General features: G+C 38.5%; 1 protein-coding gene across 1 annotated transcript; it reads right to left on the bottom strand.

The window, feature by feature from the left end:
• Positions 1-8,857: 8,857 nt before the first annotated feature.
• On the bottom strand, positions 8,858-57,682 carry LOC114657947 (uncharacterized). The gene is made up of 11 exons (XM_028809934.2): positions 57,513-57,682; positions 44,584-44,709; positions 44,241-44,396; positions 44,069-44,162; positions 40,857-40,942; positions 38,075-38,176; positions 27,762-27,799; positions 27,247-27,451; positions 13,992-14,087; positions 13,698-13,823; positions 8,858-13,598 (listed from the first exon to the last, which is right to left on the bottom strand). The coding sequence occupies exons 1-11, from the start codon at positions 57,580-57,582 to the stop codon at positions 13,288-13,290; spliced, it is 1,410 nt and encodes a 469-aa protein (XP_028665767.1). The 5' UTR covers positions 57,583-57,682; the 3' UTR covers positions 8,858-13,287.
• Positions 57,683-60,948: the final 3,266 nt, after the last annotated feature.

Consider the following 60,948-nt stretch of genomic DNA (forward strand, 5'->3'; position numbering starts at 1 on the left):
TCTCACAGGACGACCTTCAACACTTGATTTTACATAAAGAATGCCATTACAATAAACCTTAAAGGAAAAATGAAATAGTCGCCCTGCAACTTCTAACTCACATAGACCACCAAAAGTCGAAGGCTGCAACATATCGGTGTAATAATCAGTTGATGTGGAGTAGTTGTCACCATTACTGTCATGAAACATAATTGAAATTTCCATCAAATTGTCTATTACATACCTAACGATTTGCTCACGTACTTCCATTGCCATTTCCTGGGTACTATACATTAAAAAAGACAGACTCTGAAATAAGCAAGCCCTGTCTCCTATAATGAGAATGACAACATGGCATATCATTTCCTCCATTAATATTCAAAGTTTCGTCAGGTATTGTGTTATAGTGAAATAAATAATATTTGCGGGACAAAATAGGAGCTATATTAAGATATTTTTTAAAAGCATGTGTGATCTGAGAGAAAGGAGGTTGAAATGCTAAAAATATTATATTTATGTGGATATCAAACAGAATAAACGAATAGGGATATCTATTTGTGATATCTATTGTGATATCTATATATGATAAAGATATCTATTTGATAAGTGTTTAAAAAGGAAAAAATTGCACTGAAAAGTACAGTTTTACAAATTAGAAGATAGAACTGAAAATAATATCGAATGAGCAGATGTGTTGCCTAGACAAACAAATGTCGCATTTATAATGAAGTGGCCAGCGCTGTGCTGCTGCTTATATACTCAGCGGCGGCGGTGTGCTCGCAGTATGAATGCTACGACTATTATTTTGTTACAATTCTTAGCAGCTAACAATTACACAATAATTACACCATTGGTGTGCATGTTAAAAAGATGAAAATTAAAATGTTTTTAAAGTAGAAACACGTATCTATTTAAGTATTAAAATACATGTTTATTTTTATGTATTGAAGAGCCTGTATACTAATTCTTGCGTATCTCAGTAGTTTCTGATACACGGGTGTTAGTTTAAAAATGTTTAACCCTCCTTTTCACCCCCTCAGAGGTTACATTTTGAAAAACACCAAAGTATGTGTTTATTTCTTTCTTTTGTAGAGCATAGTTATCAAGTTAGACCAAAGTCCTATTTTCAAAGTCCTAAAGACCAAAGTCCTATTTTCATTTTTTTTCCATACAAACCTGCACACCCTGTATAACCCCTGCAGGGATTGAATTTCAAAAAATCCAAAAATATGTGTTTATTTTTTTATATTGAAGTGTCTGTATACCAATTTCTGTGTTTCTCAGTTAAGTAGTTTCTGATATACAGGTGTCACTTTAAAAAAGTTTAACCCCCCTTTTCACCCCCTCAGGGGTGGAATTTCAAAAAATCCCTTCTTAGTGAATGCCTACGTCACAAAAGTTATCTACTGTCCAAATTTCATGTTTCTAGCTCCAGTGGTTTAGGCTGTGCATTGATCTATTAGTCAGTCAGTCACCGTACAATTTTATACTGTATATAAAGATTTAGACTTCTAATTTATCTCGCCATAGATTAACAGTTTTATGATACCAAGGCTATAAGGGTGATGTCCAGTGTTGTGTAATTGTGTGTTGCTGCTACCAGTTCAAACAGAGAACCCTTCTTGCATTAGAGTGTACTTTTTTTCTATGCTGCATAGGCCATTGTCCATGGTGTGATGCTGCCTTCCTTAGCTCACTGTTAAGCTCTGCAAGTTCATAGGGAAAAGCATTAGTCTTTCTGGCAGAAGATTATAGGCACCAAAGTTCCCTTCTTGAAGTAATGACTGCTTCTCAGTTTTCTCAGACTAGGCAGAGTCACTGGAACCGAGTCTGGCTTGGCAGGGTGGATCTTTGAGCTAGTTAAGGGTGTCCAGCTCCAGGCCTTTATGGAGAGTAACTTCCAATCCAATAAAAGTTTGTGACCTTTTTGTTTCATATAGAGTTGGTGGCTTCTCACTCCAAAGGGTGTGGCTCATCAGTATTTAGCTCACAAAGGCAACAAATGGTCTGCTTTCAGCTTCTCCAAAGAGAATGGATTGTCAGCTTTCAGCTCATCAAAGAGAATAGATGGTCAGATTTTACATCCCCCCACTAACAATGAGACAGAAGAGACGAATTGAGCTAGTGTTGAAGGAAGGTGATACCTCTGGTGACTGGATCAAAGTCAGTTTCAGTTAGAGATCCAGTTCCTCCTTATAAACACCTTATTTTGTCCATCACATCCACGCAAACCTAAAATGAAAGTCCATTTGAGTGCCTTTTTGTCTGAAGGAACCTCTGCAGAGGTGTCAGCTCAACTTTGATTTACACATTTGATATCAGATGAAGTAAAGTGCTGACCAAAGTATTAGTAGAGCTGCAGTTCAGCCATTACCCTGGGAATGCAGAGAGGAGTTCAGCTGGATCTCCACATCCCTGTTAAATTTGCTTTCTTAACAGGTCTTGTGTGCTATTAGAAGCCTTGCAAGCTTACATATATTAATTATGTTTCTTTATATTACTATATAGATTTCTCTTAATATAAAATATACTTTACTGTGTATATTGCTGTATAAATTAGTATATGTCAATATACAAGTTAGAATATATGTTCATAGAAGTGTATGCCTTGTGATGCATGCATACTTGGGGACTTTCTGGAAGGCCCAGGTAAACCGATTACTAACAGCAACATGCCACTAACTGTATCTCTTGTATCCTCCACAGACTGTAGATGTTACCAAGAGACAATGCCTACCCCCAAGCCTGCTGGACATCAGAAGCACCACCCCTTCCAAGAGTGAGCCAATATAAACAGGGAACTCAGAGATAGAGATCATTTTTTGACCCTAGTGAGACATTAAGGCATTGAGCTCTTACTGTACTGGCTTACGATATATATGGGTAGCACAAATGACTTTTGTTTCATTTATTTCTTTTGCGAGTATCCTTATTTTGTTAGCCTGTCTGTCACTGAATGGGGTTGTGGCAGGGTTGGCACCCTTAATATTGCAACGCCTCAGAGAATGTTTTGATTCACAGCCTCTGTACTTTGCATTTTCAAACAATCTATCTTTCTAAGTTGTTTTTTTTCCCCTAATATATCAGAGTTACATTAGAGTGCTAAGAATGTTCCATTAACTTTCTGTAATAGTCAGGATAGGATTCAGGGAATAGATGTGATTGAACCATTAGGCTCAAGTGACCATAATAAAATAAATTTCAGCCAGAGTGCATATTCAAAAACTAAAACAGTTAAATTTATTTTTTCTAGGGCTAATTTTCAGAAGATGTAGCAATGCCTAAATAAGATAAACTGGTATATGCTTTTAAGTGTAGAGACAATTGTAGAGATGTGAGGCAAATGGATGAGTGGGTGAATGAAAAAAATAGACTGGGAGTTGCAAACAGATGTCCCTTCTCAGCCTTACTAGTGGTACCACATCTTAAGACACAAAGAGCTAGAATCCTACCATCAGCAAGCCTGTCTGAGGTTATGTTGAGTTTATCTAATAAGAACTCAAGCGCAATGAGTTTAGTGACTGGGTTCAGATGCTTGAAGCATTAATTTGGTGTTTTCTAATTCTGACAGAAGAATATATGGAAAGAAAGTGTTGTATGTACAAAAGGATTTTAGACACATAACCTGGAAACTGGGAGAGAGATAAAGAGAGAGAGAGAAAGAGAGAGAGAGAGAAACTGCTTATATTTCTGTCAAGCATCAATAGCTTCCTTTGGCAAAGTCCAGGTGACACAAACTATCTGGAAGAGCTAGACATGGACTAAATCTGTGAGAGTGACTGCATCTCCTTTCAAGTGAAGTCAGTTACAGCAAAATAAAATGGCAGCAAGCTTCCTCCTGCTGTGAGACCAGCTACACCTTTTAGGAGTGATGTGGGATAATCTGAAGCATAAGACCCTACAAATGAAAGAAGAGTGATAAGGATAGGTGCAGGTTATAGAATGGAATCATAACTTAGTATCTAGGACCTCTGAAAAATAAAACACCAGCGAACCACAAACTGTAGGTGGGAGCACTGTCACAAGCGGCTGGGGTACAGACCCAGCCAGGATGCATGGAAGGACCGGGAGGTGGCGTATTCATCCTCCAGGCCACGAGGGGGCAACCGCCCTGGATCTGGAGAGGACCACGGGAGAGGAGCAAGGAGGCTCAAGCCCATGGGGGCCCGTGGCCACCGCCAGGGGGCACCCTGAGTCTCAGAGAGCCTGGGAAACATTAAACTTCCGCCACACCAGGGAACATGAAGGATGATCCTTCCAGGGATGCCTGGAGTGCTTTCGGGTGCTCTCCTGACACTTCCGCCACACCAGGAAGTTTCGTCAGACAGAGCACCTAGTGCCCTTCCGGGTCATTACAAAAGGGGCAGCCTCCCTACAATCAGAGAGCTAGAGTCGGAAGTGGGAGAAGGACGAGGCTCCCGTGGAGAGAGGAAAGGCAGCCCACGGACAGTGAGAGAGAAGCCTGGAGTAGGGGTGATTGGTGCTGGGGGCACAGTGTGCTGTGCGGGACTGTATTTATTGGTGATTAATAAAACGTGTTATTTGGATAAAGATGTGGTCTCAGTCTGGTGGTGTCCAGGCATGTCTCACAGCACCGATAAAGCAGGAGCTGGGGCATCTCTTACCTGATCATCTGAAAGATATATCTTCTATGGCTGTCTGTAGCCACATTGCTCTTGTTAAAGAAAAGAAAAGACCCACATCTGCATTCAAGGTTACGTGCTTTGAAGAATTATATGAAGAGATAGAATGAGACAGCTACTTTTGAGAAGGATGTTAAACCTGTTTAGGCTACATTGTGTGAATTAATCTGTTTTGGACTTCTTTTAATGTATAGTTTAATTAGGGTTTGTTACTCTTATTTGCTTTCCTGTCTATGTTCTGCCAAGGTGGAATTTGACAAGGCAGAAGGCTAAAGTGAAAGGTTCAGGAAATTAACCTAAGAAATTCAAAATCCAGTAAAAATACCAATCCAGAAAAATCAAAACACAAAATGCTACCCCGGAATTAATGTTAAAATAATAAGATAAAGTCCTTCTGATGATGTCATGTGTTGGAACATCCATTCACCACAAGGTTGTCAACTACAATATGACTTTGGCAGTTCAAAATGCACAAAATGGCAGTGCCTGCAATCAAAATACAACAGTTGTAGAAACATCACAAAATAATAATGCACAACACCCTTAAATTGAAGTTATAGATATAAAACACACAGAATTTGGTTCTTTGCATTTCAAAACCCATACGCATAACAGTCTACAGGTCTAGGACTATTCTCTGGTCATTGATGCTATGTGTCTAGATGGGTGACTAATAACTTGGGAGTGCAGAAGTTAGGAGTTCAAGGAATAAGTGCAGCAGCAATAGAGAGGCTTCTTCCTCTTCTAAAGATAGATTGTTTCATTTCTCACAGCAGAAAGCATCTTTAGGTTATGGTAAGTAAAGCCTCTAATTAAGTAGAGACCCGTTCAGCATGCTGTATGATCAGGAAAATGGTAATAAACTATTGCTCACTCACATTTGCATAATGGCAACATAAATCTGTACTGTTGAAATGAATAACCTTTGACATACAAGGATGGATAGTGAATCAACCTGACACATAATTTAAACTGCTTCAGGAATTTTTATCCTGTAATTTTATTTCCACCATCAGTAAATGTGTGTGGTACATCTTGATTACTCGGCAGGAGGATGAACTAACTCCCAAAGCTGTCTTGAGATCATTCAGCAGTGAGTGAGCACTTTCCTCATTATTGTTGGTTTTGTGGGGATTTTCCTAAGGGCTGGGTTTTTTTGTGTGTGTCCATGTTTACATTTCATTGCTTTTCTTGGTGCTCCTGTATCTGTATTGTCAATTTTTTAATCTGATTGAATCATGAACACTGTACAGTGTCACATAAAATATAACTGTATCTCTTTTTTTCTTAAAGTATATTGAGCTGATGGGCTCCTATATATTTTCATTTTACTATTAAAGGAATACTCCATCAAAAATGATATTTTATGTGTTACTTACCCAATACTGTTTATAGTAATGGCAGAGAAAAAAAATGTAATGTCATATTTTCATTCAGAGTGAAGAAAAACTTTTATGACATAACTAGCTGTGTGTGGTCTTTAGGACAAAAAACAATCTGAAGACTCCCTAGCATTTTTACTATATTTGTGAACTTGGAGAGGCGTCAGCTAACTCTTAAAAATTACCCTGGGCAGAGGATGAGTACCCATCTGTGCTTGCTACCCCACTGGCTTTTGTAAGATGACATTGGCGATACCATATCTTAGCCATATCATTGGCATATGAGTCCTATTAATCTTTGTCTCGAGAAAATACCTCCAGATAGACAATGTGTTTAGTGAAAACTTCAAGTTTTGCCCTCCTTTGCTGAGGTGTTTCACTTGCATGTAGTTGAGCCGCAGCATTTGCTTCCTTTTGTGGTTGTGTCTCTTCATCTATGTCATTAGCATGACGTCGTTTTTACGCGGTGGTGTTTGCTACACACAGGTCTTTTGTAGTGAGGTACATGCAGGCTGTGGCTGTGGTTAAGCATGAGCAGAGCGGACTGCTCCACACACACACACACACACGCACGCACACACCCACACCCACACACACACACGCAAGCACACACAGGTGTTTTATTTATATATGTCTAATAAAAACCAATGGGGACCAATGCTGCACAGTTGCAAATGATGTGAAAAACATCAATGGAAAAATGAAAAAAAATCTCACATTGGTCATGTTGCATTTGAATTGAAGATTTGACCCTCCTCCTCATTCATTGGTGAAGAACCCTGTCTTCAGTTCAAATGAGCAGTATTATGGATATGCATTTCATGTTTTTGTGTCTTGCACTTTCCTAAAGTATCTGTTTAGTAAAAAATGCATGTGTTTTGTACATTTTGGGCATACAACTGGATAACTGACATGTGGATTATATGATATGAGTAACGTGAGCTTTTCTTTTTTTCTTTTATTCATGGACATTTTTCACATTGTTTGCCACTGTGCAGCATTGGCCATCATTGATTTTAATTATATCAATTTTTTTTCTCTTCGTTCTGCATGAAAACATGAGATTACACATTTTTCTTGACCATTGCTACAAACTACATGGGATAAGTAGCATATAAAAACACATAATCTTTGGGCGTATTATTCCTTTAAGTCCACCACCTCTCTCTTTTCTGTTTTCCTTTTTAATTCCTGAGATATACACAGAACTTTAATCAAGCAGTGTCATTACTGTTTACTGTTATTGCTGCTGCTGCCACCATCCTGATTGGGTGGTAAGGCATAAGGATGTTGCCCTTACCCTCTGTTGCTCCAGTGCTGTAAAGACATCAAAAAAGATGGTCAGACAAGGGTGTCACAGTGAGATTGCCCCCTTTCTAAGCACCAGAAGGAGTGTAATGTCAGAGGGGCCTGAGTTTGAAGTTATGTGAAAGAGAAATGTGGGTGGCCTTCACGGCTGTTTCCCATTCTGGCAGACAGTTAAGATAAGGTAGAGAAATAAGACACAATGGGCCATGAAAGTCAAACAGTTTAGCTCTAGAGCTGTTTTAAAATCTCTATTTCTAATGCTGTTTTAAAGTGAACTGTAGTTAGTCAGCAACTGCTGACATTATGTGCTTTTGTTAGTGTGCATTCATGTAATATTTGAAGTCTAAGCTAAAACATTTTTAATAAAATAAAATTGTAAAATTTAAGTTAATAGCCTGTAAGTGTAAAAATAGCTTTGATTGTACCTATGCATTTTAAATAGCCTGAGAGATTATTGATTTTATGTCATCTACTGGGATATCCAGAGTGAGCCAAGGGAGCAGTGAAACTGTAAAACTTGGCTACAAGTATTTTAGATTTCTTTGGGAATTTCATTTGTATTCTGGTTCAGCAACTGCAGGCTTATCAGCATATGGGCTATTTTGTGTTTGAGATACTCAGGCCAAAGGAAGAAAGAAAGATGAGGCCAACAGAACATAAATAATATCTAAGTAAGTTTATCTCATGTTTTATTTATCAGAATTCTTCTTTTATTTTGCCCCTTTGTTTCTGAGTTATGTTTAAGTAACTTAAGTAAGAAATTATCCCTCTGAAACCCTGACAAAAATCCTGAATATCTGTAGGGCTGGCTTCTACATATATTTCTAGAACATACAAAAAGTTAAGTGAGGCATTCATTTATCCTATACAAGTGATTGGAGTGGCTTTTGACTAATAATTGCAGCAAAGCTGCCAAAAGAATATAGAAAAGAAAATAAACCTAATTATTGGAAAAAAAATGCATCCAGTGACCAGCAGGTCATTTGTCGTTCCAGCTGGATAGCCAAACGTCCAGCACTGCCTGCTTCTGCCTCATGACCTAGCAGTGAATTACAAAAATGCAATGTGTGAAGACTGCTGTCTTTCCTCTGTTTTCTTTGTCTTGCTGTTTTGGTATTGGGTGTCAGATTCCCACCGCTCCCCTTATTCTCAGATATTACAGGGTGTACAGACAATTTTTCCAAGTTTCTTATTATTTTTCATTTTAATGCAGGAATCAGCCTTACTGTCTATTTTTTTAATGTTTGATTTTTTTCACTTATCACCACTTTCCGATATTGTTTTCCTTTCTGTTAGCAGATTGTCTTAGATCAGATTTATTACAGATGGTCTGTTTTTGTTATACTTGCTGCTTTACTAATGATGAGTAGCTTCAATTCCTCTTGGTTAGGAAAGTTTTTAAAAATTGTATCTTAAGTTAGGCAATTCTCATTTACCCCTGGGGATACCACAATATATTTTTGGAATAATTTTCAAATACAAAAAATCTATTTAATGAACACCCTCCCCCCATTCCAAATAATAATGGCACAATTAAATAGGCAGTTTGTTTTCAATAAAATGTTTATTAAAATATGTATAACATTTACACCTTAATTTAGATAAGCAAGGATGCTTTCATGTGCAAAATACAATTTATTTATATTTCACAGTATATTTGCTTTTAATACATCATCACCTGCAGGTGACACAGTGATTCACTGATTGGAGCTGTTGTGGTACTTCTCCAAGGACCTGGATTCAACTTCTGGCCTGTTCACTGTGTAGTATCATGTTCCCATGGATTTTCCGTAACTCTTCTTACAATATTACAAAGACATGCATGTTTGATTAAGTGGTAGCCCTAAGATGACCTCATTTGGGTGTGTGTGTGTGCTCTGATAGTGATAAATGCCACTTTCAGGATGGGTTTCTGCTTTTGTGTCCTGTGTTGCCAATTTTGGATCTGCTTCCGCACTTCTTTGGAATAGACAACATGGCTTATCAAAACAAAGTGAGAAATGATCAATTATTGTCATGTCAAATAAAGATCCATAGTTAATTTTATTAGTTATTGTTATCAGTGCAGGAACACTGTTGCAACATGGCTCTAGGGATCAAATGTTAGTTCAGTAATAATCTGTAATTTGTTTCTGATCTTTTGTTTCTGAGAGAGTATTTTTCTAGCTACCTTGATTTCTTTCAATATTTCTTGTGACTGGCAACTGTCAATTGCCTAAGTATGAGTTTGCATGTGTATGTGTGTCAGTGTGTTCTATAATTGACTGGTCCTCCATCCTGAGATAGTCCCTGTCTTGCACCCAGCTATGGACAAAAAACAGTGGATCTTGGCATCTTTTTATTGGGAACAGTTGTTTGAAAAACTTAATAGATGGTAATAGTACCAATGCACACTTCATTAAACCTGAGATTCTTGCCTTTTAAAAGATAGGTTCAGTATTTTACATGCCAGTTATTTCTTCACAATAATGGCATACATGTATATTAATTTGACACATAAAACTGTGGTTTAAAGTGAAGTGTTTTTTTATAAATTTTAAAAATACATTTTGCAGCATACAATTGAGCTCTACGGAATCCCTTGTTCCCTCATGATAGAAAAAGATTTTTGAAGAGGCAAAGCAGTCAATTTAAGAAAACATGCCTTCTGTGTTTATTACATCCTTTAAATAAATGTATAGCTAAAGTCTGCAATATTCTTTTCAATCTGTAGGTAACAGCACTTTGTAAACAACAGCCATTCAATTGTGATGGCCCATCTTAACTTATTATGTGACCTCTGAAGGACAGACAGCTGGAAAGAATATTATTATTATTAGTTTTTGCCTGATAACTCAATTTGTTCATCCCACAACTGCCTTTTAATATTGTGTTCAGTTGTTACACGGTCACCCAATCACACAGGATAAATGAGATACATTGAAACAATGAAAAATGCTCACTTTATGATTACATTTTTATAATATGGAACAAATAGTCATTTTTTAACTACCATTAGATATATAGCTGAATCATAAGGTGAAACTCTTAAATTGAAAAGAAATATAATAAATTATAAGGCAGTTAGAAACACATCAGGAATACTGTCTTTCCTAAGAAAAATAAGGACTTATTGCAATGTGCATCATACAGACCAATCTCACTTCTGAATCCAGAAGGATTGAGAAAGAGCTTCCTTCTGTAATATTACAAGACTAAACTGGATTTACAAAAGGTAGACACATAGCTTCTAATTTATTTAATATAATACAAATGTATATTCACTCATTAAATCTAACATCCCAGATATCTTATTATCTTTGGATGCAGAAAAAGCATTTGATATGGTTGAATGGGACTACCTATTCACCAAATTGCACAAATTTGGGTTTGGCCCAAACATATGTGCATGGATCAAACTACTACTCTAGAAGCCTCAGTTTGTATTAACATTATTTCTCACTACATTGACCTAGAACGTGGTACTTGTCAAGGTTACCCCCTATCACCATTGCTCTTTTTCAATTGCCTTCAGCCATTGGCTGTTTACTTTCTAAGTGCATCAGAGATAAAGGGGATTTTCAGATAAAGACTTGAACAGAAAATATCACTATATTCAGAGGATGTGGTACTGTATACTGTATATCTGACCAAAAAAAAAAATTCTGTGCCAGTAGTCCTAAAAGCAGTAGCAGATTTATTTTCAAAAAGCATCTGGACTCAAAATAAATTTGAATAAAAGTGTGCTTTTTCCAGTGAACTCTTTAGCACAGAATATTAGACTCGGCAACTTCCCAGTAGGTCAGTTTAAATATCAAGGGGTAAATACAGGTACTGCGGTGGGCTGGCACCCTGCCCGGGGTTTGTTTCCTGCCTTGCACCCTGTGCTGGCTGGGATTGGCTCCAGCACACCCCCGTGACACTGTAGTTAGGATATAGTGGGTTGGATAATGGATGGATGGAAATACAGGTATCACAAGTAAAAATAAATCTCTTTCTCAACAAAATTTTGCTGTCTACATGGAAAAAAAATAAATAAGATGTGAACAAATGGTCTACCCTCCATCTCACATTAGCAGGGAGAATCAAAACTGTCAAGATGAACATCCTTCCCAATTTCTTTTTCTGTTTCAAAGCATCTGGGTGGCAAATATACAGGCCACCTGGACATTAACAAAACTGAATGAATATATACAAGCCTGGTTTGCAATAGAAATCAAATCTTACAGTATCTCTTTATATTCCCTGCTCTGTGCTTTAGTAAATACAAATTAACATCAATGTTCCAATAATCCAGTTGCCCTTCATTCACTCAGAATATGGAACCAATGTAGAACTTTAAGACAGAGAAGCTCTTATCTGTTGCACCTCTACACGACAACAACCTTTTACCACCCTATCAGACATAAACAGTATTTAATATTTGAAAAATCTCTGGGATTATAAAATGTAGAGATTTGTAAATAGATAATATCTTTGCACAATACAAACAATTATGCTTCTAATTTAACTTCTTATCAACACAAATTTTCCACTACTTTCAAATTAGAAACTTTGCTAAACAGAACCTGCCCAATTTTCCTACCTATTTCTATTCCAGAAAAAAGTCCCTTTTTTCAAAGATCTCAGAGTACAATGGGTAAAGGATCTTTCACTTAATATTTCAGAAAAGGAGTGGAAGGCAGCAATGTATGGAATGCACTCTAACTCCATATGTGCAAAGCATGCAATAATTCAACTTAAAATCTTTTATTAAGCACATTTATCTTGTTTAAAATTGTTAAAAATGTAGCCAGGTCAAGATTCCACCTGTGAATGTTGCAATCTAGCTCCAGACTCACTGGGCCACATTTTTTTGGACATGCACCAAATTAACAACACTTTGGACAAAAATCTTTGAATGCCTCTCAGACAGCTTTGCTGTTACAAATACTAATCCATTAATAGCTGTCTTTGGGCTTAAAATGGAGAAGGACTAACAAGCTGTAATTGCCTTTACCTCATTACTAGCATGTAGACTTATCTTGTGCAATTTGAAGAATCCCACCCCACCTCTTTTATGTCAGTGGGTAACTGATTTTCTATACTGTTTGAAATGGGAACATACCAAATTGTCACTTAGAGGATTTTTTCAAAACATTTTAAAAATAAGCTTCTATATCAGCTACTATATATATTCCTTGCTGCTTTTAAAGATTTACTCTGGTTGTTGGCTCTCTTCTCTTTCTCTTGTCTGGGTGTTGAATTTTGGCTTATTAAGTTTGATTTGATTGTATGGAATGTTATTTGCTTCTAATTAAAATCAATAAACAGGGAATACTGAGAGATCATTTTAGAAAAGTGCAATTTGTTCTGAACCTAAGGTAGTAAAAAATATGCAGAAGGTCCTCCCATCCTTTTTCACACTCACTTAATAACGTTTAGGGTTTCGGGGAATCAAAGCCTACAAAGGGTAACAGTCTGTCAGTGGGGACATTTGTGCAGACACTCAAACTCACCTATTAAAAGCAAGTCACCCCTTAACCCAAAACATACATTTCTGGCACATGGAAGGAAAATCCTTTGGAAAAAGCAGACACATACATGCGGACAGTGCTTGGGCTGCAGATTTAACCTAGGACTCTGGGGTTCTGATTCAACAGCTCTAACCACTACGTCATTGTGCCACTCAACTAGATTATATTGTGTTTGTTAAATACCTTTACACTGTTGTTGCACAGTGTTTGACATAGACATACCATATTCTTTAAATGCATATTTTCACAGAAATAAGTAAAAGCAATGGACCGTTATTTTGGTACATGTATTTTAACTTGGTGGTCCTGTGGTGAGTGAAACTCAGTCTCTTCATTATTGTATTTACAAGATACACTGATGCAGATATTTTCTTTCTAATCATTCTTTAATTCAGGTTGCAGCACAACTGATACCTGATATGAATCTGTTGCTCTCCAAATAAAAGAGAGGGCCTGAATGTCATGTGTTTCCATAGCCTGCTAACCAGTCCATTCATCTTCTTGAGGTTCTAAACCAAAGCGGCTGGGACAAGAGCTTGCTATGATATGTTTTTTCCACCTTGGTACAGGCTCAGCTAAAGGGAATCTTATAATGTTTTTAGTAAGGTCTGATGAACTGTTTCCTGTACAGAGAGGAGGTGGGCTCACCACAATGCTGATATTATGGTTAACTGTGCCAAACTGCTCTGATGCAGTCATTGTGGTTGCATCTGTTCCATCTGCCTCTACATCAGAGGTTACTGAAGGATCACTTGTTAATATCGGGTATACCTGGGGATTCAAATTCTCACCTGCAAATGAATGAAAACTTTTGTTATAGGTCGATTTCTGCACTGGACACCAAATATTTGTCATATTCTTGTTTGAATAAAGCAAAATGACTTTCATACCTGCCGGAGAGAGTCCATCGCAACTGATTAGACTCATGGGTAATTGGGAAGACCACAAAAGAGTCTTAGATTCAGTGAGTAATTTGTTAGAATACTGAAAAGGAGTTACAGACGTTTCCTCAGAATCTGAAAATATTTTAGGTAACCGATAAAAATGGGGTAGAAAAACAAACCTCACTTCTAGCTTTTATACTTAGTTCACACATACAGTACATTAGGTACAGTAGCTGGACAACATGCCAAAGTCTTCAAAGAATGCTATTATCAATGAAAACCAAAGACAAAAATATTTACCTGATTTTTTAACTTCTTCATTAGAGGAACAAACCCAGTCCCAGTCCAATGTTAATTCCTTGACTGGTGTGAGACAGTCAAGGCTTTGTGAAACTCCTGTATGATGAAAGACAAAATGAGATAGAGACAGCTATTATTTAAATAATAATATATGATTATTTTATAACAATATGTAATAATAATATATAATAAAGGGAAGGCCTGTTATCCAAGAAAAGTCAGGGAACATGGGTTAGATTTGCAAAGTTGCTTCTGAAGGAATATTAAGATTTTTGAAGCAATATTTTCTAGACAGTTGAGACTAAAGTAAAATTATATGGTCATTATCCTCAATGCTGTGTCTAGTGAAAGGTAAGCACAGCACATTACCACAAGGATCTGAACTCTAACAAGTAAAACATGGTTAGAGAGGTCATTATAGAGCCACAACACCTAGACATTATGCAGTCACTGTGGATACCACAAATACTTTTTTGTACCATAGTTTTCTAGAGGAAAATGTGAGTCCATTTATCCAGTGGCTAAGCTGTATTGGGTCATGTTACTGGACATTAGTCACAAGCCCACCCACCAATCTTCCACTGAATGGACAAAACACAAAGTCATCATCAAGTCAAAGTTCATATCCTTGCCCCTTTGAGATGCGGTGGCAGGAACGTAAGAGAGCTGTGTGAAAATCAGTGCCCTCAAACATTAATGAACTGAAAAGGTTTTGGAACAAGAAGTGCATCAAATTCCTCCAACAGCGTTTACAAGTTTGAAACTCATATATATTTATTGTTAGGAGCCCTTTGTAAAAGAGTGAGGACATTAACAAGAAAAGGATAGAAGAACACTGGAAGATGAAGTCACAGAGAGGAAAAACACCAAATCACAGTCTAAAATCAGGCAGGACATCTTAACATGATGGGGAATAGAAAGAATTGGTAACCTAAACTCAATACGCAAAACACATGACAAAGTTGTGATAAAAAAAGTAGAAAGTCCTAGCGCTCCATTCTGCTAGTAAGCATTTTTAGCTTTTATAAATGCTAAAGAGTAAGAGTTTGAAAATAGCTGATGAGAGTTTCTTGATCCAAGGAGAGGATACATGTGACTATCTATGTGCCACCAGCTTTTGACATGACTCACATACATCATATCCTCACTTGTTCTATTTGGTATTGTGATTATGTGCATTTTCAGAAAAGACTACCTCACAGTCTTTGTGAAAGACATTAATATCTCTGCTTGGCTTGAAAGAATTGGCTTTCTTATAAAGGATTTTTCAAATTTTTGCCTGTTCGTATTGATTTTATCCATGCCTGAAGTTTAGTGAGAAACCTGCAAGACGCTTGTGCCATGATTTCGTTGCTAAAATCTAGCCACAAAGATTTGTCCAGTGTGTGTTTTTTAGCATTGTACAAAACGCTAACAAACTTTATTTTACATAATGTCTTTACATATTGAAAAGAATTCCAAGGTATTTTGCAAATTCAGGTTTACATACAGTGGATTCAGGAAGTTTTCAGACCCCTTGACTTTCTGCACACTTTATTATGTTGCAGAATTATTGTATATGGATACATTTGGAGTATTTGCCTATCATTCTCACTTAATAACCCATAATGACAAAGTGGAAACATGTTTTTTAGAGAATTGCCCTGAAGCCACTCCAACATTGTCTTGACTATATGCTTGAGGTAATTGTCATGCTAAAAAGTAAACCATCGTCTGAGTTCATGTGCACTCTGGAGCAGGTTTTTTCAGAGGTCCCTCTGTATTTGGCCACATTCATTCTTCCCTCAATTCTGACCAGTATTCCTGTTCCTAACACTGAGAACCACTCCCAGAGTATGATGCTACCACCACAATGCTTTATCATAGAGATGGTATAAAGCAGATGATGAACAGTGCCTGATCTCCATCATACCTATGACTTTAGAGAAAAGCCAAGCAAAATGACACCTTTTATTGGCTAACTAAAAAGATTACAATATGCAAGCTTTCGAGGCAACTCAGGCCCCTTCTTCAGGCAAGACATCTTGCCTGAAGAAGGGGCCTGAGTTGCCTCGAAAGCTTGCATATTGTAATCTTTTTAGTTAGCCAATAAAAGGTGTCATTTTGCTTGGCTTTTCTCTACATTCATAATGGCTAACACGGTACAACACCCTAGTACTATACCTATGACTTGAAATTCTGCCCAAAGAGTTAACTTTTTGACTCCTCGGACCAGAAAATCATTTTCTCATTTATTCAGAGTATTTAATTGCTGGTTAGCTTTGGGAAACACTCTAAACTTTAGAAATTGTTTAATTCCTTTGCCCTTATCTATTTTCCTCCACAATTTGATTGGAGGTATCTACAGAAAGTTCCTTCTTCTTTAATGGCTTGGTTTTTGTCCAGACTTGCAGAGTGAATTTTGGGACCTGATGTGTGCCTTTTCTAAATGATGTCCATTCAATTCAATTTGCCACAGGGGGACTCCACTGAAGTTGTAAACAAATCTCTGGGATGCAACATGGGAAGGGGTCTGAATACTTTCTGAATCCACTATACCTTGTATATTTTTTGAGATGAAGCATAGGCAGTTAAGTGCCTGATAATAGTCACACATTGAGTTAAAGGTGAGAATTGAATTTAATGTTGTGACAAAGGTTTTAAAGATACTCAGAATTTGAACATAACTAAATTTGCAATCTACTGACAAACATAAAGTAGGTTTCTGGAAAGACAAGACAAGAAACCAGAACAAGAAAATTAAAATGTTAAACAATTGTCAAAGTCAAAAGGCAAAGCTAAGGTTCTATTATAATGATTCTCTCGTTAAACAACCTACAATATTCAAAAGATCCTTTGAATTTTAAGGTCTTAATTCGAAGCACGGGCCTTGTGAAACTCTCATCTTTTATAGCATATGAGTGATGACCTCATAGGTTGCAGTTCATGTACAGTAACTAGAAATGGGGGATTTGCAATAGAGAATATGGTGATGTTCATGTAGGATACATCACAAAAAGGCAACACCAGAAAAGAAATTGCCTAACAAAATGGCTACATGGTGATATCACTGTCATAACAATAAATATAAACAACTATAAGAAAAATAAAACAAAAATCAACAAACAAGTGTGGAAGGAGCCTACACGCTTGAAGACTTAGATTCATAATACCTGCACACTTACTCTTTAGAGTCCAGATCCCCAATCATTACATATAATCACTTGTGACATAGTCTTTTCTGTTTAACCAGTTGTACCCATGTTGGATTTGTGGGACTAAATATGAATGCTATATGTTTCTTCACAGTTCTGTTCCTAGAAAAGTTTTATGTGGAATTTCTTCTTTAACTTTCTCTATATCTTTAATAGTCACCTCTAGCTTAAGGTGCTTTACAAAGGAATTTGGGAGAACAGCATTAAAACACACAAGAATAATTAGTCAAAGCATTAATCAAAAGCATGGCAGCATGGCAGGACAGTGACTACCACTGTTGCTTCAAAACTCCAAGGTTGTTGCAATCTGCAATCTGTCTTTTTCTCCAGGCAGAGCCGGCCTTAGGACGAAGTGACCGCTTCGGGCCCACAGCTGGAGGGGGGCCACTGCGCCCAAGGTTTTTTTTTTTTCCTGTGATGCGACGCTGCTGCGGAGGGCCCAATGGAGCAACAGACTCCTTCACTCCAACCTCTATTACTAATTTTTTTATATATATAATTCACGGGTAACATATTCCATCACCTAATTACTCCACGTGGACATCTCCACTCAGCACTCCAATCTTCATTACGCTTCACTCAGGGCCCGCGCGCCTGTTGCCGCCTCCACGGCTCATCTGTGCCTCTGTCCTCAGTAGGCAGCCACTTACGCTTCAGTCAGGGCCGCTCTGCCGCACTGCATTCTTGACAGAGTATAAAAGGGGCCCTTCTCTTCATAAAGCCATCACTTTCCTTCATATCAATATATTTCCATTTTGTTAGAAAGAACGTCTTGTAGATAGTAGTTAGGCCTTGCCGAATTTCCACAGTTTGAAATTATTGCATTCCAAATGTCTTCAGTTCCACCGCCAAAGAAATATAAATCAGGTGCTCAAAAACGTAAAGAAAAAGCAGCGAAAGATGAATTCTTCGCTACCCAAAAAGGCGCTCTGCAACGCTTCCTAACGAAAACGGTTAGCTCTAGCAGCAGCAGCAGCACTAGCACCAGGACTGAACTTCCATTAGTCAAAGATAACAGAATAGCATTGACTGTGCCTATAACGGTATCTTCGGAGGAGAGGAGTTTTTCAAAACTCAAGCTTATCAAAAAATTACTTGTGAAGCTCCATGAGCCACGAACATCTGAATAGTCTGGCATTGATTTCAATTGAGCAAGAGATAGTCAAATCTCTTGATTATTCTGAACTTATTCATGAGTTTGCCAGTGCCAAGGTTCGAAAAGTGTCTTTTGTGTGAAATAGATTTCAATATCTGCTGGTAAGTTATTTTATATGGAAATCTGAATATCTCGAAAGTATGAAAACAAGCTTTAAAACCGAATAAAAAAGTAAAAACAAAATAATGTGGCTCTCATCTTCATAAAATAAAAAAAATATATAAAAAATATAAAAAGCAAAAAAAAAAGTGCTTGGCCTAGCTATTTACCTCCATGTGCTGCCTGGTGGAAACAGCAAAAGCTGGCTAAAATGTAGATTTATCTGTTAATGTATTGTCACTAAAGACATTTATGCGGGCCTGCTCCGACCTCCATCACTCATACCCTTCACTCAGGGCCTTGTACGACAGTCTGCGCTGACAGCCTGCAAATTTGGCTCCTGTCAGTGTGTTATGGTTACGGTTGTCAGTGTCAAATGGAAATCGTCAAAAAGTGATGGTTGTAGATGCCGGGAAAGCGCATTTCTGCAGCTCAGAATGCAGGAAATCGCTAGGCGGCCGGAGCTCTTGGTATCAGTTTGCTTTGGGCCCGAAATTGTCTAGGGCTGACTCTGCTCCAGGTACTCCAGTTTCTGCCTACATGTTAGGATAAATAGCAGCTTTCAACTAATGTGCCCTGTGCTTAATTGACGCACCATCCACAAATTGTTTCTGCCATGTTCTCTGTGCAACCAGGTTAGATACCCACTCCACAAAATCCTGAAATAAATAAATGGGTTAGAAAATTGGTGGATGGATAAATTAATTCTTCATAAAAAGGTTTAAGCAGTGTGCTAAATTGAACAGGATAGTTCAGTGTAAGTTGTTATCAGCATCATAGTGTTGTTTATCTCTTGTCTACCAGCAAGTATGCAGTAATGGTATGTGGTTTCCTTTGCGTTTTTTTCATGTGTTTACTAACACTCTTATTTTTTTTTTAATTCAGCAGTATGTTGCAAATCTCTGATGATATGGTAGCATCTAAATTTTAGTAAACCATAAGCTTTTATCTATTGATGATAGATTAAATGTTAACTCAAACTAAACAAAACAAAACAAAACAAAATAAGACAAAGAGTTCTCCTCTTTTCAAGCATTCTTCCCCCCCTAACCAGTTAACAAAACTGGACATAAAGTGAGGATACAGTATTCAACATAATGTATTTAGGAGGATTTTTTTTATAAGTAAGGATTACCTGGAGTCAGTTGAGCTACAGTCTGATGTGATGCTGGGCCTTTGTAGAATGTCTATTTACCAAACACTGCAAATTACCAATAATAAGGCACGTTGGTTTAAAAGGTGGATATACTAATTTAAAATTAAAAATAAAAAACAAAAGGCAGGATCTACAGGCTTAAATATTTACCAACCACTCTTTAGGCTGCATTGAAGTTAACACCACTAAAGAGAAACTATACAGTGACATAATTTACACTCAGAAGCCAGTACAGACAGCACAGTTCTGAGCAAGTGTCTTGACTAGAGTCACTGAAGGGTACAATAAGAACTCTATGAGAAAATGTCAGCTTCACACTGGTGGAAACATAAACATAAACTACCAATGATCAGAAGCAACAGTTATCTGTGCCAGGCTCTCTTGTTTTGAGAGTGCAGAATTTAAGAATTTAATGATGCTCTGTAAAAAGAATCACAGGAACAGATGGAAAAACCTTTCACTTGGTATGTGTAACAACAAATTGTATAAATTTATATTAGTATATTTCAGGCTTTTTTTAATAACTTTGAATTATTTTCACAATTTTATTTAATTTATCTATTGTTTTTCCTTTGCTTATGTGACATGGGAGAAGGTGCCATGTGACCACGATCATTGCATCTACAAATTTGATGCAGCTCCCAATATACAGTACATTATACCTTGGTGGGTTTAGGTCCTTAAAACAAAAACATTATTACCGATAGTGGGTTTCTTACCAATTAGGTCCTGGCATCAGGCTTTGTTTCTGGTTTTCTTTCTGAACTCCTTTTCGTCCTCTACTTTGATTCTTGTTTCACCCTCGTGTTTTATTTGCTTGATCTTTCATTGGTTTGTGTTTTCCCCAAATAAAATATTTTTTTGGCTCACATTTATCAAATCCTGGTTATTTTCTCTCTTCTCACAATAATCTACAGACACCTCATGTTTCATAACAATGTGACAGTCTCTACTAGCTATAAACAAAAACTTAATGATACAATGGAGGTAATGAAACATTGCTATTAGAGTTTGGAAAGTTGCCTTGATTGCTGCCCACCTAGGAGCAGTAATGTGCACACTTACAAAATGATTACTTTCTTTATATATGTGAAAAGAACAATATTATTAACATTGTAATACTACTGCTAATGTGCTTGGATTGGATAAGCTCGAGTTGGAAGGATTTGTTAGTGAATATCTTATTATGGACTGATCAGGAGAAAAGTCAAGAACACTAGCAGGATCTGATACACCGGAGTCATTTTGTTTTTTCAGTATGCCATTAGGAATAAAACAAATTCAAAGGAGAAGTCACACTACTTTTCTCTCAGTTATATTTTTCTTTCTATTGTTTGAGCACTAAGTCTCTTGTCAATTAAAGTTTGGAAGCCTTACTGATGCATATCTTCTTCTTTTAAAGTACAATTCTGTCAACATAACACATACCACGCCTGCTGCCACAAAAATGGTGCCACCCAATGAAAAGGAAAAACTAAAAAAAGCAAAGACTAATTGAACAAAAATCAAAAATAATGACACACCAAAACAAAATAAAAACTTCAGAAATGATTCAAATGTGTTTTTGGAGTTGAGACTTTTTAAATGCTGGTTACGTGATGAGGGAATAATGCAATATATTATGTCATGTTGCCCTGCCCATACAGTATAAGATCTATTCATCTATACATTGGATCCTTGTCTTAAAACAGACATAAGAGACTAGAGTTAGTTAGGGCCAATTAAGAGAAGCTCATACGAAGAGTTTGCAATGTTTATTTTCAAGTATGATTTTTGGTTAACTGGCTTTGATTATAAATTTTGATGGTTTCTTTTGATTTTCTGACTTTTGCTTGTAACTAGATAATATAATATAATTCTGCCAGCCCTTACTTGTTATTTGCCTGGCAATCATAAGAATTATTGTGAATACTAATGTGTTCCTGATCATTACGTTGCTGAAATAATGATGAAAAAATAACAAATGGGAATAAAAAATAACACATAGAGACAGAAAGAAACAAAACAATTAAGCAATCACCCATTCCTGACAATTGTTTCATTCATTTTAAAATCAGAACAAATTATGAACATCTGGCAGCCAATAAGTCAGGTTTACAAGTGTCAGCTACATTTAAATATAAATTACTAGCCAACCCGCGGCGTAACATACGCCGCATAATTATGTATTGATGGGTGAACACTTGCTGAACGACCCAGTTGTCCAAATGGGGCGGGTTTGTGGATACCAGTGTGAGTGAATAAAAAGATGGACCTCTGGAGAGAGCAACATACAATTGTCTGTGACTGAAAGCGGGATCATCTGTGATGATGGAGGCCACGCTGGTGAAAGTTACTTCGTCAGTAGGGATACGTTTCAGCACTTGTTCATTAAGGTGTAGTGAGGCTTCGTTGTTGACGCTTAATATAGCTTGCGTACTGAGTTGTTCTGGAGTCACAGTTGTGAAACACTATTTTAATGTCTTTTAAGCACAGGGAAAAAAATTAACATGTGAAACATCTGTAATGTAATAAGCCACCAAGAAAAGTAACATTGCAACAATGCACGCTACGATCCGATCGCTGTAAACAGAAGTGAAAACAAAATCGAGGCCAGAGATTTCTTTAACTGCCTTGTGGCGCAGTGGTAGTGCTGCTGTTTTGCAGTAAGGAGACTGTGGAAGATTTTGGGTTCGCTTCCCGGTTTCTCCCTGTGTGGATAGCGTTTTAAATACTGAAAACACCGGTATATCAATGTAATGAAGTATTATTATTCTTATGCGTCTAACGCTCTCTCTCTCGCACACCTGTATGCGTGTGTGTGTCGCTCGCTCTCTCGCTCGCTGCACGTGTTCCTGCAGGCATACCAGTAAGTGAATGAAAAGATGGAACTCTGGAGAGAGCAACATACAACTGTCCGTGACTGAAAACTGGTTTTGGCAGATACATGCACATCTTTTTGAAAGTTTGGCCCTGTGCCTTATAAATTGTCATCGCACAGGCAAATCTAACAGGAAATTGTCTTCGTGTTAAAGTAAAAGGCAAATTATCCGCGACAAACTGTTTTACACGCTGCATACCAACCCGCAGCGTAGTATACAGCGCATAATCACGCCGCTTTTTTAATGTCCCCAGCCCACCCCTTCTCTCTCTCTCAGCAGCACGCGAGCCCCCTCCCCCTCTCTCAGCAGCACGCGAGCCTCCCCAGCCCCCCCCTCAGCAGCCCGCGAGAGCCTCCCCAGCCCCCCCTCTCCCTCTCTCTCAGCAGCACGCAAGCCTCCCCAGCCCCCCCCTCTCTCTCTCAGCAGCACGGAAGCCCCCTCTCTCGGCAGCACGCGAGCCTCCCCACCCCCCCTCTCTCTCTCTCAGCAGCACACGAGCCCCCTCCCCCTCTCTCAGCAGCACGCGAGCCTTCCCAGCCCCCCCCCTCTCTCTCTCTCTCAGCAGCACGTGAGCCTCCCCACCCCCCTCTCTCTCTCAGCAGCACGCGAGCCCCCTCCCCCTCTCTCAGCAGCACACGAGCCTTCCCAGCCCCCCCCTCTCTCTCTCTCTCTCAGCAGCACGTGAGCCTCCCCAGCCCCCCCCCCTCTCAGCAGCACCCGCGAGCCCCCTCCCCCTCTGTCTCTCAGAAGCACACGAGCCCTCTCTCTCTCTCTGTAACATTGCAGCAGTTGTATAAACACTTTTTTTTAAAATGAGTTTTAAGCACAGGGGGGAAAAAAGGAACATTTCAACAAATCCGAACTTTATTTAAAAGCCAAGCAAGATAGTAACATTGCAGGAGTTCACCATTTTTAATCAGGCGACTGACAGTAGTGGAGTCAGGCACAGAGAAGGTCAGCTGCTGAGAAAGCGTCTCGACTGTTGCAGGGCGGTGAAGCAGGTGAGACGCTAATGAAAAAGAGGCACAGGGTTTATTGGTTTTTAAAGACTGATTCCTTCATTGTGTTTTAACCTCAGTTTTAAAGGATTGCGCGGCTCTCTCTGTCGCGCTGCCTGTGTTTGTGTGACTCTGTCGTGCTGCCTGTGTGTGCGTGGCTCTCTCTCGGGCTGCCTGTGTGTGCCTCTGTCTCTCTCTGGTGCTGCCTCTGTGTGAACCAAGGTTCCACTGAGGTTGACTAATGAAAAGTCAACGTGGCTCAGAGCTGCATGTGCACTGTAGCACAGACAAACAGAAATGACGGCACGTTTTCGGAGGCGTCGCGTCCGAGTTGGTGGGCGTGGCTCTGTGAGTTGTCGTCGTATCCAATGGGCTTAGAGTTGGTGGGCGTGGCTCCTTCCTGCGTGCGCCATGGGTGTCTTACTTGTCGGCAGTTTAGTGAATCCACGCCCCCTTCCGGCGTGCTTTCCATGGTTGTCTTGCCTTAGTGAATTATATATATAGATAATCAAATGCTGTGTCAACAATATAATTAAAAAATAAATACAAATACATTTTTTAAAATGATGTATAATATCAGAAAGACTATGTGCAGAAAGACTACACATAAAACAACTGTGGCTTGGGTGCTTCAACTGTGACAGCTTTATGGGTGAGTGTCAAAGAGAAAGCATCTGTTAAAAAATACATGACAGATTTTGGCCATCAGACTAAATGCCATGTTTGGGGTAAAGCCCAACACTGCACATAATCAAACCATACCAACCATACAGTGGTATGATGTATGCGTCCGTTAAGGCAACATAAAGAAATGATCCATTGTTATACAGTAACCTTGGTCAAGCAAAGGATCCGCCAGTGACAGCACAAATGATGTAGTCATGCCGTATTGATTGTACTTGCCACCCGACTTCTCTACCAGTCTAAACTACTGTATAGAGTTCCAGGTATGTGCAGAAATTGCTTCGCGCAGCAGAACTCGATACTGAATCATGCCTGTCTAGATGTGATGTACTGTATTCATGTCAGCCTTCCCTTGTAACCCATGAGACTTTAATCAATACACCTTCTGCTTATTTTTGATGATTGCCTGATACACATTTCACTGTTTTTACAGATTCAGTGGTGAGTGATTGGAATCATCATGGTCATGTATTTAGTAAAATGCAGGTCTTTCATAATGAGTGAAAAACAACACTGACTCATAACTTTGACAAAAATGAGTGCCTGCAGCAACCGGTTTGTGGACTAGTACCATCTCTGGTCTGCATTGCCCACTATGCCCAGCAGCGTTAGTAGACTGAAAAATACCCACATGCCATCTGCAGCAACAAGCAAATGCTTTATTGTGAATTTTCGATTACTGCTCAGTATAGTGGTTTGTTTCAACAACAATTTTGTCCACCCAACTGTCATTGGCAAATGGTGAATAATCCAGTTAATCATAATCGACAGACATCTTTAGTCCGGGGTTACTCATAAATTGGCAATGAGGAGGTGCAGGATTGTCAGCACGAAACATGAACATCACAGAAACTTTTCGTTTGGAATCAGACGAATGGGTGTCAGTTTCACTGTGCCAATAATCTGATGACCAATTCACATCATCATCACTATCACTCGTTTGAGCAGTGGCTCATTATCAGTTTGATCTAAAAACTGGCTTTACAGCTTCTCATTTGCCATTGTGTTTTTGGTTGAAGGCTCCATCCGTGTCATGAATATCGACCAGTTACCATTAAGTTACAATAAGTTGGCAGAAAGAACAGAAATATGAATTACAGTATTTTGTTTGCAGCATGATATTATTTCATCCACTAGATGGCAGCAGAATACTGTCTAGATGAGAATTTTTCAGGTTTAACGCTATAAAGCAGATCATTCGTTACATGTTGCCTGAGTGTGACTCGGGAATAACTGTTTTTGCATAGAATTCTAAGCATGAATCAGGCTTGAGGTTAATGCCAAGGACGTTAATGTCCTGGATTGGCAGAGTCAGAGTCCAGACCTCACTCTTAATTGAGAATTTGTGGCTGGACTTGAAAAAGGCTGTGCACTTGTGATCCCCAAGCAACTTGATAGACCCTTAGTAATTTTGAAGAGAAGAATGGGGAAAAATTGCAGTGTCCAGATGTCCAAAGCTGATGGAGAGAGAGAGAGATTAACACACACAAATTCAAGGCTGGAAATGCTGCCAAATGTGCATCTCCTAAATACTGAAGGGATGAATATTTAGACAATCAATTACTTTTCTGTTTTATATTTTGTAATTAATTTAGTCCACTTTGCAGTGATCTGTTTTCACTTTTACATCTTCAATTGATCGATGTCAGAAAAGCCAAATTAAATTCACTTCTATTCAGTACTGAATGATATTAAAATATGAAAAATTCCAAGCTGTTCATACTTTTCATAGGTATTGTACTGCTATTTCTTTTGTTCTGCAAAGAAGAATCACCTCTGTTATCTGCCTGACTGAGTTTAAACACTTGTACTATAATAAAACATATCCCATAACTTATGGCATGGATAACATACAACAAATCCATCTGTCTTAGCTTATTCAACAGCTCCTTAGATCACAACATAGACTGAATATCTCATTTCATTTTATGAAACTGCTTTTCCTGGTGTGGGTTGCGGTGGCAGCGTGCCAAGCAGGTCATTCCAGACTTTCCTGTCCACAGCTACGGATTCCAGCTTTTCCTAAAGAATTCCCATATGTTACCAAGTCAGCCAAGGGATATAAACCCTCCAGCATATCTTGGGTCTGCCACAGGGTCTCCGCTCAGTGGGATGAGCCACCTTGGGGGCATCCCAACTGGCTCCTCTAAAAACAGAGGTGCAGTGACTCTACTTTGAGACTGTCCAAAATCTCTGAGCTTCTCTACTATCACAGGCTGACAGCTCAGCCACCCTGTGAAATAAATCTAATTTCTGCTGCTTCTACATTGATCTCATTCTTTTGAACTTTACCCACAACTCATGACAGTAGGTAAGGATGGGGATGTAGACTGAGTTTTGTCTTCAGAGTCAGTTCTTGCTTCACCAACACAGACCAGTACAGCACAGGCAGAACAGTATCCACCGCTCCATTCTGCTTGCATATCTATCCATACAGCACTAATTACTCACAAGTTATTAGTCTTCTGTAATATTAACGCATTCATATATTTTTTAGCACACTTGCCCTACATACTGTATATTTAATGTGTGCTGGTTGTCCATGGGCTGTATGAGTCAGGACATGAAGTTTTTGCTGGTCCTGTTACTTCATATAATGTGATTTTTTTGTGACTTTAAATCCTTGTGAACCAATGCATTTAACTATGACAATGTGCTCTGGGGGGGGGGCGGAGGGGGTATGCAAAACAAAGTTTGCTTGGGGACTAAGATTTCCTCGAGTTATTAGATGGAAGGTGTTGGGGGGGTGGGCGCATCTTCAAGATTAGTGCAAATGGAGTAAGTGAGTAAATGTTTTCCCTTATTCATTTCTTTAATTATAAATAATAAAATGCTACTTGCACATTTTATTCTATACTGATATGGCCGTGGCAACTATTGTGCAAGATCCTGTATTTTCAGTTTTGTCTTGAATTCTTTGACAGTACTAAATGTTTATTCTATTATGTTGGGGGGTGGAACAGAAACACTGTGACAAAGAAAGAAAATCAGAAAAGGCTCAGGCTTATTCTTCTTGATGGCAGCCAGCTGAACCCTACCACAAATATTACATTGAAAATGGATGGCTATTAAAAGCGAGGCATTTATTTACTGTCCTTGAAACAGACCTTGAGGTAATGAATGATTCTCTTTTTTTCTTCTTGCCGGTTCACCTTTCTGCATTAACGTCTCATAAGAGGCTCCATCTGGCTTTGTCTCCAGTTTGCACAATGCAAGGGCATCTGAGTGGGATGGTGGGAGTGGTGTATCAAGCAAAGAATTTTGTAGCTTCTCCTCTGCAAAGTGTGTCTCCTGGAGTATAGCATTCAGGCTCTGTGAAAAATATATTAGATGAAGAGTCAAGGCCATTTTGAACAAAGAGAGAGAATTTAAAAAGAGGTCCGTGGGAAACAGAAACAGGACACACATGCTTGCACATGTGCAGGTACATTTTACAGTAGCCTGTTTACATTGTAAAAAAAATGTCTCTTTGATATATCGGAAAAATTATCTATAATCTCCAAAGGTGTTAACCTGGGTATTCTGTTACCACACTTTCCTGTAACTTTAAAGCTCTTTCTTCCGGCAGAAATTGCAGCAGACTTTAACTCATCATATGCTCTGTGCAGCAGCTGTTACTTACCTCATCCAAATATTCAGCAGACAGATGTACGACATCAGCTAGAACATAAAAAAGAAAGGGTCAAAAGTGGCCTGTTGAGAAGCTCCATTAACAGTGTCCATTCACAACACACTTCCAGCATGTCTTTGTTTTGGCTAATAGTCAGATGAGCACACACCATGCAGCTGAACAAACATGCAAGACAAACACAGAGGAGAGCTCGCTTGGGGGCCGTGCAAAAATTTGTGTGGAAAAAGTTACTCTGACACTTTGCTCAATTATGTGGGCGCCTATCTTATATAATTAGAACAGTGGATAAAAATGCATTAAAATGTTATATTGCAGCTGCATTCACAAGTTGGAAACTTTCATGTTTTGAAAGAACAAAACACTGTATTACGTTGGGACAGATAGTTTATTGTAGGCAGACTTGACTGGGGGAGTGTGGTGGCAATGTAAAAATGTTTTTTCATAAATTACTGAGCATGAACATTGAGGTAGCTCCTCAGCCATCGTGGTTGTTGGCTATAAGTAGTCTCTCACCATCAGAGGCTAAACCTGTCAGACCTATTTAATTAGACATCTTGTTTACCAGTTTCTGAAGTTAGACACTAAATAAGTTCATGATTAGAGAGTTTTATTCTATAATAATTTAGTTTTATTTGAGTGTGGCACAGTTCTTGATACTGCTGATTCAGAGTCATGGGTTCAAATCCTGGTAATATCACTGATTTTTGAAATTTGTGGTGCCCTAGATTCTTTCAACATCCCAAATGACTGCCACGTCTCACAGCCATAGTGGGTGTTCACTATGATACGCTGGCATTGATGCCTTCCTCCTGCCTTGTGCATAATGCTGCCAAGTTTGGCTTTGGTGCCCCTTGCATAAGATTGGGCAAGTTCCAAAAATGAATGAATGAGTTTGATACAAGGATAACTCTTTATAATAACTTTCATTAAAGAGTCAAAAAAGGTAACAGCAGCATCAGTATTGTGGACAACACTACTGTGATTGGCTTCATCATTGAAAATAATGAGGCTGCTGACAGGAAGGAGGGAAAAGAACTGACTCTATGGTGCCATAACAACAACCTCTCCCTGAATGTTGACAAAACAAAGGAGTTGATTGTTGATTTCAGAAAGAACAAAGACAGTCTCAATCCACTCTATATCAACAGCTCCCCTGTCCAGACAGTTGGCAGCTCAGGTTCTTGGGTGTCTAGATCACCGAATGCCTTTTGTGTTCAGTGTTCAGGAGGCTAAACAGCCTTTGAGGTGGGAGCCAAAACACTAGTGAATATTTACCACTGAACTATTGAAATGACACCTTTTATTGGCTAACTAAAAAGATTACAATATGCAAGCTTTCGAGGCAACTCAGGCCCCATGGCTAACACGGTACAACACCCTAGTACCACTGAACTATTGAAAGTATCCTGACCAGATGCATTATGGTTTCGTTTGGCAACCTGATTTGCCCAGGATTGCAAACAGCTTCTAAAATCACTTGCGGTGACATTCCACAGCTTCATATCATCTGCTCAACAAGATGTCTGAGGAGACCTGAAACCATCACCTCTGATGACACTGATCCAGCTCACCTTCTGTTTTCACTTCTACCTTCTGGGAAGCACTACCAGACCCTCACCACTTGTGTCACCATCTTCAGGGGAAGCTTCTTTCCCAGGGCATTTGGTCACTAAATTCCTAGTAACCTGATCCTAACTGCCTGCCCTGAGTACTGCATCCACCTGCTGGCTTATGTGTAATTGTACTGTGCATTTTTGCCTTATTTATTTTTATACTCTTATATTATTTACCATATTCATTTATTCATTTGTTTGTACTGTTTATTTATTTTTTCATTTACTTGTCCTCTCACTGGAGCGGTTCACAGCCGAGTATGAAGCGGTGGGGATGAGAGTCAGCACCTCTAATTCCGAGGCCATGGTTCTCTGCCGGAAAAGAGTGGAATGCTCTCTCCGGGTTGGGAACACATTACTGCCTCAAGTGGAGGAGTTCAAGTATCTTGGGGTCTTGTTCACGAGTGAAGGAAGAATGGAGCGGGAGGTTGACAGATGGATCGGTGTGGCATCCGCAGTAATCCGGGCTTTGCAACGGTCTGTCGTGGTGAACAGAGAGCTGAGCCAAAAGGCGAGGCTGTTGATTTACCATTCGATCTACGTTCCTACCCTCACCTATGGCCACGAGCTTTGGGTAGTGTACCCGAAAGAGCAAGATCGCAGATACAAGCGGCCAAAATGAGTTTTCTCTGCAGGGTGGCTGGACTTTCCCTTAGAGACAGGGTGAGGAGTTCAGTTATCCAGAAGAGACTCGGAGTAGAGTCGCTGCTCCTCCGCATTGAGAGGAGTCAGTTGAGGTGGTTCGAGCATCTAGTTAGGATGCCCCCTGGATGCCTCCCTAGGAGGGTGTTCCGGGCATGTCCCACTGGGAGAAGGCCACTGGGCAGACCCAGGACACGCTGGAGGGAATATATCTCCCGGCTGGCCTGGGAGTGCCTCGGGGTCCCCCCAGAGGAGCTGGAGGAGGTGACCGGGGAGAGGGAGGTCTGGGCTTCCCTGCTTAGGATACTGCCCCTGCGACCCGACTTTGGATGGATGGATTAACCTCTGCTACTTTTGTCTATTTATTATATTTATTTAAACATCACCACAACTGTGGCATAAAAATTTGACTATTCTCTTGCAGTGCATGTGATAATAAAGATCTCTAATCTAATTTAAGAAATATTATTTAACACTTTACAGATTCCTGTACATTCAAGTAGTTATAATTGTCAACAGACAATTATTTATGTATTTGTAACACTTCATAGCAACTTTATTAATAAGACATTAACAAACTTAACATAAGGTCCTTAGATCATCACAAATCATTTATTTATTAGTTTTAGCTTTTTCGCAATACCTATGCACACAAGGCTAACATACAGTACATTTTTGTTAAATTGGGAGAAACTGTGCACAGATAGCAAGCAGGTACTGGATTTGAACCTACGTCCTTGGATCACTGAGGCAGCAATATTAACCACCTCATCTCTGTACAGTGTGGCATATTAAAATGATTGTAAAATTACTTGTTAATATGAAGGATTCACAGGGTTGTATGCTAAATATGCAATAATGAGAGAAATGTGTCTCAGTTAAGCCTCTTTAGATCACTCCAAAGTGATGCTTTGTTAGCAGGTCACATTGCGGAGATGAAAAAAACACTTTACTGATGATTTGTAAGTGTTATGAGGACCCAAAGAATTGTATGTTAAGGTCTTCTTACATAATAGTTAATGAGTGATAGATGCATTTTTGCAGTACTTAGTATTACTCATTTGTGATTTGTAATAGTATTATCATTCTCAAAGCAGAGAGAAGAATGTTATAGGCATTTTTATAATAACACCCAAAAGCCAACATTTTATAGTAATGGTTGATGGTTGTTTCTCAGATATTAACAGGTAAATACTTTATTTGTTCACTTATTTGGAGCCAAGTTGAAATCATTTAATGTGGGTGTTGCACTAAGGGTGCATCTCGACTCTTCTGTTGTCCAAGACTTTCATGGATAGTATATTAAAGCACAGCTGGGGATTTTCATTGAATCCAGTAGTAGGACTTAAAGGCTGCTTCTGTGCTGTTTGCAGATGATGCTGTCTCCTTGGCCTCTTAGGACTGTGATTTCCAGTCTGCACTAGAACAGTTCACAGCTGAATATAATGTGGGTATCTTACTCAAGCAAGGAGTCCAAGTACCCATGGTCTAGTTTATGAGTGAGGGTAAAGTTAATCGTAAGATTGAGCAATGAAATGGCAGCAATTTAACCAGAAAAATAATGCTAAAGAAAGGGCTAATTCCACAGATTAAACTGTTGATTTACCAGTCAGTTTACATCACTATCCTCACATAAGGTCACAAGCTCTGATTAGTGTCTGAAAGATGAAGAATTCATGTAAAAGAGGCCAAAGCGATGTTCTCATGCAGGACCTGAGCAATACAGGAGGGCCTTGGACTAGAACTGCTGCTTCTCCAAATTGAGGGGAACCAGCTGAGGTGGTTTGGGCATGAAGTAGGATTCCCACTTGGAGTAGTCTGTGGGGCAGATCCAGTACATACAGGAGGAATTATTTCTCTCAGCTGTCCTAGAGAATTTGATTTCTCACCAATTGCTTGAGGAACTTGTTTTCATATATTTTAAAAATCATCTATTTCTGCATTAATATTCAACATAGTGTTTTCATTGTATTTATAAAAATGTGATCAAAGAGAAATCCAGTGATCATAATATTGAAAGTTTCATTATGAGGTGGCAGATCAGATTTGCAGTAGGTAAAACTATTACATTTAATTTCTGAAAGAAAAACCTCAGACTTTAAAAAAATAAACTTAAAAAACTATCAAGAGGTACAGAAGGCCAAGAAGAAACAGTAAAGTTTACTTCATCTATTTCTTTTATGAAAACACATATTTCAATACTGGATTCAAGTCTAGAGTATTGAGAAAAAGGCATAAGCCATATCTGGGGCAGAAATGGGGCACCTGTCTATCACATTAATGTTCAAGTTTATTACCTAAAATACAGTGGGACGAAACTGCATTACTCAAGACCAGAAAATGTGCAAAAAGGGAAAGATAAAAAACATTAAAAAGTAAACCAAGACAGTGTTAAATTCCCAAAGTCCAACCAATATTTATGTAAAATAGTCAATTAAATACTACAGCTGAAAATAAATAATTACGTGTATAAAAACTGGCTTGGTATGTGCATATTACAGTCTTATTGCCTGTGGAAAGAAGTTATTGCACAGTCTGGCTGTTCTTGATTTTATTGGGCAATATCTCCTACCAGGAGGAGGACTTTGACAGTAACTCAAACTTACAGCGGATGTGGCAAGGCATCCGATTAATCACGGATTATAAAAAGAAAAATGATGTACAATACACACTGGCCAATAACAATGCCAACCTAGCAGAGGAACTTAACAGTTTCTTTGCATGGGTTGACAAGGACAATAACCAGCCTCCAGTCAGCTTCGAGCTGACCGGAGACTCACAGCCTGTGGTCGTACACATACATAATGTGCGGCGGGCACTCGAAAACATCAATACTAGGAAGGCAGCAGGTCCTGATAATGTGCAAGGACGTGTGCTCCAGGCCTGCACTGACCAATTAGGTATTTACACACATATTCAACCTCTCTCTTTCCTCAGGTGTAGTCCCCTTGTGCCTGAAATCCACAACCGTTGTACCTGTTCCCAAAAAACCTAGGATAACCTGTCTTAATGACTATCGACCAGTTGCTCTCACCCCTTTCATCGCAAAGTGCTTTGAACGATTGGTAATCTCCCACATCAAAGCCTCCATCCCAGCTGATGTAGACCAACACCAGTTTGCCTGTCGGTCAAACAGATCAACTGAGGACGCCATCTGTGTGGCCCTCTCGCACCTGGAAAAGCCCAACACCTATGTTAGGATGCCCTTCATTGACTACAGCTCTGCATTTAATACCATCATACCTAACCAGCTGATCAAAAAACGCTATGCACTAGGACTTGCTCCGTCCATATGCAGCTGGTTACTGGATTTTCTCACCAACCGCCCCCAGTCTGTCAGGATGGGCAAACACACATCCTCCACCCTTACCCTGAGCACTGGTGTGCCGCAAGGATGTGTACTAAGTCCCCTTCTCTATGCACTCTTCACCCATGACTGTCAACCCATCCACCAATCAAACATTATTGTTAAATTTGCGGATGATACGACTGTAATTGGGCTTGTAACAGACAACAATGAAGCTGCATATATGGAAGAGGTTCAGAATCTGATAGCATGGTGCAACACCAACAACCTGGTCTTAAATACCAAAAAGACCAAAGAAGTTATTCTGGACTTTAGGACCACTAAAAAGACCAATCACAGTCCAATAACAATCAATGCAGATGCTGTGGAGAGAGTTTCCAGCTTTAAGTTTCTAGGAGTCACCATCTGAGAGGACCAGTCCTGAGCTGACAACAACTTGGCTATAATAGGCAAAGCACAACAACGCCTCTGTTTCATCAGGAAGCTAAAGAGAACTGACCTCCCCCAGAAGCTGCTGGTTAATTTCTATAGATGCAATATAGAGAGCATCTTAACTAACTGCATGATGGCCTGGTACAACAGCTTCACCAAGGCTGCTAAAGAAGCCCTGCAGCAGGTCGTAAAAACAGCAGAGACCATTACTGGGACTGAACTGCCATCACTCGAACTCTTGTATAAGACTCACTATGTGAGAAGGGCCAAAAACATTCTCAAGGACAAAACTCATCCTGGAAATTCTTTGTTTGAGCTCCTCCCGTCAGGAAGACACTTTAGGTCAATCCGTGTATGCACAAAGAGACTAAAAAATAGCTTTTTCCCATCTGCCATAAACTTTCTGTACTCTGAATCTCCTCAGTCTGAGATCATTTTTAATTGAACATTTGTAATAAGCTATATTGGTAATGTGCAATATACTAATATATTACAATATAGAATAGAATGTACTATTCATTAACAGGCGCAATAACAATTTAAACTGCTGTACTTTGAGCAATAATAATTTACTCTGGTTACTTGATCACTTAACACTGTATACGACATACTTGGAATTATTTGACTTTTCTTTAAATGCACCTTGGGGCTGTCACAAAAAGTAATTTCGTTGTGTTACACAATGACAATAAAGTGCTTGAACTTCAACTTCAACTTGAACAGATGGCAAGAGATCAAGCAGTTCATTAGAGGGGTGTTTGGAGTTTCTCACAATGCAGAGGGTTTTCTTTTTGCCTCTGTTCTTAAAAATGTTCTCATTGAAGGGTAGAGAGACCCTGATAACCCTCTCAGGCATCCTCACCAAATGTTGCAGAGTCTTCACAGGACACGTTCACTTCCAGGGTCAGATAACAGATACCAATAATCTTCAGATACATGTTTTTAGGTTGTGGGGGGAAAGATCTTACTAAGCAGGGAGTAACATGATCCCTCAGGCTGTGAGGCCGCAGTGCTTACAATGTGGCCTGTATGTCTGGTGATATTAATATAAACATTTTTGGATTCACTTCAATTCTATCCTAAACTCTTAACTAAATAATATATAAATCATTTCTTTGACACATTGAAGTATATATCCTTCTTGACTTTAAGTTGCATTTCAGTGCTCTTCTCTACAGAACTATTCATAAAACTGAGCTTGCTGTCAGAGATCTGGGATAGAAAAAAAATCACTAGGAAGTAATCTCTCATGTTTTGTAACTATGCAAAGTGCTCACTGTCCCAAATGTATCTTCAAGACCTGTGGTTTACATTCTGAGCTTTGTAAAATGAAAGCTCCAGGTGCATGACTAGACTGCTTATCTCTTATAAACCTGTGGTGCGAATTCAATGGATGCATTTAATTACATTAGTGTTCTAGAGAGATACAAAGCTCCATTCTCCTTGAGCTCTCATTCAGGTCATGACGTGTGCTCCTTGGAACTCCCAGATGCATACGGCTTTTATTCTACATGCACATATTGCAAATTGAAATGAATCTTTTGTCTTTACCTCATTTTTTGAAACAGACTATTTTACTTAGACATTTTCCAGTTTTTACTTTGTCTTGCGTGATTAAGGGCAGCTTTTGCATTATAATAGTAATGGAGCACTGTAATAATGTCATAACGGCACTTTTTTAATGGATTAACTCAAATTGAATAAACTAAAAGCATTCCTCTAATCCTCAGAACAAGAAAAAAAATTTGCATGATTATGTGTTTTAAGCATCCGCAGTCTGCTGTTGATTATATTAAATACTGAAAAAGATGCACAAAAGCCTACTTAAGCAGGAGCATTATTAACAGGCTCAAATTAGGTGTCTCATTGGCAACAGAAAAAAAGCTAACGGTGACCATTTTCATTATATATACAGAACGTTTATGTAGTTTTATTATTTGTTTAATAATTCATTTTGAGTACTTTTTTATTTTGATATAGGGTCACAAAGAGCTATGCCAATCCTGACCTTACTGGGTGAAAAATGGGGTGCAACCTTAAAGATGATGTCAGTCCATTGTCAGGCACAAATGCTCACTAGTTTAGAGTTGATAGTTAACCTACTCTGTATGTCAGCGATGTGCAGAAAAAAAATAGGCAGGGATATGGGGAAAGGGATGTCTAGGACTCTTAAAAATGTATTACACATGAAATTAACATCTGTGAGGTAGAATGTGACACCCTTTCACTATCTTTGTGGAGTTTTATTTGTTTCCATGTATCTTTGCTTTTTCTCTGTCGCTCTAAAGATACAAGTGTTAAGTTAATGACCAATTCTAAATTGGCCTTATGTGAACATGCCCTGTGATTTACTGAGGCCTTGTTGTCCTAGGTTGTTTGCTGTCTTGTGTTCAGCACAGCCATCAACTCATGTCCCATTTCACCACCTGTGACTGAATAGATAGGATAAAAGATGGATGGAAAAGGATTTTTTTTAAATTGTATAAAGTTATAAAGGTTTGGGAAAAAAGGTACACACATTCAAAAGTTTGAAAGATTTATGATCCCGCAACTATGTTTACTTTTGTACCAATTTTTTAATACCTCATAAAATTCATTTCTTAAACTCATGACCTGATACAATTTCCAGTTTTGGTTCCTGCCTTGTGTCCCAATGCTGCAGGGATAGGCTTCCATTCCACAGGACCCTGAACTGGATTACTGAATTAGAAAATGGATAGATACTTGGTTTTCAAAAACTATTTGGTACAACTAATATGAGGCAAAGTTGTTGGGGGTAGCATGAATAATTTGTACCTATTAACTTTATACTTTATTGTCAAACCATGAATTGTACTGAATGTGTACTGATATTTTGTTCGTCACCCTGATTAAAACATCTTCTAAATAAATACATAGATACATATATAAATAATAATACTGTTAGAGCAGTAACTAACACTGCTGCCTCACAGCACTTTGTACTCAGTCCTCCATTCAGTCAGTGCCTGTCTGAACTTTCACATTCTCCCTGCATCTGTATAGGCTTTCTCTGGGTTCCTTGGTTTTCGATAGATAGATAGATAGATAGATAGATAGATAGATAGATAGATAGATAGATAGATAGATAGATAGATAGATAGATAGATAGATAGATAGATACTTTAATAATCCCAAGAGGAAATTCACATACTCCAGCAGCAGCATACTGATAATAAACAATATTAAATTAAAGAGTGATAACAATGCAGGTATACAAACAGACAATAACTTTGCATAATTTTAACGTTTACCTCCCCCCCCTACCCCCCCACCCCCGGTGGATTTGAAGAGATGCATAGTTTGGGGGAGGAACGATCTCCTCAGTCTGTCAGTGGAGCAGGACAGTGACAGCAGTCTGCCGCTGAAGCTGCACCTCTGTCTGGAGATGACACTGTTTAGTGGATGCAGTGGATTCTCCATTATTTATATCTATTGTAAAGTTTCTTCTTATATTCTAACAACAGACGTATTAGATTTATTCGTGTCTCTTTAATGGCAATGTAAATGTAGTTGATCTGGTGTTTGATCTAGGACAGGTAGTTGATCTGGTGTTTGATCTAGGACAGGTTCCAGCCTTGTGCCAAGGCTGTCAGGCTCAAATTGGACTACTCACATCCCTGCAATGGAGGAACAGATTTGAAAAATAAATGGGTAAATAATTTGGGAATTCTGGGTGGAAATTAGATGTCATTAAAATATTCCATATAACACAGATTTTTTCAGTCACTAACCTTTTATAGCTATTCTTTTTATAAATATTTAACCTTTACAATGGCTATACCTGAAATGCCCTCTTGGGTAAATCTGCCCTAATTTACAATAACGCTCCCTTTGCTATAAATCATGTTCAGCTAAATTATGAATCCACAGTTTACCTAATCTGCTGTCTGCCATTTTCCAGTAAATTACATTCCACATATCTATATTTCTACTTGAAAGAGATGTCATTTTCAAAGTGCAAAATTCTAAATGTTCCTTTGATATACTTCCCTGGTAGCATATTGGCTGTTGAGCTTTTCTAGTCATGTTTTGCCAGACTTGGCTGCAGTTCTCAAGGCCACTTTGAATCAGTCACCCTGATTCTGGTAATTGAGCTTTTTTTAAGTTAGGAGGCTTATAAAATATGAAGAGCACAGAATCATTTATCCTGAAGATTATTTGAATGTGTGAGGGCAGTAAAGTGATCTGGTAGATTCTGGTATCTTGCCTTTGAGTTTGGTCTTTCCCATTTTATTATTATAACATACTGACCTTGAGTTTTTAAACATATATTTTAGGTTTTTCTTTACCTTTCTTATTGGTCCTCTTCCATATGGCAGTGACAATTAGAAATACAACCACTGATACTGCAAACCCTGCCCACAAGCTGCCAGGTAGGACCCAGGATGGCACTAAAAAGAGCAAACAGAAATGAAATGTTTGGCAAAAAAATAGCTAATTAAAGTCACCTTGGTCATATTTATTTCATTGTGGGTCAAAGTGCTTCATTTATATTTTGTGCGTCTGTTATTTATTTTAATGTTATCTTCACTGTGGCTATTTTAGCCATTTAAAACAGCAATTTGTAAGAAGTATCCACATGCACATGTACTTTTGAACCAGAAATGTCGTAAATGATTGCTCAGTCAAGTAAGCATTTGACATGGCACAACACAGTTTCAGAACTATTCTTTTTTTATTTTATTTTTTTTACAAAAGTCATTGTAGCCAAAGACAGTAAAGTGGTATAGTGGGTAGTGCTGCCACCTCATGGATCTGGCATACTGGGTTTGAACTCCATGCCCAGACATTCTCTGCATGGAGTTAACATGTTCTATCCATATCTGCATGGAGTTTTTCTTCTGGTAATATTGTTTTCCACCCACATCCCTAAACGCATGAAGGTTAGGTTAACTGGCAGTCTTAACATTTGTGTGTCCTGCATTGGACTGATGCTGTTCCTGCCTTGCTCTCTGGGCTGCTGGTACACATTTTGGACCCTGTGACATTGAATTGGATTAGGCAAGCTTGAAAATGTGATTATGTCATGACAATCAATAAGGGTATTTTATGTGTAAAATCATGTCATGCCATACATAGGATATGACATGGGCAGCACTGGCCTGTACACACAGAAATACAGCGGCTATTAAAATTATTATTGGATGAACATTCACAGGGGGAGATTCAAATTCACGATGCCTGTCTTAAATGTCAAATGTTCAGCTTAGGTTAGGTAGACTTTATTCCCCCAAGGGAGAAACTTGTTTGCCGCAGGAATACACAAACGTTAGGGTTAGCCACTGATAGAAGAAATAAGGCAAGAGATGAGAAGTGATACTCATTTTTGCAATCAGATCACATACCAAGGATATGAATGGTTAAGAATATTGAATTCTAACAGTACACAAAAATAAGGTCATTATAGCTCTTATAGTCACTATAGTCCATAATTTGTGCAGCACTTGAAAAAAAAGTTCTTAAATCTATTGCTTTTGAGTCTTGGAAATCTTTAACCCGTTGGCAACAAATGTGAATTTGGAAACAGGAGATATCTTTCTTTTTAACCTGTCTATCATGCAGCTCAGTGAGAGGGGACTGCTGTAGACAAATAAATTTGGCAATGTTGTTGAAATTGTATTTGTTCTTATTAGGAAGAAACCAGACAATTTCAAATTTCATAAAAAAGTAAATGTCTATTTTAAAAAATTCAGCTTCCTAAGGATGAATAGTTTCTTACTGAATTGTTCTACATTCAGATCAAAAGTCAGCTTCCAATAATTGTCCTTAAATATATGAAATTTTCCACCATCTTTACATTGTGTCCTTTAATTATATTATTGAGAGAGGAGAAGGAGAGGGATATCAACATTCTACAACCATATTGTAGGCTTTAGGAATATTTAGCTGTAAAAACGACACTACTGAACAAAAATATCAACAGGTGTATTACTATGCAACTTATCATATGAAAGACTAGCAATTGACAGTCTTCCTGAATTTCTAAGACGTGCCCATCTTTATATGAATTTCAGCAGTCATTTTGTACCGAATAAACAAAAGTGAAAACAAACAGAAGTCTCAAGGTGATCCACTGTATTCTGTTAAGTTAAAAAATCCAGGATGCAGCCAATCATGTTACAGTCCAAATGGAAATGATCAGTTTCAAGTAAATTGTGTAGCTGGATAGTAAAAGTAGATAATGAATCAATAAATATGTTTTGGAAACTTCTGAGTGTTCTTACAGCAGATGCAGAAGAGTGTCAAAAGCTTCTAGACCTTGTAAGAGAGTTTTTTCTTCTTCTTTCAGCTGCTCCTGTTAGGGGTTGCCACAGCGGATCATCTTCTTCCATATCTTTCTGTCCTCTGCATCTTGCTCTGTTACACCCATCACCTGCATTTCCTCTCTCACCACATCCATAAACCTCCTCTTAGGCCTTCCTCTTTTTCTCTTCCCTAGAATCTCTATCCTTAGCATCCTTCTCCCAATATACTCAGCATCTCTCCTCTGCACATGTCCAAACCAACACAATCTCGCCTCTCTGATTTTGTCTCCCAACCGTCCAACTTGAGCAGCCCCTCTAATGAACTCATTTCTAATCCTAACCATCCTTGTCACACCCAATGCAAATCTTAACATCTTTAACTCTGCTACCTCCAGCTCTGTCTCCTGCTTTCTGGTCAGTACCACCATCTCCGACCCATATAACATAGCTGGTCTCACTACCATCCTGTAGACCTTCCCTTTCACTATTGCTGATAACCGTCTGTCACAAATGACTCCTGACACTCTTCTCCACCCATACCACCCTGCCTACACTCTCTTGTTCACCTCTTTTCCACAATTCCCATTACACAGTGAATTGGGATGAGATTTGAAGTCAAGACTCAATTAAATGGTCTTAATCATGGCGATCTTTTGAGTGAAGGGAATTACTTGGGGGTGATGAGCAGGAATGAAAGCTACATTCCTCTCTAAGAGGAAATCAGACCAAACCTGTTATGCACTTCTTAGTGGTTAATACCTGTGTTCAGTAAATTTATAAACAGACACCTAATCTAAGAATAGATTAAGACATGGTTGGGCCATACCTCCTGGTTTCACGGGGACCGGGCTGCACAAAGTGTCAATGCTACTGTTTCCAGGAATTCTTGTGATCTGTCCAATTTCTGTGCAACTGATAGGAGGAAGAAATACAAGTGTGAACGATAGTGTAACATGAATTATTACGTTCAGAAAAAAAGTTCAGGCTACTATAACAAAGGCCACATTTATTTATTTACATATGCTCTCAGTAAAAGTACACTACTCTTATCAAAATTCCTTGGATAAAATCTTGGATTTTCTTAATTTTAAAAAATTTGTGAATCTTTTGTGACAATATTCATTATTGATGCCAGATTAGTTAAACAATATGTACTATTACTATATACTATCTGCTAAGAATGTTCTTTTTATTTACTTCCATATATTTTTCTCAGTAGTTAAAAGTACCCTCTGTTAATAACATATTTAATATGTTATATATTATATTATTATATACATATATAGGAGGCTTTGGAAAACATCTTGCATCACCCCAGTCCCAAAGGTATCACATCCTAGTGAGCGGAATGACTTCCGGCCTGTCGCTCTGACGTCGCATGTGATGAAGACCATGGAGCAACTGCTGCTTCACCACCTGAGGCCACAGATCTGTCACACACTTGACCCTCTGCAGTTCGCATACCAGGAGAAGGTGGGAGAGAAGGATGCCATCATCTACATGCTACACCGATCCCTCTTCCACTTGGACAGAGACAGTGGTGCTGTAAGAATTATGTTTCTGGACTTCTCTAGCACCTTCAACACCATCCAACCTCTGCTCCTTAGGGACAAGCTGACAGAGATGGGAGTAGATTAATACCTGGTGGCATGGATCGTGTACTATCTTAAAGACAGACCTCAGTATGTGCGTCTCGGGAACTGCAGGTCTGATGTTGTGGTCAGCAACACAGGAGCGCCGCAGGAGACTGTACTTTCTCCGGTCCTGTTCAGCCTATATATTGTACATCGGACTTCCAATACAACTCGGAGTCCTGCCACGTGCAAATGTTCGCTGACGACACTGCTATCATGGGCTGAATCAGGAGTGGGCAGGAGGAGGAGTATAGGAACCTAATCAAGGACTTTGTTAAATGGTGCGACTCAAACCACCTACACCTGAACACCAGCAAAACCAAGGAGCTGGTGGTGGATTTTAGGAGGACCAGGCCCTTCATGGACCCCATAATCATCAGAGGTGACTGTATGCAGAGGGTGCAGACCTATAAATACCTGGGAGTGCAGCTGGATGATAAATTGGACTGGACTGCCAATACTGATGCTCTGTGTAAGAAAGCACAGAGCCGACTATACTTCCTTAGAAGGCTGGTGTCCTTCAACATCTGCAATAAGATGCTAAAGATGTTCTATCAGACGGTTGTGGCGAGTGCCCTCTTCTATGCGCTGGTGTGCTAGGGAGGCAGCATAAAGAAGAGGGATGCCTCACGCCTGGACAAACTGGTGAGGAAGGCAGGCTCTATTGTAGGCATGGAGCTGGACAGTTTGACATCCGTGGCAGAGCGACGGGCACTGAGCAGGCTCCTGTCAATCATGGAGAATCCACTGCATCCACTGAACAGTATCATCTCCAGACAGAGGAGCAGCTTCAGCGACAGACTGCTGTCACTGTCCTGCTCCACTGACAGACTGAGGAGATCGTTCCTCCCCCACACTATGCAACTCTTCAATACCACCCGGGGGGGTAAACATTAACATTATACAAAGTTATTGTTTGTCTGTATACCTGCATTGTTATCACTCTTTAATTTAATATTTTCTTTATTAGTATGCTGCTGCTGGAGTATGTGAATTTCCCCTTGGGATTAATAAAGTATCTATCTATCTATCTATCTATCTATCTATCTATCTATCTATCTATCTATCTATCTATCTATCTATCTATCTATCTATCTATCTATCTATCTATCTATCTATCTATCTATCTATCTATCTATCTATCTATCTATCTATCTATCTATCTATCTATCTATCTATCTATCTATCTATTGTTATTAAATCCATATTTGATCCTGTTGTATCTTGTTTCAGTCATGTTCAAAGTTTACTGGAACTTATGCTAGCATCACTGGGTATAAAGAAGAAACCGACTTTGGACCAGGAGCTAGTTCATGACACCTACACTGTTATTGGACCAATTAATGTAATATTTTTATTTTGGCAGTTTAAAACTACAATATCTGGAGAAAGATTTGTGGAGACATGGGGAGAACCTGCAGAAACAAGGCTGTTCTTCTTGCAGTTGTGACACAGCGGTGCTAATCATAATGCAGGAACTAACAATGGATGGGATGCTAGCCCTTTGCACATAACAATATTCTTGCACAGTTTTATATCATTTCTAAATTAATAGTTTAATTAGTTTGCTTTTATTAATGTTGCAATTTTATTAGAATTTTCTAAAGTCCAGATAGCAACACTAATTACATTTTCCTATACATTCATGAAAATGTATTGAATTGTGCATTTTTATTTTCCTCAAATAACATGTATTAAAAAAGATCTCTAAATTTTGGTACATAATATAATGCAATGATGTTTAGAGTATGTAAAAAAATCCTAAATGCTTTATTCTTATTTTCCCTTAAGTTGGAATGGCAATGAAGCTAGATTAGTGTCACATTGATTGATGGGAAGCATCTCAAAGCATCTCTCCACTAACACAGATAGGCATGAGCAGGTAAACTAACAAAATAAAGCAATTTGAAATTAGAAATTATAACAAAGTAACATTTATTTCCAAGCAAATGGCTGGAGGGTGACAAAATCCTAATCCTAAAATGTGCCCCACAGGTGGTACTGTGATTCTGCCCTGCTTTAATTATGGTCTAGCTATACTATTATTATCAAGCTAATACTGACATTAAATTGAAATCTTAATTTATGACATTAAAGTTTGGTGTTTGAAATGTATTCTGTGTAAAAAAATGACTGTATAATGCTAAGCATTTTCAAATCACAGAATTTGTTAATAATATTGTGAAAGATGAGTTTTAGATCACTCTATAATGTATAGTAAATTATTTGAGAAGGAGTCTTAAAATACTTTCTGTAATGCCTTTTTCATATTGTAGTTCAGTGTGTCCCAAAATGAATCATTGACTGATCATGCATTGCTTACTTTGATGTTTCTGACACAAGGAGCTACAGTACTGAGATAGATTAAGGTAAAGACAGACATTTTAACAGAGCAGAAACCTACTTGGTATGCATTTGGCAAGAAGAATGAGTGTCAGTCACATTGGAGAAGGTCCCTGGAGGACATGGCTTGCACTCTGTATTAGACCACCGTGTAGCTACAAGACAAAACACTGAAATTACACATTGTGAGGTAAAATGAAAGAAGTAAAAAGATCGATTTTTAATAGACTGACCGTTTTTGGTCACTCCAGCACCAGGACCACATTTTGTTACAGGAGAGCAGTGTTCACATTGCTCTTGAACTTGATGATTGCAGTAGAAGCCTGCTTGACATTGGCATGTAATGTCTGCGGTCAAGGTGCAAGCAGACAAAGTCTCAAGATGACTCTCTGTGGGAAGATGCAGAGAATAAGGCTGAGAAAACAGATCTTAAACTAATAAATTACTGCTTAAAGGAGTCATCAATATATAAATCCCCTTCCCCTCTTTAAATTCTTGTAGCACCAGAGTAACCTCATTTGTAATGGAAGTCTGTAGATATTCAGCTCCCCGATGCTAACTCCTCATGGAACTTACTCAGTTCGCAGAGTTTGCAGGCCACACAACGTTTTGCATAGCTGTCTGATTCCAGGTATTCTCCACTGCTGCAGTCTACACAATTTGTAGGTCTGTTTTCTGTGCAGTCTTCAAGTACACGTTGTCCTGTAAAGAAAACAGAAAATGTATTATGATACTTTGCAGCTAATAATTAGCGATGTCATGTGAAAAGCCTCTGTAGCAAGGAATATGTTTTAAATGGATAAGCGGCAACCACTGTAATTATTATACTTCATCCAGGATTACATCCCTGACTCAGGTATTTATATAATTATTTAATTATTATTTATTTGTTGTTTTTCAAATATTATTTGTTTGTTAAATTATTCTGATTTTGGTTTGTTTATATTTTATGTATTAATTATAAGTTAGCTTTATTATTCATTTAATTTTTCTGCTTATATTTAGAAATGAGTACATTAGAGGGTCAGCTCAAGTTGGACAGTTGGGAGACAAAGTCAGAGATGCGAGATTGCTTTGGTTTGGACATGTGCAGAGGAGAGATGCTGGGTATATTGGGAAAAGGATGTTAAAGATAGGGCTGCCAAGCAAGAAGGGAGGTCATGATTAGTGAGCAGCAGTATGGTTTCATGCCAAGAAAGAGCACCACAGATGCAATGTTTGATCTGATGATATTGATGGAGAAGTTTAGAGAAGGCCAGAAGGAGTTGCATTGCGCCTTTGTGGACCTGGAGAAAGCATATGACAGGGTGCCTCGAGAGGAGCTGTGGTATTGTATGAGGAAGTCGGGAGTGGCAGAGAAGTACATAAGAGTTGTACAGGATATGTATGAGGGAAATGTGACAGTGGTGAGGTCTGCAGTAGGAGTGATGGATGCATTCAAGGTAGAGGTGGGATTACATCAGGGATCGGCTTTGAGCCCTTATTTGCAATGGTGATGGACAGGTTGACAGATGAGATTAGACAGGAGTCCCCGTGGACTATGATGTTTGCTGAAGACATTGTGATCTGTAGCGATAGTAGGGAGCAGGTTGAGGAGAACCTGGAGAGGTGGAGATATGCTCTAGAGAGGAAAGGAATGAAGGTCAGTAGGAACAAGACAGAATACATTTGTGTAAATGAGATGGAGGTCAGTGGAATGGTGAGGATGCAGGGAATAGAGTTGGCAAAGGTGGATGGGTTTAAATACTTGGGATCAACAGTACAGAGTAATGGGGATTGTGGAAGAAAGGTGAAAAAGAGTGCAGGCAGGGTGGAATGAGTAGAGAAGAGTGTCAGGAGTAATTTGTGACAGACGGGTATCAGCAAGAGTGAAAGGGAAGGCCTACAGGATAGTAGTGAGACCAGCTAGGTTGGAGACGATTGCACTGACCAGAAAGCAGGAGACAGAGCTGGAGGTAGCAGAGTTAAGGATGCTAAGATTTGCACTGGGTGTGACAAGGATGGATAGGATTAGAAATGAGTACATTAAAGGGTCAGCTTAAGTTGGATGGTTGGGAGACAAAGTCAGAGAAGCGAGATTGCATTGGTTTGGAAATGTGCAGAGGAGAGATGCTGGGTATATTGGGAGAAGGATGCTAAGGATAGAGCTGGCAGGGAGGAGGAAAAGAGGAAGGCCTAAGCAAAGGTTTATGGATGTGGTGAGAGAGGACATGCAGGTGAAGGGTGTAACAGAACAAGATGCAGAGGACAGAAAGATATGGAAGAAGATGATCTGCTGTGGCAACCCCTAACAGGATCAGCCAAAAGAAGAAGAAGAAGAGTGGACAGCGCTGCTTAGGACTACACTCTTTTTTGAGCTTTGTGTGTTACAGAATCACAACATCAATAAACTGTGCACATGGATAAATGATAAAAGCTTGGAAAAGACATGACTATAAATAGTTGAAAGTCTAACTACAGCCAACTGCTAAGTCTTACAATTGTGGAACATGCCTTGGGTGATATGCCAGTTGATTTTTATGGTACACTCATGTCAGTATAGACAACTTGATGGTTTAATTTGAGATATGAGAGAAACCCAGGTCCTCTGTAAAAGATCATGTAAGAATAAGTAAATAGAAAATGAATAGAGCAATAGTTCAATGCAAACCCTGAAATATTATGACAATCAAATTATACAGTTCACAGAAAAAATATAGAGAGTGAATATTAAATGTCTACGCCAACTTACTGAAATTTCAGTTTTTGCTGGTGTACAAGCTGTAATCAAGACAAATCAGATCAGACCTTTTTATTTTTCAAAAATATCTTTCATCTAATATTTAAGTTTTAAAAATAGGTAATTTTTACACTAAATGTTTTAAAGTAGTACACTTTCACGTCTAATCTTTATCTGTGAGAATATTTTTCTATGTACTTCTGTTTTCCTTTTACATCTTTGTAAATGTGCATATCCAGTTGATTAGCAATTCTGTTTTGGCCCTATGTGAGTATAAATGTATGCTTGATGTGGCCTTGTGATGGACTTGCATTCTATCCAGTGCTGTTTCCTACCACACACCTATCAGCTCCTTGACATTCCTTTTGGTTACCCAGTGGTTATTCCACAGGAGTGATGTGAAGAGGGGTGTGGGACATAAATTAGACAGTTTCGAAGGTGCTTTGCTCTAGGATTGTGTTACACAACTCATCATCTGTTATCCCTGGTATAGCAGTTTGTAATTTTATCTAAACTTGACTGATTAGTCTTTCGACTTTATTGCTGGGTATGTTATGAATGTAGCCATTTTTAGTCTCTATTTGGATTTCATGTTTTTTGTCCATCACCTCATTTTTATTTTTGTTTCTAGGGGTGCCCTTTTTGCATTTTTTCATCAAATTCTTCTTTGTTCTATACTTGACCTCAGGCTTGTGTTTTGGATTTGTTCTCTGTATTACAGGCTTGTTTAAGTAAACATTAATTATTTTTTCCAACTTATCTGCTCCTTATGTGGCTCATCATTAATTGGTACAAATAGTGTGGTAGATCCTGTGAACTATATTTTATATAAAGTATATAGTTTATATTTTTCCTACAGCCCTGTGAATGTTTTTTTCAAGCATGGAAGCCAATTATGAAAACCTGCTCTGCATGTGCTCCAGCATCTGTAAGTGCACCAGGATCCATTGCTGCCAGAATAGGCTCTGGCTTCTGTGAAACCATATATTACATTAACCCATGAGAGAATGTTAGGTGAAAAGCTTTCAATATTTTGGCTGCGTTAGTGCAGATATTCACCCTTTTTCAAGGGTGCTTTCATATTTCAGGAAAGTATCTGACCTTGATGGAGTCTCACCTGGTAGTCTTAGACATTGTGCAGACAAGTTAGCACCTGTCTTCACTGACATATTCAACACCTCCCTGCAGCTGGACAAAACTATGGACTGCTTTAAGGTAGCCACTATCATTCCAGTTCCCAAGAAGGATGCAATCTCTGTACTTAAATACTATAGACCAATTGCTTTGACTTCAGTGGTTATGAAAATATTTGAACATATTATGCTTTTCTACCTAAAGTCCATGACTTACCCTGTCCTTGATCCTCTTCATTTTGCATATAGGGCAAATTGTTCAGTAAAGGATGCAGTTATTTATACCTCAACTTTATTCTTCATCACCTTGACTTGCCTGACACCTCTGTGAGGGTCTTGTTTGTGGATTTCTACTCAGACTTCAATACTATTGTTCCAGAGTTGATTCAGAGTAAGCTAATCCAGTTAGGTGTTCCTTATTGTGTCTGCCAGTGGATTATAAGTTTCTTGACAGGCAGGAAGCAGTATGTGGGACTGGACCCTTATATGTTGGATCCAATGTCATTTAGCATAGGTTCCTCCCAAGGCTGTGTTCTTTCACCTCTTCTATTTTGACTTTATACAATGACTACAGATCCATGGATAAATCTGTAAAAATCCTAAAGTTTGCAAATGACACAACCATAGTGGGTCTGATTTTCAATAATAAGATGTTTTCCTATCAAAGAGACATGGGACGTATTGTAGACTGGTGTTCTTGTAACAACTTGGAGCTCAATGCTATTAAGACAGGGGGAATGAGGATTGATTTTTGCTGACAGGTCACTCACTGTCCACCTTTGCAAATTAATGGCCAGAGTGTGTCTGTGGTTCAATCATTTAAATTCCTGGGGACTATTTTCACTGATACATTAAAATGGGACAAGCACATCACCTCTGTCATTAAGAAAGCCAGGCACAGATTGCTCTTCCTTCCCCAGCTTAAGAATCCTGGCATATCAAGGCATATATTGTTTAATTTTTTGAAGGATATGAAAGAATTACAAAGGCATTTCATGCTATATACCAAGGGACAATATGAAAAAGTAGGAAAAATGAAACTATACTGCAAAGATTATGATCAGTGCTTGAATTGGGCTGGTAATAACTAGTACTCCATACAGACACTTCTATGTTTTGCTCTTTGGATTACTGGGAGTTTCTCCATGTGTACTGGTCATGTCTCAAATCAGTGGTATTCAATAGCATTCAGTACTGGAACTTCACATAACCTTTCTGTAGTAAATGCCACATGTGTTAATTTGATGCTATCTGTTATGTCTGTCAAAAGAAAGAAGGGCAAACTAGGTATAATGGAGGTGACTAGGGGGAGAAACGACAGAAAAAGAGTTGATGCTGAGAATCTCTCCTATCTTTCATTTACACCAATTTGTTAAACCAAAATTCAAAGTCAAAGATAGATGAAACCAATAGTTAACACTAATAAAGAATAGTAACAACCATGCACTCAGATTTCTTTTGATTTATCTTCAAACTAGGATGACCAGGAATTGTATATTGCTGATCTTTTATACCATTGTGGAGATAACATCAACACTCCACATCTCTGAATGTTATTGCTTAGCAACACCGTAAGAATTAATATTCGAAAACGAAGATGGTACCGAAACAAAACCATTACAAAAGGATGTCTAATCCTAAAACTAATTCCAAAATTGATCTTGGCAACCCAAAAACCCTTACATCCAGATATATAATAATCAGACCTCCAAAAGATGAGAAATTAATTAAAAAAAAATCTTAATACTGTATCCCTGAAATAGTATTGAGGGAAATCCTAGACCACCTCCAACAGCAGGGGCCTCATGCATAACACCATGCATAGAATTCACACTAAAACATGTTGTACAGACAAAAGCAGAAATGTTTATACGCACAAAAAAATCCAGATGCATAATTCTGTGCATTTGCCTACTTCCACGTTTTTCCGCTACCTAAATCCTGGTCAACGTGAAAAGTAACGCACGTGCCGCCACTCCCCAAACTCCTCCCAGAATTATGCCTCTTTGAAAATGCAAATCAATATAAATAGCCCTTAAGCTCAGCGTTCTGTGAAAAGGCAATGGCAAAAGCATGGGGTAAATAGAAGAATTTCAGTGAATACCAAGTGGAGGCAAGGAAAAACTTACTATTTGTTGGTTTAAACAGTGGTATAAACAACAGAAGGAAGTTGATCGAGTGACATAGAGTGTCGGAGAAACTCGAAAGCTCAAGTTCACAAAGTCGCACAGTGCCTGAAATAAAAAAGTTGTCAGATATCAAAGTCGCCATGAAAAGGCGAGTCGTAGCCCACCGTCTGAGAGTAATAAGGAAGCTTATTAGGGTACAGAGAAAAGACAAAAAATAGGGACACAGTGGGAAAAAAGCTCAAAATAATAATAATGTCAACTTTAATCTCGAAATTTCCACTTTAATCACGTAGTTTATTTTGTCATTAAAGTAGAATATCATAAACTTCATCTTAAAATCGTTTAATTTACTAGTTTCTCAAATTCCATCGTAACTAAAGCAGCACGTTAAATGCTTTGTTTTGTATGTATTCTTCTATGTGCTCTATGTGTGTGAATCACTACGTGCTTCTTAAACGGGCTTTCTCTTCCTCTGACAGGACACAGAATCTATTACATTCCTGATATTACAGCTCTCTGAATAATTTAAATACTGAGATGTATACTTGATATTATTTTCATGATGATAGGGATTAAAGCATGTATTAAACATGGAAACACGATGGCGCAGTGATAGTGACAAACTGGCGCCCCGTCCAGAGATTGTTCCTGCCTCTCGCAAGATGCTTGCTGCGCCGTGCGCTACCTTCCATGAAATTATTTACTGCAGCAGTACTGTCTCTTTCAAACGTACTAACCCCCAATTCCTGTTCTTCTTTTTCTTTCTCCAAGTACCCAATTTCCTCACAATCAGCTCTGTAATAGACGTTAAGCCATCTATAAGCTTAGAACGCCGATTCTTCAAAAATTTTAAGGAACATTGAAATATCTTTGTAGTACATGTTTAATTATTCTGTCCATCTACCCATGTGTCACACCAGTCCCAGAAAGAATAAAGCACAAGGCAGGAACAGTCCCTGAGTGGGGCGCCTGCTCGTCGCTTGCACTGCGACACTGTGTCCTCACATGTTTAATTATTAACAATAAAGCTTATTTAAATGATGTTAACATTTTATCTGTATAATATAATAAACATATTTTGCTGCATTTCATCTTAAAAATGATATCATCATCATATGTAAATATGCACTTTATAAAGTGGCTCAGGTTGTGCAATATTATAACTGTATTGCAAGTTTACAGTGAGGTAATTGTACTAATAAGTACAAACAGTTCTACAAGGAGCACTTGATGGACTGATTGATTGCGTTTATAGTTCTTGGGATGAAACTGTTTCTGAGCCGCGAGGTCAGTACAGGAAAGGCTCTGAAACGTTTGCCATATGAGAGCAGTTCAATAGACAGTGCGCATGGCTGAGGCAGCATGTGCTTGATACTGTATACCGATAATTCTCTTTCTGATCAGCTGCTGTAGAGCTGTGATTCCACACTCAGATACAGTGATATAAATACTCTGAGTGGTGCAGTGAGAGTAATATGGAAAAAGATTATCCGCTGTGGCAACCCCTAACGGGAGCAGCTGAAAGAAGAAGAAGGTGCAGTGAGAGTAACAACGCTAAAGCAGCTATGGTATTTGGAATATTTTGGCTATTCCGTGGACCATTATATTGTTACAGGTTAATTACAATCAGATGCCTTAAACTAATAAACAATATGAGGTTAATTTCAGTGTATAGGATAAAGCCGCATCAGGGATGCGGTAAAAAGAAAGGGAGACCACACTGGAACAGTAGCACTGCTTTGATGCTGGGTGCCACCAGTTTGCAAAACCGAGCAGAAAACTTGTGTACGCCAAGCTTTTAGCTGCCGTGAAAATGTGAGTGGCTTTATGCCAAGGTTTTATAGCTTGCGATTTGAGCGTGGAAATGGGAGTACGCAATATTTTTATGCGTATGCACCGTTTATACATGAGGCCCCAGGTCTCAAAGCCTATAATATATATCTATCTCCAGGTTTATGTATGTATGAGTCAGAAAACACCTTGTGTGCTATCTCTTCTTTTTTCCACTTGAACCACCAATAAGGATGTTCCTCTTAAATTGATGACCAGGCAAGGGTAGTACTGATGAAGGAAGCTATCAATAGCTAAATGTCAGAATTTATGAAAGTAAATGGCCACTACATGCATTTTACATATTCACAAATCTCAGTGTTGGAATGGTGATGCAAGACAGGACTTATTTGTTATAAACTAGGACATCCAAGCTATCATATGTTCTTCCAGGAGACTTATTCTATATCTCAAACCATATGGAAAAGTGAGTTTTGGTCTAATAAGCATGGTGGTGGCAGAATCAAGCTTCAGAATGTCTTCTGTTCAGCCAGTACAGGGACTCTGGTTACTGCAGAAATGAGAATGAATAGCTCCAGAAAACCTACCTCCATGTTCCAGAAACCTGAACTTAAGGAAGAGTTTCACTTTTAAATATGACTACAATATGAAGCACTCAACTCAGTCATTGAAAGAATGAAGGCCACCCCACAAAAAACAAGAATAACTTTGGGATAGAATTGAAAAATCCAGGTGTGCTAAGTTAATAGAGACATTTTCAAATAGATTTACTGCTGTAGTAAAAACAAAACGTATTTTCATAAAACTATGAGTTAACAGGCATGCAAACAGGTGTAATACAAACATTTATTTTTTTTAAATAATTTGTTTTAAAAATGACTGATTTGTTGACTTAAATATTGTTCATAAGATCTTTTTAATAGTGACATAAGATGTGGCATAGTTTGTCTCAATTTTAACATTTATAGCAACAAATCTGCTAATTTAAATAAAGAGCATTTGACTTGGGAAATTATTTATGTATACATATCTCTCTCTCTCTCTATATATATATATATATATATATATTTATATATACTGTATATATATATATTTATATATACTGTATATATATATATATATATATATATATATATATATATATATATATATATATATATATATATATATATATATATATATATTCATGGCATTCGTAGTCTGAATCACAATCTGATTGTATGGGTGGTTACCTACCAGGTAACGCTTGTGGTTGGTCAGCAAGTCGGCTAACATCCGCCACGGTGCCCTCTTTCAGTTGCAAGAAGCAGATCATAAAATGGTTGAAATAGTTTACTGTCAAATAATGCAAAGAGTACGCGACACGTGCTTCACCCTAATTCTGGGCTCATCAGGCATACACACTCACTGCACTCCCTCTCGGGAATCGAACCTCATTTTGGAAAAGCTTCTCCATTTGATAAGGTTCATTAGCCTAGATGCATGTCTTTAGGATCATGGAGCAGTAGATACATAAATGTGGCAGACTGAGTTCCCACTCACCCCAAGTGAAAAGTGTGAGGCAAGACCAATGACAAGACTGGCAAAGAACAAAGCAGATCATAATGTTGTTACAGTGGAGTCAAAAAACGATCTGGAAGACCGTTTGAAGCATTGTTTAAGTGAAAGATGGTAGCCAAGAAATATATCTGTAACTTCATAAAAAGAGGTTTCCTACTCCACATATAATGGATAGTTTGCAGCACATAAGTGCTTTTTCAACATGTCTGCTGAATCTCATGCTTGCTCAGTACTGAACATCCTTTCTATGCCGCCTGACAATGATATGCTGAAGACCCCTGCTGATGTGCTTTTGTCACTGGCCACATAACTGCAGCGAAAGCAAAGAACAGTCTGCTGTTTCAAAGAGTCTGTGTGCCCTTTCAAGGAACATTTAAGGGTCACCAGGGACAAAGATTTTGACAGGAGGCAGTACCATGGCACTGACAAGTTATACCAGCCTGAGTCACCAACAGTATGAGCTGACATTCATGCAAATTAACAACTTCAGAGCCAGTTGCAGGGGAGTCTGCCAAAGCTACAGAAAGAATCCCAACTATATCCTTTTAAGTATAGAAAGCTACCGTTAAGAGCAATGTAAAGAGTGACAACCCTTTGGCACTCAGTGCCAGTGTTACAGTATATATAGTATGTACACAATATCTATATAAATGAACTTACATGAAAGTATGCATGCTTTTCAACAACTAAGGATCAGGAAGCCAAATCCAATCAAACAATAAAGAAACATGGCTGGGCCAGTTTTTAAATCTCCCAACTAACTGCAGCAGAACCTGAAAGAACTCAATTAACTAGAGTCCCTGTCCCTTTAGGCTCCAGACTAAATGGGAAGTTGTTAACAAATATCAGAAAAAGGAACCAAAACACAACAAAAAAGAGGAAAAGGATGGACATGGCAGCTTACAAAAAAGACTTAAAACTGCAGCCAGCTAAAAGGTCATTTATGTGACCATTTTCCAAACCAACTTTTGTTTACTACAGGTAAATGAAGAAGCGAGAAAGCACAGAATCCGGAAGAAACAAGAATTCAACCCTGTCTGATATTCAGGTCCTTAAAAGGGCACTCACTCACAAAGATCCATTTTGCCTGGAGAAAATCTACATGAACAAGAAGAGAATATGCAACCTCCCTAATGGCAATGACAAAGTAGAAATCTGAATGCATTTTGAGCTTTAAGGGAAAAGTAGCAAGCATTGTGCCAGGATGACAAATCTTGGCAAAGCTAAAGGTGAGAGACCTGAATATTTATAAATGCAGAATATTTCTTTTTTTTAATTTTAATGTGTTTGCTCATAGATAAAGATTTAATTTTATCTGCATAAATTTGAGAGTTTTACATTATATTATTATTTGGACAAACATGTTACTATACAATATCAATTTTATGCAACAAAATTTGAAATCCTTCTAAAGCTGATCTCTAGATAGCCAAGTATGAAGGTTTTTATCGGCTTGCAAATCACATATTGCACTTTTGATACTCCCAACTCAACTTTTCTTTTCCTCCCTCTGTTTATTTCCTGACTGCACTGCATCCTTGCTATTTGAGCCTTTGTTTTCTCTCACTCCTGGCAAAAGTGAAGCCACACTGATTCTTTGTCCAATTTCTACCACCGCATGCATGCATACATACATACATACATACATACATACATACATACATACATACATACATACATACATACATACATACATTGGGGAAACACCAGTACTCACTACTGAGTTTAGAAAATGTTGGAAATATCCCTGCCCAGTCTCTGAAGTGAGTCTTTGAGTGGTGCAAGCTTCTACAACACAGCTCAACTATGGTTAGCATTTGAAAGGCCAGAGGACCATAGCTGTATTACTTGAAGCATATGGGACAGAACAGAGTCCCAGTATTTACTTTCTGACAACTCCTAAAGTGTGGACTACTGCCTTGAATGGCTACTGTATACTTAGATTAGTTGTAAAATGAGTTTATCTTCGTACTACTGAGATTTGTCATAAATAAAATGAGCTGATCTGCTGCCTTTTCATACTATTCTTGGTGTCTTTTGTGTATGCATATGTTGCAAAAATTCCTGATATTACAAAAAGAAAGATACATCAGAAAGGAAGAATACATGTAGGAAGAGCACTCAGTATCAAAGAAATGATCGCTGCCACACTAGACCCAATTATATAAGTAGTTGTTCTCAATTATCCACAATTTCAGTCTCTCATTCATGTACATTGTACACATGACCATAATATCCCTATTTACTATACAATAAAATAGTAAGGTCTGTGTGTCCAGTCCCTCAGAGCAATCTGATTGGTCAGTTAGCTTGGATGACACAATAAAAGATAAAGTGTGAGTATGAGATACACAAGGAGGAGTAAAGGCATATGACGCATACTTGGACAGTATCCATCAAAGACACTGGAGCAGGCTTTATAGGAAATGGAGCGCCAGTGAAGAGACATCCACACACATGCGAACATAGAAGAAAGGCACTGGAGTTACACGTAGGTCAAGAAATAGCAAATATTTATTAAATCTTCTGGCTAATGTTAATGTTAACCTATAATGTTTCAAATGCCTGCTCTCTTTTTCTTTCTTTAATGGCTGGACTGTCATTTACCAGTCACTTGAGGCATTGCTTAATCTCAGTTGTACAAGGGAATAACATTTACACTGCTCCTAAGGGTAATGTTTGGGCAACCACTGAAATTAACTACAGGAGCAGGGACTTTATATAAAATTCCATAGCTGTCAAATATTGGCACCTATAAAAATACACCCTGAATTCCTGATATCTGGTTAGGAAATCCAGGAAGCAATTTAGAGCTCCTACTATGGCGTAACTAGTCCCAGCAACCTTTCTCCTCCTTTTAAGGGGTGAGGTGCCCTTGACCGCTTTCACTCAGTCTGCTCTGATTAAGTGGAATCAGGGCCAGCTCATCCATATAGGTGAACTAAGTGATTGCCTAGAGTGGCAAATGAGTAAAAGCGTCTGCGGCTTAATGTGCCATTTTAAACAATTATGCAAAATACTGTATTAAAAGTCTAATGGCAAAGCATGTCAGCCTCCACAACTCTCTCTCTCACTCTCTAATCATAGTGAATGGCTGAGAAATGCGTCAGGTCCAGTTCGGGCTGCCCTCCTGTGACTTTATAATATTGTTCAGCAAAGTAAAAGATCTTTATTTGATTTTTAAGTGCAGAATGTTAAAACAACCAAAATTGTCTAGTTGAGAATACAAAAGAAAAAGACTCTAATGAGAGTAGCTGAAACCGATCTTAAAAATGAAAAAAAGTGCTACCTCCTTAGTACAATAACACAGGACAGTCCTAAGGGACTGGCTACAATTTCCACAGAGCAAGAACTGGTGCAGAAAATTTAACTAGAAGATACGATTAAGATCTTGGCAGCCATGGTGTGCACACAGCAGAAAAACCTGCTTAATGAATGTAATCTGATTAAAGTAATCATCCTTTTTTAAGTATTTTGTCAGCCTGATTTGTGCAGAGTTTTTTCCCGGTAGACTTCCACTTTAAGTCTGTTGCCACACATAAGAAAGAGAGAATGCCCATTACTGAGGGAAGTGCACTGAAACTACAGTCACCTTGCAGGGTTCAAGCTGTTCTTTAGCACACTTAACAAGAGTTTAAAGTGGAAGTGTTTTTGCGCTATCATATTTACTATTTATATGTTGATGCTAGTTGACTGTTATGATGCTAATTCAAAGGAGTGTACCCTTAGAACAACAGAATGGCATGTGCTGGCCTGAGTGGAAGGAGGGTCCCTCCTAGTGAAGTTTCACTGGTTTCCTGTCTCACAATCTGGTGCCCATGAAAACCAAACACCTCATCCAGTCACCAGTGAGAACATCTGTCTTAAAATACAGCCTGTGTCCAGACTAGACACCTATTTTGTGTCATTGCTATGCTCGTTCTATCCCTTAACCCACAGGTCATTCTGTTACAATAGTCAAGTAGAAATAAGTATGAAGTAGTAATTGAATCTTTGAAATTAAAAACAATTGTGTATTTCTTACGACTTTTTATTTTAAAATGACATGTTTCAAGGAAGGTTGATTAGTAAAGATATTCAGATATGTCAGCAAAAAATCAAAAGAAGACAAGAGCCAAATAGCATAGATGTACAACAGGGTGGAATATCAAATAGAGCTGAAAAAAGACTTACCTTTAGGACATTTTTTGCAACATCGATTGCTGGATTTCACATAAAATTCATCTTTTGAACAGTGTGTCATACTGAGGCAGGTCTTGTGAAAAATTGCAGCAACACACAAAAGCTCACAGCACTAAAATAAAGAAAAACTTCTAAATGTTCACCTTACACATGACATAAAGAGACTTCCTGCATGTAAAATGCTGGTTTTGGTGGTGCATGTATTATTGGGTGGGGGGGTGGGAGTTGTTGCTGAGAAACATAATAAGATGTACGTAACAGTTGGGGAGAGAACGAGAGTAAAGTTTACATCAATCTCACCAAAATACCGTTTTGTGGGCAATCCCCTATTATTCAGACTAACAAGACGAATGAAATCTGTGTAAAAGGGAGAAGCTGAGGCTTTTGTGATGCTATTTATTTCATAACTGTCTTCTGTTGCTTAATTTCTCCTTCTTCCATCTTCTCACAGTTTCATGTCATAACTATATTATTGTGCTTAAACTTCTTCCACTGAGCTCTCCTTTTACTGAAATATTTAAAATAAAATGTTTCATTTAGCTGAAGATGGTGTGGGAGCACAGTAGTTAGCACCACTATCTTGTAGCTCTAGGGAACCGAGTTCAATTTGTGGTTAACTAATTTTTTTTCATGGATGTCGCCCATTCTCCCGGTGTGTACCAGACACTTAAGAAGTGTAGGTTAGGCTTATTGGCAACTCTCTGAATTGTGCTTGGTATGAGTGCGTATGGAAGGATGACTGGAAATGAACTGCTTTCCCATCCAGGTCTAGTTCAGGACTTCAGCCCAATATTGATATGATAGGCTTTGACTCCCAGCAAAAAGCAAACTAGATATGGATTAAGGATGGGTGGACATTTAACTGAGATTTGCATAACTTCATTACAAAATTACATGTTTAAAGAGCAACCACTGTGCCAGGTTTTGCTTCTACTGGATATCATTGAACTTAACCAGTAACATGTGATTTAATTTAAAGTTTGAACATACTGACATGGTCAAAATGACCTGGTGCAACATGTATTGTAATTAATGGTTACAGTGAAGTAAAGAAAACACACTTTCTTACACCATCAACCATAAGTTACATGGAGTCAAAAAATACATTATTCAGAGTGCAGACCTACAGTAACTAATCCTCTTTTCTTGTCCAAACTTTATTATTCAGACTCCCCAACTCCTTTTTTATGATCAAATATTTATTACTACAACCAAAAGAAAATCAATATTCCAAGATCAGAAGCAAACAATATGTGAAATAAATCCAAATGACACCCCACACACACGCCTACCACCCTTGTCCAATGTCCTGTATCATGCCATACCACTACAACTGGCCAAGGAAGCCTTGGATGCAGCAGAATCCCACTCATTATTGGAGATGCTCAATGACCCATTAATTCGTTCTGTAGAAAACTTGAGAAGAATTGGATTATAAAATGCAGACAGCCTTTTCTTTTAGACAGCTTGATTTTATTAGGAGGGCTTTCCATCTAAAGAAAGTTTGAGTTTATTGGTGTCCCAGCAAAGAGGAGGAGTTAATGTGAGATCCTGAAACTATTGAAAGAGGAGCAGTAGGGATTTGCAGGTTTGTAGGTTGTTGCTTTACACAACAATAAGCAATGTAGCAAGATAAGCTGTGAAAAAAAGAGTAAGAGACAAATGAAGATTATAGAGTGAAATAAATACATGTAACACACCATTCATTCAGATATTATAAAAATGTGGAAGTGTGGCACGGTGGCACAGTGGATAGCGCTGCTGCCTCGCAGTTAGGAGACCCAGGTTCGCTTCCTGGGTCCTCCCTGCATGGAGTTTGAATGTTCTCCCTATGTCTACCTGGGTTTCCTCCGGGTGGTCCGGTTTCTTCCCACAGTCAAAAGACATGCAGGTTAGGTGCATTGGTGATTCTAAATTGTCCCTAGTGTGTGCTTGGTGTGTGTGTGCGCCCTGTGGTGGGCTGGTGCCCTGCCCGGGGTTTGTTCTGCTCTGTGTTGGCCGGGATTGGCTCCAGCAGACCCCCGTGACCCTGTAGTTAGGATATAACGGGGATAATGGATGGATGGATCAAAATGTGGAAGAAGGAATGACCAAGCAAGACTGAATGAGTTAAGGCCAGAATTCCCATTCATCACATTACATCCAGGCAGAAAGAAAAATGATAGCAATAATAGTAATGCATGATTATTAAAGGTGGATGAGTTCATATGTTATTTGGATATGTTGCTTAACCTGGCAGACATGGCCTAGCAAGTTGCTCATGGAGAGTTGGATAACAACCTAAATTTAAGTAAAAGGAAAACTCTTAAAAGCCTAAAGTGTCCTCGATAGGGATGCTCACAACCAGAAACATGCAATGTGGGATTGCTCAGTAGCTGCATAAGTCTGGAAAAGGGTACAACAAAGCTCATTAGATGACAACATAGCATTGCATAGAAAGTCAGAAAAAAAGGGAGAGGGTAAGAATAAATGTAGCTAAAGGAGCATTAAGGAAAGTGCATTTAATTCTAATGAGGAAGCAAAAAGTTTTATCTCTGCAGAGTATCTTAAAGATTATAAAGAAGAGTATTGCCTTTTATGAAAAACACTATAACCACCTTTAAAAAGAGCCCCAAAAAGGAAGAAGTAAAGAAGTGGCATAAAGGGAAGATTATGCTTTTGAGTGTTTGTTGCTTAATTTTAAAGTTGAATATGCAAACTGAAAATTTCTGTTTCTCTGAGGGATTTGTGGTTGAGAAAAGGCAACTGAGTCAAAAAAGACAAACTCGTAAGATTTTGCTTCATAACTGTTTTAACGAGATATGAAATAAAATAAAATTATTGCACAAAGAAAAAAGTATGTTGCCTAATTCATTTGTATACCATATTTGTATAGAATATGCTATAAAGGGCCCTAGGTTGAGTCTGGTGATCCGAAGATTTAAATTAGCACATATAACTGAACTTAATTTATAGGGGAAATAATTGAAGGGCTTATTCAGTTTCAAAATGGATGAAACAGATAAGCCCAATGATACAATTCTAAATTTGGAAGTAAGACACCTCCATTACACATTAAGGTAGTATGTTTCAATCTGGATTTACTGCCAATCCAAATAAAACAAGAAAGCAGATCAAGCAGGAGTCATGGAGCTTACAAAGTTGAGTCCTAGAACAGGATTCATTTTCACAGTGGCCAGCCAGGACTAAAAAGCCTTTGGGATGTTTGACCATGACCAGATCTGAAGCCTGAAATGACATGGCAGAAGTTTGTGCTAAAAATTTCATGTAAAAGAGAAGGATATGTCAATGGCCAAATACATGAACTGGGTGAGTTTAAGAACATCATAAACTCTATCTTAAGATCAATTGTTAATTTATGAGTTTTCCTAAAATCCATTGTAACTTAGCAATTTAACTCCTTTGTAATCTATGTGCTCTCCAGCTC

Source organism: Erpetoichthys calabaricus, chromosome 9, assembly GCF_900747795.2.
Source record: "Erpetoichthys calabaricus chromosome 9, fErpCal1.3, whole genome shotgun sequence".
Classification (NCBI taxonomy): domain Eukaryota; kingdom Metazoa; phylum Chordata; class Cladistia; order Polypteriformes; family Polypteridae; genus Erpetoichthys; species Erpetoichthys calabaricus.

Excerpts from the sequence above, each read along its gene's own strand:
- LOC114657947 (XM_028809934.2), bottom strand. The coding sequence starts at position 57,582 with ATGACACACTGTTCAAAAGATGAATTTTATGTGAAATCCAGCAATCGA. Across the intron at positions 44,710-57,512 it reads TTGCAAAAAATGTCCTAAAG|GACAACGTGTACTTGAAGAC; the intron begins GTAAGTCTTTTT and ends TTTTCTTTACAG. Across the intron at positions 40,943-44,068 it reads TCTTGCCAAATGCATACCAA|TTGCACAGAAATTGGACAGA; the intron begins GTAGGTTTCTGC and ends TCCTCCTATCAG.